Source organism: Nicrophorus vespilloides, unplaced genomic scaffold (assembly GCF_001412225.1).
Source record: "Nicrophorus vespilloides isolate i.1.1-1 unplaced genomic scaffold, Nicve_v1.0, whole genome shotgun sequence".
Classification (NCBI taxonomy): Eukaryota; Metazoa; Arthropoda; class Insecta; order Coleoptera; family Silphidae; genus Nicrophorus; species Nicrophorus vespilloides.
Genome location: NW_017095743.1, coordinates 81,159 through 148,925, shown reverse-complemented (window position 1 = coordinate 148,925; position 67,767 = coordinate 81,159). Strand labels below are relative to the sequence as shown.

Sequence of the window (67,767 nt, the reverse complement as noted above, 5' to 3'; positions counted from 1 at the left end):
ATAAGATCATATTCGATCGTAAAGAAATTGCGCTGCATGCGGCAAGCATCGTCCATAAGACCACAACAAACACGGGTCCTCGGGCGCTCCTTCCCAATCTCCTTCGCAAAGCAAGGCTATATCCCAAGTGACACAGCCAAGCCAAACATTGCACAATTGAGAGCACATAAAACATCGCGTTCATGTCTCCATCACTTTCGAGCGAAAAGTACACCTGCAGGATTGGCAGAAATGCAAACATCGACGCGATAATACATCGGATATTGATTGCCGCCAACTGATGTCTGCCTCTAATAACAAATTCCACTTGTCTACCGGTATAATACGCAGACACCACAGAAAGGACCGCAAGGACCGGAAGCTGTAAACAGAGCTGCTCAAAACAAATGCCCAAATCATGGGTCTTTTGTGACCACAACTGGAAGCCCTCAGGCCCACACAAATCTTCCCAGTACCACTGCATTTCATTCAACGAAGTGTTCTCCATTATCTGAAATAAAAACAAAAACTTTCAATACTAAAGTATAATGAAATAACTTGAAAACAAAAATAAGTGTTTTCAAAATAACAATCTATTAATTCCAAAACATGATCAACAACAACAACAAATATAGCATTTACATAATAAATAAAAAAATATCGAGAATAATAATTATGCTAAGTTCGCATTAAATTCGATATGAAATTGAGTGACTTCCATCACGTATAGATTAGCACGCTCTGGAGTGGCTCTGATAAAATCAAGTTTATGATGGAGATTCGTATGAAAACTTCCTCTAGATGTTACTTATTGTTATTTCCATAATTTCAACCATACTTTATTTCCTTTTTCACGAACGATAATTATTTCAATGGTACAACAAATCAAAAGTGAACCACGCCGTGAAGTAGTCATTAATTTTGGATTACCGAATGCCTAACGAAGGTCATTCATAACGTTCGCCCCCTCCGATGGATATTTGTGCTTTAAATATAAGGGGGAAATACCATGGACGGCGGCAAAAAAGAAGTGCACTTATTGCTATGAATAATAAAAATTACTTTTCATAAGGATAATCCGCAACATGCATCAACTTTTCATCACAGATTGAAAGCCAGGGTGCACGCACAATGGCGATACTAAGTTTCCCCAAGATTGATATTTGGGGTTGCAAAGAAACTAAGATTATTGGATCCAATCAAATCACAATAGAGATGATAAATCCCATAATGCGTATCTGTCATGTAGTATGAAAATAATGATTGCAATAAACTCAATTCATAACTGTATTCTGGTTTACCTAAATAACAATAATCTTAAGATATTTGGAATTACGTCTGTCTATGTACTTAAAAGTTATTTTTTTCATTCAAAGTTCATTTTAATTGATATTAACTGAATAAATCGAATAATTATAATATTTTTTTTATTTACAATTTATCACAAAACTCAATAAATAAACATACCATTTATCTAATTAAATCTATGTGATAAGTCTAGAATATTGCACTTCTTAAGTCTATATGTTTGTGTTGGATTTACTACTAAATTTTCAGCTACTTTATTTGGGTGTGAAGTCATAGAAATAATAATTTAGTTGTGATAAATGAAATTAATTATTTTTGATATAATTACATCTCATAGAAAGTATACATAAATAACTTGAACTAATTTGTATTAATTATTTCCGTATTTAAGATAAATGATTATTTATAAACCTATAATTAAAAATACATGGGAAAAAAATATTAGTGACTGTGACAAATAGATGTCGCTTTTCTATACAACTTTTATATGGTTTTTAATTTACTTTTTATAACTATTTTTATATTAAAATATATAATTTTATGTAAATATTTCATGTTTAAATAATTGCATATTATATATTATAATAATAACATTAAATTTAATTATTTTCAGAGCATTGCATAATTTGACATGGATAAAAATTATTATTTTTTGCAAAAGTTTAAGAACAAAGAGTTCTATTGAAAGTAATTGCAGATATGACTAATAATTTAATCATTGTTTATCGTAAGTAATTGGAATGAAACTAAATGCTACATAAACATGTTATGATGACATCTGTACCAAATCTTTCGAAACACCGGAAAGTGTTGTGTACGTTCAGGTATTAGTTTATATTCATTTTATAATTAAATTAATACCAATTATTAAAAAGTTACTGAACACTTGGCGAGGTATTATTTAAAGTGCGCTTATCAGGTGATTAATTACCTTATTATTTGATACTAGCAAGCTGTTGTAATCCAATATTATAAGACTAGTCGAGGTTTGGGTAAGTCACAGTTTGCTTTCACGTAAAGCTACATTTTGATAGACTTCTTGAAATAAACCGTGCAATTAGTTTCTTACAACTGAATCACTTTACTGTGGAACTATAAGACTTATATTGTTTTAGGTTAGAAAAAATATTATTGTCACAGCTGATAAAAGCAACTAAGATTGGAACGGGATCCGGTTGACTTGAAGGTTTGGCTTTACACCTATAGATGTCTCGAGTGGTATAGAGATGGAACTGGAAATGTTATTGGAACATCTCATTGAACAACCGGAAATTGAATTTAAAAGTCAACAACGAGATGAAGAAGAGTTAAGCTATGAAGAAAAGCGTGGATTAGCTCTAGATATATTGAATGCAAACAAATACGTATTTTTGAATAGATTCGGGAAGTTCTTGAAGGTCGAACATCTGAAATACTTTGAACAGTTTGTTGATGAGACTGACCTCGGGAAGGAACTTAAATTGCTTCTCGATAATATTGTAAATACAATCAAAAAGAATATGAGGATTAAACGGAATAGACGATTCGAAGCTTTGAAGCTTTTGATCAAGGGTGAAATGTATTTCTCGGATTCAGAAATGATGAAGCGGAATCCTTTGCTTTACGATCAACTGATTGGAAAGTATTTGACTGATGAGGAAATTAGGAATAGGGACAGAGCAAGCGGACAATCGACTTTGGTGGGAATTTTAATGGAAGGCATCGAAAGAGATAACGCGCGTGACATGAAACAGCTGCAAGCTGAAGCCGAGGATGATGCGATGGAGGAAGAAGACAGTTCCGATGACGAAGAAGTCATCGCAGCTAAAGCCACCTCTTCTAAATGGGGAGTATGCAGAGACATGGCTGATAAGAGAATTAACAAGAACGAGTTTTACCGAAAACAAAATAACTGCTCCATTACCGCTAACGAGAGAAATTTACTCAGGGAAGAGTTTATTACATTCATGCATCAAAGTTTTCTGGATGGTCTGGACGACTTTAATTATGCAGCGGTGGACGATAACGATCAATATGATAATATTGATATCGTCACTCATGATGCTGAAGATAAATATTTCGATTCGGAGGAACCCGATGAACTTAATATGGAAATCGAAGATAACAATGGAAAAGGGCAAACTTCATCAGAGGACGAGTTGGATACTTACATGAATGCCTTAAAGAATCATCCTGCAATTAACGTGTTATCACAACAACTACAAAAATTATAAAAAAAAATATTTGTTCGTACAAATAAAATTATTCATTATTAAGTATTTCGTTTATAGCTTAGTATAGTTTAAGTGTAAGTGAATCAAAATTTAATTAGGTCGATGACACTAAATAATAAATCAAAAAAAAATTGTGTGGTTCGTGCATATTTTTATTAATGAACGAACGAATCGAGCGCAAATAAAATTATGAAAGTAAAGTTCTGAAACTGGAAATAGATAAACGGCACGTGATAAAATGTACTATTGAATGGACATACATATTATTCTACTTTGAAAGTTGCGCTACTCGCCTGTATCGATTCAGTTTCTCTTCTTTTTCAGATATTATTTCTTGCTCGAAATGCACAAATCTGAATTGGAATACGACGACTCCAATGTGTATAGATATTATTGGACATTTGTAATCTGCTCGTTGAGCGACAGTCCTTTCTATTCCTAGAACCCGATTGAATGTAAAATATCAAAATTGCAACACATCGTGTTATATAAAATGGACGAGTCTCGTGAATATCAATAGATGTTTTGTAGAAATTTTACAATTCCAATAAACAAACAACAAGATTACCTCCTCAACAAAATATATTAACAAAATATATCAACAAAAATAATCAAATTTCAAGTTTAAATATTTCTCTATCTATCTAGAATATAAAAAATAATAAAATTAAGGTTTTCACTTTTAATTATATTTACTTTAATTATATTTTTAATAATATTGTCATGATGAACAATTTTGGATTTACAACTTATAAATATGAATGGATAAACTTTATATTTCAGTGCTGCTGTTATTTGCATGAATAAAACACATTAAATCTCAAAACATCAAATAATGTATTTCTGTAATAATGCTATTAATTGTACTATAGTGATAATTATATGTAGATTTTATATTAATTATATAGTTATAAATGTATTGACTTAATATGGTTCATGCAAAATGTATAGTTTAACTAAAATAAAGTTTAATTATTTTGTTCTTAATTTTCATTTAATATTGCATTTTTTTATATTACAAACAATATAAAAATATATATTTACAATAATACATATTTATTTGTATTAAATCAATTGATGTTAATAAAATAAAGAAGAAATGGTTTGCAAATAATGAATATAATTTAATTGTATTTTATAAAAACTAACATTTTCATCACGCACGCTTTTATGCAATAGAGAGTGAACGTAAATTTAATGCAAATTCGGCGTATACACTGTGGAGTATAAAAAATATCACCAACGACAGCTGTTAAAGTTCATTCTACGCCCATACTTCAACCGATACAATTCCTGTTGCGTGTGCTTCTTGAGCTATGACTGAAATTTATTGAAAGCGTTCCAAATTTCCGTGCGTTCTTTTCATTGGATATATTATATACAATTATTTACACCATATCCCTAATGATGGTAAGTCTTATTTTTATCTTTACAAATAATTATTTAATAAATTTTCTCTTTAAAACTTCTTATTTATTTCTATTTAACGTTCATATTTCATGCAGTTATATAAATCAAAGATGTTGATTTTTCAAAATATTCAATCTGTTATTATTTTTTTTGTATACATAGTTTTAAGAATAGATTCAATTTGTATTAATGTTTCGATCTTTCATGTGTTTGCTGAAAAATAATGTTAATATCATGCGTTTATTTACGTAAATTGTGCTTTATGCTCAATCTGTATGAATTACTGCAACATAATTATTATAATTTCATTCAATTGCTTAATATATAATAACTTCGTTGATTAAAATTATAAGAAATGTATAAAAAAATTATATAAAATGTAACAGAAATAATTTTTACTTATTATAATAATAAAAATGAAAGCTTAGAAACTTAATATTTTATAAATTATTTCCACAAACTTAAATTTTGAATACTATTAGCGTCATATTAACAAGTTTCTGAAATCTATATAAATACCTATAACCTAGTTTCATAGTATTAAAACAAACGTTCGTAAATTTACAAAAAATACAAATTGATGGCATATTTTCTAATGTTTCCAACGTCAATTAGTACATATTTAAATGAATTATCTTTTAATTATAAAGCAACTATTTCACTCTCTACATTAATTACAAATTTATTCTAAATATTTATATGTAAATTGATCTCGTGATCTGATATCAAACGTCTGTACTTCATGAATACAACATATATTTGGTTTCTATTAGTGACCATGTATTTATCTTAATTAGGTCTACTGGATTTATGTACCTGTTCAATTTAATTAATTTAATTATAATACATATTGGACTGAATATGTATTTTTTTAATATACAATACAGTTTATTTAACTTCTAATAAATATTAACTACAGAACAGTTGACAAGTCTATGTGCATTAATAAACAATTGTTATTGCAACAATTATATAAGTAATTGCAACAAACCATTGAAAAGTGTAGATTATAACAAAATTTCAATTAAGTAATGAAAACATTAACATTTCGAAAACATAATTTTACACGGTTATTATTAATTTGACTCATTATGAATAATTAGCATGGTTATGAAAGTGACGCAGCAATTGTTTAATTGTACGAGTTAAAATGTGAAATTACAGGTCGCGTATCGAATGTAATTAATATTTAATAGAATTAATCGATGGGCATTGTCTGCGGCCACAAAACCTGCCGAAAAAAGAAATATTGACCTATTCTAAACGATATTAATAATTCCGTATTCGTATTAGCGATGTGCCGACTGGAATACTGACTGACTTGTTGTCTCTCGCCCACTTTCACCGAAGCCGATGCTCTCCACCACTGTTTTCTAACCCATCCATATTACCGCCTATCATTTCGACTGGACGTCCGTCCGGAAATTTATACGCGCGCGTATTTGCATTTCGTTTCGGAAACTCGAAAATCATTTCTTCTTCTTTCGTTCTTTCTTTCTTTGTAGTGAAATCCAGCTCGGAGCGCATTCCTTGTTTTCACTTCGTCCACACACAAACGAAATAACAATGAACGCATATGGGATTCTACGTGACGTCCAGGAAATGCCTTAACGGTAACTGCATTTGGCGATAACTCAGATGCATCGCTGTATACAAATTAGTATTAGCGTTTGTGGATTAGGTGAATAAATAATCGATTGCCTGCAGATATTTTCCTAAATCTATTTACAACGCGCACGCAATTGATATTAATTCTATACGTCAATTGCTTAATAGATTTCGCTAATTTATTGTTCCATTATTATACAATGACTGACATTTATAAACATTATAATGGACCACGAAAAATTGAAGTAATTCTCATTAAAAATTATCATAAAAGAGACACTACAAATCATTGATTAGTCACGACTTTTAAACTATAATCAAATAAATCATTTTGTGACATTTTTTAATTGATTTAAACAATGAAACCAGTTAGTTATTGATAATTTAACTATTTGCAGACGACCGGCGGATATATTCGCCATATCCGTAAAGACCAAAAATATGTTTATATTGTACTTATCCAGTCCAGTTCATTAATGAGAATTTTATAAATAATCCTATATTAATTTCTTTTCATAAAAATGATACATATACAATAATATATTATAGTTATGATAGAACTAGTTCAATAACAAGGAAAATCTATAAATATATTAGTACTAGTAATTATATCTATTCATAATATTCATACTTGAGACAATATTAAGTTGTTTAACTTTCGTTTGTTATTTATTATTATATATTTGTTATACGGCAGACTACGTTCAGAAAATAAGAAATAACGATTATTACATTAAATTTGATAGATTAAAAAAAATATGTTAATGAATATGAAGTTATAGTGATAGTTATTATGTATGTTAGTTGTTTTGAGGCTGTTCGATAATATATAATAGGCGATTAGTCAGTCGATGGTATCAATGAATGGGGATAGCGCGGAGAAAATAAAGAAAAGTCAAAGAGGGGGCCATGTCGTCAAGCATACTACTCTTTATATGATCAGTCTACAGGCAGTCTCCTTTATATGAGGAAGGTAATAATCGAATAATTAACAGTTCCATTAGTGCTGTCAACGAGTTTAATTAACAAAAACCGAACAGAGGGAAAGAAACAGTGGATCCCTGCAATTAAATTGAACAAACGAAAAAAAATAAAATTAAAATAAATTACAAAATAAAAGCAAGTACATACAAACGAGCAAAAGAAATATTCCGAGTGATTGTGCATTTGGGTTTACGATGTGTTTTCATTCGTTGAACAATCTATATACAGATCGATAATTAGTGGATTACCATTTCTCTTGCACTGCGTTTGATCCATTTAATCAATCTCTTGATAATACATAAGTAAACCTAGGTAAGTCGCATTTACTTAATTATGTTTATTATAAATTAGATTTTTTATAACAATTAACGTTAAATTAAAACAAAAAATAAACATTGGAAGTTATTTATACTAACAAATGTATACAAATTTTATGATTAATTTTCTTTACTATGTAAACACATTCGTTATCATGTTTAATACATTAGTTCTGTATATAATATACATTACATACAATATTTCTATAATTATCAATCAAGAAAATACGTTATAATTTAATTTGTATCAAAAAATGATAATTTTTTAATTGCAATTAATGTATAAAAAGTTCAACTTTTAGGTTGATTATTTATATAAGAAAATTATGAAATTCGACTGCTGGTAACAGTTTGAATAATAAATAAACATATTAGGTTAAATGAAAAAAAAAAATTAACAAGCTATGATTTTGAAGTGAAATTTAAGCTTATTTTCAAATGGTAGAAGAAAAAAAGAATACGCATTTTGTTAAGAATATGTTAGAAAACTATAATCAAATTGAAATTGTTTCAAAAGAGTTATTAATATAATTGTAATATAATAAGTACGATGAATTAAATGCTCGGTTAAGCGACTAACCCAACCGAAAATTTCCAATATTCCGCATTGTCTGAAACCGGACTAATCGAGTACTTTGCAATCGTATAAAAATAAACAGAACAAAAAGAGTTTTTAAGAAGAAAATACAAAATAAATTTGTGTAATAATTTTCTATAAATCATTTTCTCAATTCAAATTTGGTTTGATTTGGAAATTTTTAAATAGTATTTATAAAGGTATTTTTTTTCAAATTATAGACAATAACAATTTAGTAATGAATTTATTTTCTTTAACAAATATATTTAATAAAGGCCTATTTCATGAGGGTCCAAAATGAATGTTTCCTCTCATTTCGTATCAAAATAGAAATGAACAAAAGGAAGTATCGCGGCACACTCAAATCGTTTGGCAATTATGGTTTTCCGATGATCATTAATTAACATACACGCATCGAATTAACATATCTCCGTTAATTAGCCGAGTGTTGTGTGTGTGTGCTATTACAACTAGGCAGCAGCATCGAGAGTGGACTAAGATCATGGGAGGAAGAACCCGTTGGAACAGATTAATATTAAATTGTAATTATGAGATGTTTAGACAGAAGCGGCGATCCCATTCAATACCTGTCAATTTTGCATTAATTATTTATAATTATTGACGATAAAACACGTGCCTTTTATCCGCTATTCTGCCAATAATAAACTTAATGGATTTACTGGTATTGGTATATCGTGAAATAAAGGCTATAAATTGTTAATTACAATGCCTCTTCTCATGTCCTTATTTTGAGGCATTGTCAATCATAAGAAACGATTACTTACATACTTCAATTCTATCTATATTCTTAGGTTTAATTTAGTTGTGTAAGTTAAGAAGTTTTCGTTTTAACTAACCAACGAACATGAAGATGCGTGGTTTTAATACTTTCTACACTCACAAATCACATAAGCTAACGTTTAGAACTACCAAATTTAAATTTAAATTACAATATTAATTGATTATTTCAGTTGCATTTTTTGCTGTTAATATGAAAGATTTCATGAAAACCTTATGATTGGTGAATAGGAAGTAAAGTAAAGTTAATTTGGGTCAGCCTCCAAAACGTTAAATATAATAATTATGAATATATTATAACGTAAATTAAAAGTAACTAATATCAGGCAATTTGAACTTCCGGAAGAGGAATGGTACGTTCTAATTTGCAAGGAAATTAATAAACGGAAGCACGTATTCTAGTTTCAATTCGATCAACGAAAAACCTAATGTTAAAAAGCGGAGAAAGTCGAAAACCAAAATCAAAAAACACTGCTGCAATAAAATTAAGCAATTAACTATAGATTATTCCAAAAAAGATTAATGAACTTTATATATTTACTCATCAATAATTGAATAAATAATAATATAATCTATTATGCATGCAAATATATAAATTTAAAAAAAAACTATTGACACCTTTTTTTGTTTCTCTCGAATTTCATTTAACGGTGAATATTCATTAATGCGAAATTATTGTAAATGATAATCGGACAAGCGAGAATTACTGCGGTGACAATTAGCAATTATCGAATAGAAATTGTAGGTTTTCGCACCGAAAAAATAATTAATCGTTTCTCTAATACGTGATAAACATAAATTAGATCCGATACATCGATAACTGTCACGATCTGTAATTATTTAATTGAAAACTGTGCCTCTCTTTTCTCTGTATCAACTTTCTGTGATTTATTATTGAATTGAATTTAAATCCATTCCGATTCGAGATTACGTGATTTATTTAAATCTCTATCTTTCTTTCTTTCTCTCGCTCGCTTAATTCGCTGATAGATCAATATCGGTTTATAGTTTCTTTAGAGGTAAACATTTTGTAACCAATAAATTATCTTAATAATTTTATTAATAATTTTACAGTAAAAGTTATTTTTAATTGAAATATTATTTTATTTTACTATTTTTGTAACATGTGATTGATCTACTGTAGATGCTAAGATAATTATTTATTTCAACTGACAGACTGAAAGATTGTCGCTTTAAATATTCTTGACAGAGCATACAAATATAGTTCGTGATCAAAAGTGATCTGTAGATAAAACAAGATGAAGTCTCTGGATGAAGAAGGACCATAATGAGATGTGAGACTTCAGGTATAAATTCAATTGGAAAGCGAGCATCCGGTTAGATAATATGGTAATTTGATGGTGTATGTAAATTAGTACAAGCACAATAATTGAAACGAGGAGTGATTGACAAATGTAAATAATGTCAGAGGACCCGAAAGTAGCATTCATCAATGGCGAGATTGTTTACACTAGTCAAGATGAAGTTAAGTTGTTGCGGTCAAAACTGCCGGTAGAGACAGTAATTTATAGTTTAAGGCCAATTGAAGCTTCCTTTGTTGTTTTATTGGCTCGTATATTATCATTAGAGCTGTAGGCGTGATTTGCTATTACAGTGATTCCATAATAAATACGTGTGCCGTTTAAAAACCGCGCGAATTGTCGGTAAGCAGTAAACAAATTCATCAACAGATTATACTTTGCGAGATGTTTCGTTGTTATGTGTGCAGTTGCAACGGCATTTATTTTCATTTGGCTCTGCTGCGTGTTTAGTAACTAGCTAGTAGCACCAGACACAATGCGAACTTTCAATCGTTTTTATTTGCCAGACATTTTCATTTGCAGCTCAAAGTAGGCTACGGCTCTAATTCATGAAACAAAAACGTAATTCCTTGATCCTAATTTCAAGAAAACATTTTTATCCTTAATCTGTACTAATTTGTACAATTTGTACTAATTTTAATCTACAAAAATCATATTAAAAACTCAAACAAACTTTTAGTTTCTTTTGAAATTTTAAAAACCAAGAGTAATATTAATATGAAGTTAATTAATCAACTTCTTATTAAAAGTTATTTTTTTTTAATTTTTTTCATATACGAATTGTATTTTTATTATAAACTTTCGCGTGAAATCAATCATGCGTATAGTATAAAAGAGCTCGACTTTGTATACAAGATTTTACAGTAATTTAAATGACTTACATAAAAGAAGTTTCATAACTATATGCTTCATATTAAAATGTTATTATGTAAAATAAAATTGGTCCACAATAGTTCCTAGTTTAAGTATTGTAAATTTTACGCTTGCGGTCGTTTAATCTTTGTTCGCCTATCAAATTATACGTAGTTAAACAATGGACTTAAACAATACAAATTGGTTAATATTTATCTCGACAACAGATTTCTATTCTTTTCATCTCTATAAACGTGTACACATAGATATATATGCTGCACATATACACAATTTTTTTTTCCATTAATATTCTTATAGTTCTTTATAGATAAGTTGATTCGCGGTCACGATTTCGTGACCGACGTGTTTCATATTTAGAAGAAGGAAAAAAAGGTATTCTCCTTCGTTGCAGCGATTTACATTTTCGTGGCGTGCAAACAACACCGGATTTTCACTGTAAAACGTAATGTTTGTTTAGATTTAAGATGTAATTACTTTGGGAAAGCTTTTGAAATGATGATAGCACAGCGAGAAGAACGAAGACATTTGTGTTATCGCAGGTAATAAAAGTTTAAATAAAAATTGTTACAGTTATTTCAAACATTAACAATAACACACAAAAAATACAATTTCACTCATCGCTTTCTGATTTTATAGACATATTTATGTAAATATAACAACAACAGTTATATAAATATTTCTTTTCACGTACTACAATTTTCATAATTGTTAGTTTCATAATTTTTTGATTAAATTATATTATTCATCATTATATACTGTATATGAATATTGTTTTTTTCTAAATCCTAATAAATATGTGTTTATTTGCGTGTAATATTAATTATGTAATGAAGATGATGAAAAGAATACAAACGGAGATGTACTTCTTCCAGTATAAAAGTCGTAATGTATTGGAGGACACGAAGTGTAAAGACATTAATAAATGGAGGTGTGCGTAGGTCATCGCGTTGCCTCGGTAATATTGGTAGATAGGGAACCTCCCAAAGAGCACTTAAAGGTGTCGTGAGAACCAGCGTAGGTGGTCATGTCATAAATAAATAAATTTGCTCCGGAGATTATTCTTTTTTTTCTTACAACGAACTCAGTCAGATATTATTCGTCCATCCATACGCAAGAAACGTACGTGATTTGTCCTATTTTTATGTTGTTTCCTCTCGACGTTGTGTAGTTTCCAAAACAATTATCCACTCATAAATTTGTACACACGTCCAAACGAATAATAAATATAAACGAATGACGGATTGTGAGATGCGTTCTTTCGAATAAAATGGTGCAATAAAATCGTATTTATTGTAAAGAAAGAAATATCATTTAAAATTGCAATTAGGAGAGAGAAATTGCGTGTAATTTACGATTTCAATCATATTTCATGATCATTGTCCCGTTCCTTCTTTTATACAACACACACACACACACAGAGACATACAAATATTTTTTTTTAATCAAATGCATTCAATGCGAAGATTGCGAGCGAACGGAAAATGCGGAATATTCCATTTATTTCAAAAAGAATACCGGCATTTTAATTGAACGGTATTTGCGAAAGAAACCAGACGTTGGTACGAGATGATATGGACAGACGAAACGAACTGAATGTAAAAATAAATATATATTCGCAAGCGTTCGTACACATGCACGAATAATTGTAGAAAGTAAATATATCGCGGATAATTATAATTTCTATTTAATTTTCTTTCTTGGTGATTATATAAACTATTATAGAACTGGTTGTATTGGAACGCAAATATACGTTTGCGAACGTAATTGGATAAATATTGAAGTGATTTCACAAGCCGGACAAGAACAAATCGTTGTATCAAATATTAATGAACGGATATTCAATTTCAGCTTAGCAAAAAAAAAATAAGAAACGACTAACTGAATAATAATACGCTGTTGAGTTTGATTAATGTATGCATAAATATTGATTGCTTAAAATTAGCGAATATCTGCAAATAAATGATAATTTCTCACGAAGCTGTGCGAGACAGAGATAAACAACTTACAGTTATTATTGAAGCAAATCATTTAGTTTTTGTTTGTTGCTTGATTAGGTTGTTGTTTTATTTATTATTTTTGGCAGCGACTTTCTCCTTTTATGTGTTGGTAATATTGCTTTTCGGCAATTATTATTTGATGTTGATTTATCCGATTCATAATTTCATTCGATTATTGCAGACAATAACTATAACATAATATTATTTCTTTCTTTCATTTGCAGAACATGAAAAGTAAAAATCGCCGATGGTTGTTTGCATGGGCAATAGCCTCATCCCTGCTTCAGATCTTACAGTGCGAACCGGTGGAAGTAAACAACGTAGTTAACAGCACGAAACATGGTAAATATACACTATAAGATGAGGAAAATACTATTTCCTATTCGAATTAACTGGAAGCAGCGGGAAGCTCCAATTTACACATTAAATATTTAAATGTATGCGAATGCGGTTGCGTAATTGATTGAACGCAGTTGTATCGCGCGAAGGCAATAAAAGTAAAACCATATGCCATATTGTGTGGCATTTTTACGCATACGAATTTCTAAATGTATTGCATTGATATGAATAGGAAAGATGCGTAGCAAGAGAAGTTGTTGATACGATTGATATATTCCGCTAAGTGCCATGAGTTTTAGTGCTCTATGGGTTAGTGTGTCAACTGCGCTTCACAATGCAACTGGAATATTACAACATCTCTTAAACATTTGTTTCTTTTATTTGATTTCTTGTTATTTACTAAAGATTACATGTTTTTTCTTTGCAGACGACTCGATAGGTACGAAAGAGGTTCGGAGCATATTTTCACCCCAAATGGATTACGAGCAGTGGACGCCCGTAGGTAGAGCCGATCCTTTCAACGACCCTACTTATGATTATGTTCCGCCAGTTTTAGAGCGTGTACATTACTGGGTCGATCCAGCGCAACGTAAACCTGATCCTCCCTTACCGGGTGAAAATCAGAAGACTGAGATCTTGGTGCTCGGAGTCAGCTCCAATAAACCAAGCAGTCCCTCGATAAACGCAGAATCAAGAAGGGATACCTACGATCCCTTCGTGAAATTCGTCGACGGGCCAAAGTTTCAAAGTACTTACCAAAGAATTTCGCGACCACATTTCCAAATGCCTTCGTATCCCTTCTTCAACTCGCCCTACCATAAAGCCAAGGGCAGTTCCGAGAGGGTGGTCTATAAAACCGAGCAAAGAGTACCATACACCATTTTAATGCCACCGCCTATACCCTCGTCAAAACCAATAACGGAGTCGTTCACAACCCCGAGCAGCACGTCATACACGATCCAAGAAGCTAACCTCATTTACCAATCGAGTACAACGAGCCAGCAGCAGCAGCAGCATGAATGGAAAGACGACAAAAATTTCTACACCGTCGCTGATTCTAGCAGCGTAGTTACTTGGAGGACTCCTCTCCCGTACGAGTTCAATGATCAAGCTGAGAAAGTGAAGAATACTACGGAAGAAATTCAAATTAGCGGACCAGATCTTATGTTCAAAGGACAAGTTTCTAATGGGGACATGGACGTATCAAGCACTTACGTCAATATTGGAAAGCCCGAAGCTCAAGTGCATTCGATTTCCGGAACTTCTGCAATGAACGTTGATCCTCCGGTTTTGACTCAAATGAAAAATCCGATAACCTTACAATCTCTTCAAACTATGCAAACAATGCAACCACCATCGATGGCAACAATAAAATCAAACTCTTTGGCCACATTATTGGAAAAGGAAATAACTCCAGCAATGATGAGTACTTACATGGCGAATATTCCCAAAGCTACAACTAAGGCGTATACAACAACAACAACCCCTATACCAAGCACAACATCAATCCATTCTTTGACAACGGATCCTTTGTTCAGACATTATAAGCAACCTTCTGAGCCGCTCAGGGGTCCAATGTATTTAATAATTCAAGGACACTCCAAGGTGAAGACATATGGACCGTCTAAACAGATGCATGGGATCAAGATACACGAGAGCAACGAGATTCCAATCAATGATTACAAAGACGCATTACAGGTGAAGCATTTGCACTCATACAAAAAGAAACCTGAAGAGACTGCACGGATCGGGAGGGCTAAGAATTTCGATACGCTCTCGCAAGCCGTCCGGACGGGTTTCGGTGCCATAGAATATGCAAATCGCGACATTCAAGAGACTGAGCTGACAGCTGGATTCGATGTAGAAGCCGCCCCCGCTTCCAGTGAAATCTATCACAAAGGAATCGTGGAAGAGGCGAAATTAAAAGAAGCTTAATCGTTTGAAGAGGAGAAGAAGAAAGAGAATACATGTGATTTCACTTTATGTTCAATTTAATAATTTATGTCAATTATTTAATAAATTTACTTTATTATCATTATTATTTATTTCTATATTTATATTATTATTATATTATGTACTTGTGTGTATGTATTATTATTATTTTTTTTTATTTTGTATTGATTTATTTGTAAACGCACTGCATTTAAAATAAATGTAATTTTTAAATTTCATTTTTCAATCGCGAACAACTTTCCAACATGTGTTCTCTCCGGTTTTCAGATTTCATTTAATTAGTTGCAATTATCACAAATATTTAATATGGAGGAAAGGCATCAATAAAACATGCAGGTACGTCCGTGAGATATTTTTATTTCGTGTCTGCTGCCTCTCTCTCTCTGTCACTCGATCTTCTTGTTCCTGTGCCGTCGTTCCTCATCCTTCATCCTTCCACTTCTTTAGTTTAGATTTTTCTTTTCCGATTTGATTTCAATTAACGCAGGATTCCAGTTGCTAATAATTATATAAAAAAAAAGAGTCTTCTTCTTGAGAAAAACTTCCACGTCAATCATGTATTCTCGGAATGATTTTCTACTGCAGTATGCACGTTTTGTGCTTATATGGATGGCTCTCGTCGCCACAAATAATAATAATAATAATGATAATATTAAGGAACAACGAGCGCTGCGAAATGCGGCGTTAGCGCTCGAACTCTTTCGGGACACCTGAGAGGTTGAGGTGCTAATGAATTAAGTAGCCCGGAGAAACGGCTAAGTGGCAAAAGCAAATAGAAAAACTGTATTATTATTGTAGGGCAATTTTCACATAAATTAAGTTTAAACAGAAGTGATGTAAAAATATTCATTGAGCGTTAGTGTGTGTTAGTGTGTCAAAGTGACTTTAATGCAAGGCACGCTTATGTCTAATTTATAATCCAGTTCTACTCGATCGACGAAATGGAAGAAGAAAGAACACAAGAAGAAGAAAAAAAAGGAGGAAAGACAGAAAGACACAGAATGAAAGAAAGAACGAACTAGAGAGAACGAACGAATCAAGTGCATCGTCTATATAACTAATGATTTCCTAGCTCCTCCACAGGAAGCATCACATTTGGAGATCTGCGTTTTTCAGCCGACAACTCCTTATCCACGCAGCCATTATCTACACAGATTCTGCGTATCGTCTCCACTGTTCTCAATTAATTTATGGCTTCTCACTTTGTCACGCCTTTATTATTACTCACTCACTCGCTCGCTCTATTCTATACTCGTACGCTGTTGCATTACACGCACTGCACTTGATCACAGTATGCAGCGGAAACCATCTTCTCGGCAAGAAGAGGAAAAATAAATTTAAAAAAAAAAACCGATTGAGTATGTATGTGTGTGTGTGTGTGTGTAAGAGAAAGAGACGAAATATTTGGTATGAATTAACCTAAATTTCAAAGATTTATAGCAATGGCATACGATGCCGCGCAAAAATAAATATATTGTAATTATAGTGAGAAGAAAGGACCACAGGTGTTGTAGCCACGCTGTCTGCGGCTGGTTTTTAACAAACGGATTCCGCCCGCCAACATTGGAGGACAAGGATCGATTCTGAACAGAAAGAGAGCGAAGAAGATGGAGACGCACACATAACGATGAAACTCTTAAGGATTTGTGTCTTTTTTTTTAATCTAAAACTCAATTATTTGCACACTTGAAATAGAATTTCCTCAAAAGATTTACTTTCGATTTTCGTTGTTTGTGGTGACCCGGGTGGGGGCCACGTGTTTGATACTTCTCTAATGAATTAAAGAATCTTACTCTTGCCCCAAATAGACCGATTATTAAAACTATCACTTTTTTATATGCTATCGTTTTTGCTAAGCAATAAATCTTATACCTTTCGTAAAAGTTCTACTCGTCAATGAGTCAACCATTGAATTTTAGTCATAGATCGTTCATTTATTTATTTTAAGATTACAATTTAGCGGTTGTACAAATGCTGTAATTCTGCTAACTCTCTATTACAAGTGTGAAATGAAAAGCCAATTATCCATTCTATGTCTTTATATTGATTATTAATTATCGTTTAAACAACGCATTATGAAAATCGTTCGAAAGTTTGCCTAAATATTGGCATGTTTTTAATCAGGAACTTGTTTTTTTTTAAACGTCTTGGCTAATTATAGAATCCGTTTTTTTTGTCGTCGTATATTTAGATAAGATTTGACTAAAGAAAGTAACCCAATGTACAAAAAAAAATATTGAATTAGAAAGAAGTATTATTAAGTTTCAATTTAGATAAATCTTTGATGTATTCTATTGTATGATTATATTTCTCCCTTGAATTATACTTTAATGTTTATTTTATACTAAATACGTTTTTTAACCTAATTGGCCCTTTGTAAAAATGCCAGTAAATAAACATAAGTAGATTAATATTGTTATTTATAAATAAATTTAAATTTATTACTCGGAAGGCAAAACAAAATTATTTAAAAATTACTTTTTGCTGTTGTTCCGTTTTGTTTCTTTGTTCATTTGGTTAAAAATTTACATATTTATTAGATTTCCAAGGTGATTTAAACGTGAGGTTGTGTTTTAGTCAAATTCCGCGACAATTTGATTTAATCTGAATGAGACCACCAGGTTAGAAGTTATCAAAATCAAGTAACTTTCCCAACAAAAAAAGAAGCACTTGCATAACGTTCGTGCAAAAAAAATAAATAACATTGATGATGTACGGTGTACACATTTAAATGGAAGTAAAAGAAACCGTGCTGAGGGCACGATCGAGCTGATTCTGGAATTAAAAGTGGAGTAAATGAATTAAATGAAATGTAATTCGTTCGGTCTGGTTTTTCGGCGCTCGCAAAATTGGCCAAATTGTGTGCTCGGTCTTGGGAATCGTTTCTCGAAATGTAATCGGGCCGTAATAATACTACCGCATTCAAAGGGAACAATTATTGGAACCTGCTTAAATCGTTAAAAAGTTAATTGTTGTATGTACTGTGTGTGTGTGTGTGTACTCGGTCGGACAATGCAGACGAACCGACCGATATTTATTTCACCGTCACCGAAGAACGCTCGCTCTTTCCAACATTCGAAGGAAATCTTCGTGACGGCAATTTTTTAATAACCTTGTGTCTCTTGAAACGGAGCTTCGAAGTACAAAGTTTAATTTCATCGCTAAATTATTATTGCAAACTGTAATAAAACGTGGGAACACTCATAACAAAATTATTATTAAGTTATAAATTATGTCGACTTTATCACCTGCGTTTTATTTGCACGGTAGCCTTTTCTACCGACAAGATTTACAACGCACGAACAATGGCTCAAGTTCAATTACGTTTTAAATGCTACATGTGCCTTACACTTTATGGGATGTATTCATACTGATTTAGAAGGTACCAACTATGAAACAAGCACTCGAAGTACTTGTTTTACGTATCCGTGATGTGCTAAAACTCTTAAACAACTTTAAGTCTATTATAAGATTCTTTATCATTTATATTACAATTTTTGTCATGTTTTCTAAATATTCCTCTGAAAACACATCAGAATCTTACAAGTAAAGTTTATTCTGAACATCAACTTTTATTTCCAAGAATATTGATTTCTTCCAAGTATCATAGTAGTTATTGTCTGTTATTAATTAGATGATTAAGAAAATATACCGTGTTTTATAAGTTAAATACAATTTATTTCTTTTTATGGTTTATTTTATATTAAGTCCAGAAAACCGGAAAATCCAGAAATCAAGGTCAACTTCTGCCTCAAGCCTGGATAAATAGTCCAGTATCTGTACTTTTAATTTCTATTATCCACCAATATTATTATTGTAATATAAGAAAATGTTAGGAGCTTTTATAAATTTGTCATATTTATATAAAATTCTTAAGTATCAACATATTAATAAGATTAATGCTGTTAATAAATAAACGGCGTAATCATAAAATTTCAATTGATATTTGTCAAACTAGTGTAGAACGTAATGGAATCAATTGGGGATTTAATGAGATTAAAATAAAACAGTAGAATGAAATTCTACATTCCATTGGCAAATCAGGGTTTAGTCTAGACGTCGTCTGCGTGTCAGCTAGCCAGTGTCTCTCTCTTTCTCCTCTATGCACCACAGTCAGTGAGTGTGTGTGCATTTTTGAAATAAATGGACATCGACGACGTCCGCTTTTATGTCCGACATACATAACACATTTGGTACAAATTTATTGTTCAAAGAAATCAAATAATTCAGCGTACGTCCATCCAATTGCTTAAATCGTCAACATTGGATACAGCTTTCAAATTTATCGACAGCCTACGAATTCAATAAATAAAATATAGATTTTACAGTTTCTTCTTAGATATATTTTTATAATATTTCCATATTTTTCAATAAAACTAACGATATTTTATAATATATACTATACTGTATCATTTTATATATTGATAATTATTAAATTAAAGCAGAAAAACCTATGGTCAACATCATTATTATGATTACATGAATATCTTTTTGATTGATTAAATATGTGATAAAGCGATTAAGAATATTATAATATCGACAAATTTGACTATTAAATATAGAACAATGAAGTTGCATTAAAAATACTTTTGATATAATTCAGATTATCAGATTATCAACATGATTTATGGTTTAAATCGTTAATTGCAATAACATGCATATTTCTTATCTTGATGTAATTTTTATAATATACACATTATGTAAAATACATATAGAGTTATCATTACAATAAGGCAATTCTAATTAGGAATAATAGGAAATGAATGAGGCGACTGAGATTAATACAATCTAGGATATTTTAGATACGATATTTTAATGTAGAATTAAAAAATATGTTTATGATATTAGCATATTATTATAATAAAAATCCGAGTTGTTGTAATAAAAAAAATATTGAAGTATAAAGATTTAAAAAATACATGATAATTATAATAATTGTTTCAGTGAGTGACTCAATATGTTTCGTATATAATAAGGTCTTTTGTGTTGTTGAAATGAAAAAGTGGTACGAAGAGAGGAGAAGAGATCGAAGATTTGAGTGTGTGTATTCGTAATGCATTCCATTATACTCTCTGTTGATGGGCATGTGGCTTGTAATTTGTGGCTTCATAAATTTCAATATAATGTATTTGCAGTGCAACGATTTGTGTTGTAATTATTATAATTTAACATTATAAATTTCCGATACACGTAACGATCGACGACGGTACGAACGCAACGCAGCGCAGCGCAGCACACACGGCCGGATCGCATTTCGTACGTAAAGTAAATGTGAGCTGCATTCTTTTTGAATCATAAGATCAATTAATTTCATTGAGAGTATGAAGGAAAAGTTTCCCACAGTATTTTCGGTATCGGGCCACCCCGAGTTACAAGTGAGGCTGCGTGCAGTTACTAAATTATAGCCCCGCGGCTAATTTAAAACTCATTTCATTGTATAACAGTATAAGTCCTATATACACTCACTCACTGAGATACATGTACATTCATAACCGCGAAACAAAAAAAACATAATAAAAACATGACAAGTCATCCATGTTACAAATATTTTATTTCATTGTTAGAACAAGTCTCCCCTACCAACAGTTCCGTTGATTTTCGGTTTTCTTCGGTCGACCCAGAAGAAAAAGAGACCTAAAACGTCTTTTTTTCATCTTCGATCCTTCTTATTTTCAGGCGGATTTCTAAGAATTGGCGTTCGGTTAAATCGCACAAAGGGCACAGTGGGAAGAAAAAGAAATTGAAGACTGATCGGATCCCATCAGCTTACACTCCCAGTCAAAAGTTCTTTTTGCAAATTGTCTCTCATTATACAATACCTGCTTCAAAATAAAGACAATCATCGTTAAATTTCAATCATAAAATGAAGAAAAATCATACAGATTTTGGTAGATTGATCCATAAACTAGTTGCTTGAGGCAATAGGAGCGGTCCCGAAACTGATGCAGAATCTATTCATGTTGCACACAAATTCAGTGAAAGTCCATCATCAATCGGTGCGAGCTGCTTCTGATTTCTCAGCCGATGATGCGATTTGAATTCCATTTTGGCGATTCGCTTTTGAATTCATTTACGATGAGCAATAAAAATCGTAAAGGTGCGCTTATGTTTGTATTGGGAGTGTCCCAGCATTTATTTATGTTTTACCGGGAGATTGGGTCAAGTGTCATTGGCGACCTTTTGTGGTCACCGGGGTCAGCACCTCTTTACAAAACCATTGAAATCCAACTACCAATAATAATAATAATTTATACAATCATAATGAATATACTCAGCGGCTTCAAACCAAAATCGAGCAAATTTAATAATTTATTAACTAAATTTAGTACTAAATAAATATTTATTAAACCATCAACAATAAACTCACTTTAGAGCCATCTCTTAGTCAACGGTTACTTTAAATTTAAGCGACTTTCTTGCTTTCAAGCTTTCTTCCACGAATTCAAGGTTCCTTTGATTGAACGCTTCCTCGTACTCAAATATAATAATATTAAACGGATTAAAATCGATAATTAATTTGCTCACATTAGATTTGACCGTAACATCGGTTGACTAACTGAATAATGAATTAATTGCTCGACATTGAAAGAATATTTAATGGACGTAATGGAATTATAAAGTTTAAAATACTTCTTGTGGAAAAGCTTCAATATAATTTATGCATTGGTACGGTGGTGTGCATCAGAGTCGAGTCCAATCACGAGCGAGGAAAAGATCGATTAATTACGAACATTTGTGGAAATTACACGTCGGCAAAATTCTAGAAAAAAAAGTAGAATGGTGAACTTGAGGCTACCCAATCCCACGAAGTGGCTTTTCATATCATTCCCTTCTCTCTTTATATCGATGTGAACGATGATTAGAGTCGAGAGCTTTTCTTTTCAATTATTTACCCATGTTTCCCTCTGTAATAGTATAGGCGGAATGCGTACTTTATAATTTATTCTTCAACATACATAGCTATGGTTCCTTATAATCATTGCATTTTTTTTCAACCTATGCAATTTATTTCAAAATTATGAAATATATATTAGCTTTATTGATTCACATCGTTAAAATAGTTCAGCTTCCTTCAATATATCATATAAATATGGGTATTTTCGAATGACAGATTGGATCAAGAGATTATTCCTAAGAGAATGTAACAGATATAAACTGACGTAAATTTAAATTATTCATTTATTACATTCAATTATTTATGTTAGAAATAATATTTACAAACATGTGTAGAGCACTCAATTTCAACTAATTTGTCGTAAGAGGACGTTAGGTGTTCCGATTTTTAATTAGTTTAACTGAGACATTGGAAATTTAAACAAGCAGAATCTATAGTTAATTTGAATGTATTTCATTTTTATCCATGTTCTATGATGTTGATTAGTGTATAAACCAGTTGAAATTAACATTATAATTAATTAATTACTACTTTAAATTATGCTACAGAGTGAAGCCTAAATGCATGAAGTTATGTAAATACTCATCAAAAATCATATCAGAAATTGGTTAACTTTTGAAAATTAATTCATTGAGGTTTATTACTAATATTTTTTATCTGTAATTATCATATTAAGTTGATAATTTGTCATTTATGTTAACACTACTTTTATAATTTTATTTCAATTTAGTTTAAATTCCATTCCAGGAACGTTTACAATTTAATGTCTGTAATTCGATCAAATCGAATATAATTGTACGTCTTCCTTGCAAACTTCCACATACATTATGCAGCCAAACTTAAGAAACTAAAAGCGTTGATTAATAATTTACATTAATGATAATATAGCATCAAGTAATCACTCCTTGCACATTTGAATAGATTTTTTTTAAATAACAAATTATGATATTTTATTTTATTAAAAATATGTTTTTATTCAATTTTATTTTGACTATAACTCTATCTATGAATCTTGTATTTGTTCTGATTTTATAGGTATTCAACAATGAAATTCTTCAGTCATTCTTGTAGATTAGTTAGTATTAACACTTTAATTAGCACTAACGAATTCAGATTAATCAATGTAATTCATCATTTCGTATATTGGTTTTGTTTTTCTTAAATTGAGAAAACTTTTGAATAATAATTATTATTTCAGTAATTGTTAACTCACCAAATGTAACAAGACTATTTTTGTGCCAACTACAATAAATTTATTTGTCAGATAAAGGGTGAAGACTTGTTTAACTTGTAAATCGATTCAACTATCATCAGTTCAAAAAATGTTGTTGTTTAACTTTCAAAAACTAAAACTGTTATTAGACGATTTTTTTCATACAGCATTTAAAATTGAATTATTGAACAAGTATTCTTTAGAAAAGTCCATGTGTAATGAACTTGATAATTTACTCTTATACATATTTAATATTCGTAATTAGTCCTACGTGTGCCTACCTCTGATGCGGTTCACATATTTAATATTTACGAGCGACCATTGATTGCACATCTTTAATTATTTTAATCAAACGCAGAAATTATAAATCGAACTAGACGAAAACACATGCATCCATACAGAGACGACATAATTCATGGTCAATGTATGTACAAAATTGGCATACATACGCACGTGTCCTTCACAAAAATTACATGTTTATGAAAGACAATGAGATCTTAAATTTTATAATTTCATATTATTTTCGACCAAAAAAGTATGTTTGCGTTAGTTATTATTTTTTTAAAATTAGGTCTATCTCTAATAACAGAACAAGAAGAAAAAACACAACTTGTATAATATTCTTTCCTTAGCACGAACGAAATGCAAAAAAAAATACAGTTTACTACGTGAATAATGAATTGGAGTATTAAAACTTTGTCTCTCAATTGATTAACTATTGTGAGAAGCAACTATTTCTCTCGGTTACGTAAACGCGTGATGTTTTTTTTTATACATATATTTGAATTGCGTCTCTCTCGTCATGCATAATATACAATTTCATCCCCTCTAGCTGAACGTGATATAAGTAAATGGCATTGGGAGTAACATCAGTATTTGATAGACAGTCATTAGCATGCAGTCATATTCGTACGCGGCGCATGAGGACTGAGACGAAGTTCGTCAAGAGATTCTTGAAGTTGATCTTTCCTCAGCTTGGGACCGCCGAAAAGGGAGTGAAATTAATCAAGCTCAGTGTCCGTACGTACAAGACAACCAAACGAATTCGGGAAGCGAGAATGAAGCTCGCATATAAAGTGGGAATCGGCTCCGTGGGGATGTTCGTGTTCATCATCCTTTTCGGGTGGATTGCTTTCCCAAAAATATTGAGTAACAAGATCAAAAGTGTAAGATATTTTAAAATAATAATTATTATTATTAAATCATTTATTCTTCGAATTTTTGATTAAATTATATAATACTTTCAGATGTGCACATTGAAAGAAGGCACGGATATAAGAGAGATGTATCTGAAAGTACCTTTTCCATTGGTATTTAAAGTCTATATGTTTAATGTAACTAATCCTGTTGAAGTCACAGCAGGGGCTATACCTATTGTCCAAGAAGTTGGACCTTTTGTATACGAGTAAGTTTTTTTTAATAATTAAATATTTAAATTATCCCAAGATAACAACAATTAAAACTATTTTACTCTTATTTTTTTTTATTCATTATTTATTTGACATTGAAATAATTGATTTATATTTAATTCTTTAAGATTACAATTCAAGTAAGATATTAAGAATTAAACAAATTATATAATATATTATAAGAATTTCATTTATGATGTTTAAAATGAATAATTTTGAAAGAAAATTCCACTTCGGATAATCTTATCAAATTGCATTTTGTGTTGTGTGAGGAAAAAGACAATTTTCTTTTTTTCTGAATTACTAGAAATCTGCATTGCTCTCAGTCACTGGGAAAATTGGCATTTTTTTATATAGTTTATGTTCTTTAGCGAATGGAAAGAGAAAGTTCACATAGAGGAAGATGAATCTGAGGATACAATGACTTATACTATCAAAAATACGTTTATATTCAATCGCGAACTAACAAAACCATTAACTGGGAATGAACTAGTAACAATACCGCATCCGCTTCTTGCTGTAAGTTTTATCAATTCGGGGTATATCTTATATAAAGTATTAATTTTGTAGGCCTTAGCCATGGCCGTTGAAAGGGATAAACCTTCTGCTTTATCTCTTGTGAACAAAGCTCTGAATAGCATCTACAGAGGACCAACAACACCATTCTTGACAGCTTCGGTGCAGGATATTTTGTTCGATGGAGTTTACATTTTATGCAACGTATCAGATTTTGCTGGCAAAGCTGTTTGCGCTCAACTAAAGATGGAAGCTACAGACCTGGTCGAAGTGGAACCAAATATTTTTAGATTTTCTATATTTGGACCGGTTCGTTGATATAATCTCATTGTAGACGTAATAATAAAAAAATAAATTGCAGAAAAATGGTACTTTAGGGCAAAGGGTCAAAGTTAAACGCGGTGTAAAAAATTCCCACGACCTGGGAAAAGTCGTTGAATTCGAAGGACAGACTGAATTGGAAATTTGGGGATCTGAAGAATGTAACACTTATCAAGGAACGGATACAACAATATTTCCACCGTTTCTAACGAAAGAAGAGGGACTGGTTTCCTTTGCACCAGATCTCTGCAGGTAATTTTAACAAAATATGAATACTGAAACAATGTGATAAACATAGATATAAAATATGTTATTTGCTTAAAGAGTTTTAGCAGCGTATTATGTTGATGATACTAAATACGCAGGATTGCCTGTGAGGCGATATTCAGCAGATTTTGGTGATCCATCGTCTAATCCCGAAGATCAGTGCTACTGCCAAGCTCCAGATAAGTGTCTAAAAAAAGGGGTTTTCGATTTATACAACTGCATCAAAGCTCCTTTAATTGCTTCTTTACCTCATTTCTACTTAAGCGATCCAAGTTATGTGAACGGTGTTAAAGGGCTCAATCCGAACGCAAAAGATCACGAAATAACAATTCTTTTTGAATCTGTAAGTGATTTTCTATTAATTTAAGATACACATTAATTGAAATTATTTTTAGATGACCGGTTCTCCTGTAGCTGCCAAAAAGAGAATGCAATTCAGTTTACCCGTTCACGCTTTAGCCAAAGTAAATGTAATGAAAAATCTAGCTGACACAGTGATTCCTTTATTTTGGGTCGAAGAAGGTGTAGAATTGAATTCGACGTGGACCAAGCAGTTGAATGACCAACTTTTCAAAGTGCTAAAAATCACGAAAATCATGAAATATTTGATTTTGGTTATGTCGATGGGCGGAATGGGTGCCGCTGTTTACTTACACTACTCTAGGAAGAAGGAGGTCACAATTACACCTGTCCGTAGTACAGAGACCAGCAACGGGGAAACTAACAGAAGTAATGTTATCAGTATGTTAGGACAAAATAAAGCGTTAGGTGGTCATGTAAACCATGCGATGTCTGCCAACGAAATTGATAAGTATTAGATCAGTTATAACATTGCAAATTGCTCACTTTAGACGTTGCAAATGTACAAATTATAATATTAGATTTTACCAAAGACACATAGTTTTATAGTTCAGTCTGTGATCGCAACGATATAGAATCATTTACAAAGAAAACTTCACTTGTTTAGAATTAGAATAATTTCAATATTTTATTTATAGTCAAAGTTTACTGTTTGAATTTCGTTATTTAATTGAATAAATAAATATAATTTTGAATAATATTACTTTATTTACATTCCCACTACAAACTGCCACTTTTTAATTTTAATAGGAATCCCTTAAGAATCTCATAGAAACCTCTCAAAAATCACATATTAATCCCTGTAGAAATTACTTGGAAATATCAAAGAAATGCCACTTGAAATCCCTTAGGAATTTTATATACATCTCTTAGAAAACCTGTAGAAATCTCTTAGAAACAAATTTCCACTTTTTAATTTTAAATAATTATTTACATTAAATCTTTTAATAGGTTGCAATGCGTTAAACTACAAATAATTAAGTGACAGAAAAGTTAAGAAACGCTCAACTTTATTATGTAATTTCAAGCGTAGAAATATCATAGGAATTCCTTAAGTCTCACAGAAACATTCCAGAAATCACATATTAATCCCTGTAGAAATCACTTGGAAATCTCAAAGAAAAACCACTTAGAAATAGAACTGTAGAAATCTCATAGAAACTTTCAACCTTTGTTTCGAATATTGTGATTACCTTATAAATTAAATCCAAATGTGTAAAAACAGCTATATGCAAAACTATATACTTTCTTGAGACTAGAATTGCATATAGATCTAATAAATGTTCACAATATGCGTCCCGTATAGATTTTAAGTTTCTCTTTTTAAATAGGACTACATATTTAAATGCATAACTCACTGATGAACACAATGAAACAAATTTAGCTTTAGAAATTAAACTTAAACGTGATATTAATAAATTAATTTAAAATATTTGTATGCTAGGAGCAAATTTTCTTCAATATAATAATTTTAAGTTAATAGCTTTTGCGTTCTGCAAATCAAACAAAATGTGTTCTTTATAATTTTTTTTATTAATAAATATTATTTTAGAAAATAATAATTATTGTGAGAGATTAAAACTTAGAATATTTACAAAATAGTAGAATCACACAACAACACAATTTTAGTACAGCCTAATCTATTTTAATGCTTTTCCTAAACATGTAAAAATTAACGTTACCCATCAACAATCTATAAATAAATTTCAAACACCATTTCATTATGAACCAGCTGATGCACAGCGAAAGTACAATGATAGCGATGACATCCAGAAGGAAGTACTGCACGAAGTTGAGGTCTTTGGCGGTGGATTGTAAATGAGGTGCCCCTCTGTGTCGGATCACGTATTCCGTCCAATAGATAGCCCGATCCAGCGGACTTTCCTTTTGGTCCTTCAGTAAATACTGCATGCGCTTCACTTCCTGTTTATACTTGCCATCGTGGATTACTTTTTTAATAGACCACAGTAGAGATTCCGCTGTTAACGTGGACAACTCCAATTTCAGAGCGTATCCGTCCACCTCCGCCTTGGCCGCATTTGAATCGTGATCACAGAAGACGGGCATTGTTACAATCGGCACTCCATGATAAACGGTCTCGAACATGCTCAGCAGACCGCCATGAGTTACGAACGCCTTGATCTTTGGATGTCCTAAAAATATACAATAAACAATAGATATGTCGAGCAATTAGGCATAGCTTGCATCAATTTCCATACCTAATATATCTTGTTGAGGTAACCAACGGCCTAGCATGACGTTATCAGATAAATCGTGCATATCATCATCGGCCTCCCATTTCCACAGTACTCTCTGAGGCAGTTGTCTAAATACATAAATCAACATCCGCCTAAGATACTCTGGCATATTCGCTGCTCGCACCGATGATCCCATGCTAACGTAAATGAAACCTGCATCGCCGCTTCCGTTGATGAACTTCTCCAAGTTCTAAAAAAACAAAAGGAAATTAAAGATTATATAACGTAACTTCGGAAGAATTGTTGCGTTCGTAAAACTGCGGAGATCTCATTCACACCTATTAATTATTAAGAGTATTTCATAATGAAGTAGATGCACGTGCTGTTTCGCTCGAAGCGGTGAAAGTCAGAAAAGAATCCCAAATAAAAACATATTATTTTTGCAATTTCAAATTAACTTCTGTAGCCATAAAAGAAGTTGCACAGAAGTTAATGAACCTCGATTATTTGTTGCAAAACCTCAACAGGCACATTCACCAGACAGGCTGCAAAACCTTCGAATTTTCATATACTTCATATAAACGAATACAAGCTTATTAATTATTGTTAATGTTTCACTTTTGCCTATTAATTATTACAAAATATTATTACTTAATTAACAATAACTTCAAGTAAATAGTAATTTTCGAATTGATACGTTTAATTTAATTAAAATTGACACTTTCCCCCGGCGATTCTCTAATTAATTCATTCCTACTGCTATTGAAAAATATTTATGTAACATGCGATCTCGTTAAAACATAATTTTGATCATGTAAACACGTACGATTTCATAGAAATGTGTTACATTTCTTTTTGTAAAATGCACATAAATTTCATTACCGATATTTTGTGTTTGCTATTCATGAACGTATTTAGTTTTTTATGGTTTCAACAACATTATTTTTCGCGAGTTTTACGAATTTCAGTTTATCAGAATACATATTCATAATTCATAATTTAAGCGTGAAGCTCGACAACGAACAAATTACCATCTGTTATTATCGAATGTATTTTCGCAGCCATTTGATTTGCGACATTTTAAAGGCACTCTTTGATGGATTTCTAAATATACGTATGTGTCACATTTACGATCGGCTCCGGTTCCGACGACGACGCATCGACGTTAGTTCTGGTTGCGTAAGGCCGTCGCCTAGATTCGCACTTATATAATCGCAATAGACAATAGCGAAATGATTGAAACTGCAAAACCGCAACGTCTTTTGTGTAGCATCGACTACGAAATATAAAAACAACAATAATAATGAAGATGGAGAGAGCGAGCAAGAGAAGAACCATTAAGAAATATTTTCTATTTTCATAAACACCTTAACGGCCGCGCTGCTAGGTGGTCGCGTTGCGTAACCAATTTTCCATTTCACCATCTGAACAGCGTGCGCAAAGAAAATGCCTTGCGGAATGCGGAACCGAATTCCGGAAATGCGATTCTTCTACTTCGCTTTGCACCTTTACATTTTAGAATCGCAACAAAAAGAGAATAGATAATAATTTCTTCATGGGAATACTTACGTAAGGTAATGCTTTGGCTGGTTTACAGTGGATGCAAGCGATCTCTGCTACGTTAGGTAGATACGGTCTAGGGTAAGTCATTGTGACATGTCCATTTTGTAAGATGAAGCTGACGTTTTTGGTCATGTCCTGAATAGTCGAGATGCTTTTCCCAAAATGCTTGTACAAGACATTCTGAACCATGTAGTTTATGGTGTATGTGTGAATAGACTCTATCCCCACATACCAGAGAGTGTTCCAAGTTCTTTGGAAGACGTTCATCTTGTCGGTCAAAGGTTGCGCCAAGAATGGCGTGACAGAATACAATACTGGATTCCCCGCCATCGATAAGGAAAACGTGTAAAACGCCACAGTATTGATATAGATGAAAGGCTTCTTGAAGTGATGGGCTAAACCAAGCGAACATTCCGGAAAAGCTCCATCCATTATAATGAGGTCCACGTCTGGTTTTGAGAATAGATAATCTTTCATTTCCGGATCTGAGTACATTTCGTCGCACGCCTAGACAAGAATAAATAAATTATTTAAAATGTTAAGTTGAAGCTGTTTAGTGTTACCTCAGAAGGATATCTTATTACATCTAACGGATGCACGGGCTCCTCGCCTCGCATCCTCGCACCAACCAAATCCCAATTAGTGAAGTTCCTAACGTAAAACACCAAGCCGGCCGGCGTGATTTCTTCTAATCCAGGCATGAAAAAGTCGGCAGGGAAAGGACTTATAAATGTAATATTATGACCCCGTGGAATCAGACCTCTCGCCAATTCCCAGTAGGGGATTTTATGGGACTTGGTGCCTCCCATTGTTATCATTAGAATGTTTGCGCACTGGCAAACATTTATCACAGTTAATATTGCTAAAGCTACTCTTAATTTAGTGGACATGACTATCTGCAACAAAACAACAAATTTAAGAACATATAACGAAATGTAAATAAAGGTGCCTCAAATATGTCTCATTTTAGGCTTTCACTTTGTGAAAACAATTATTGATTGTCCCATTTTCTGAAGTGCGTTACAATTTATAAATTAAATAAATGCTTGTGTGTACTTTGTTGATTATTCGTCGGAGAAAAGAAAGTTTGGAACGATATTGTTGTTATTACTGGATGCTGCGATAAACTGCGGATCTGTATTCAATGTTCGTATCCGTTGTATTATTATAACAAAATAACATCAAGCAAGGTTAATTTGATTTTTTGATAATGATAGCAAACAAATTACAAACAAACAATAAAATATATATGTCAGGAAACCACAAGCTTTTTTTTTAAACAACAAAAACTAACAACACCAACGTTCAGTCAACATATTCATTTAAATATTTGCTAAAATATACGTTTCCATAAATGTATTAACATTATACTCCGCATTATTTCAATTATTCCAATATTTTATTGATATTTGCTAGATTATAATTTGTTATTACAAAATTGATTTGTACTGCATCATTTTCAATTATAATCCGAGTAAGATTCACTGAATTGAATACACTCGGTCCTTTTTTTATGCGTACTCTTTTTATGCGGTTTTGAAATAAAGAAGCATTTTTTTAAATAACTATTTTAGGCCATTTTGACACGTTTTGACACAAATTGGCAAACCATTTCATTATATTGTCAAAGGGAAAAAATGCGAAGTTGAGACTAATTTTACTTGTGAAGAATCATTATCTTCAGGACATAGATCTGATATGCTGACTATCTCTTCTAGTGATGAAGGTGATTTCGAACCAGTTCGCAAATTATGCCGAACACTCTCATATAACTCATATAATTCTAAAGAAAAAAATGTGAAGAAAAATTAACTTTCATAAAAATTTTCGGTATTTTTTTTTTTGGAAAATTTTTCCGTATAAATTTAGAAGGAATTTGTTAAGATTATGTTTTTCAGAAATTTAATAAACTTGTCTATAATTGTTAACGTTTTTATAAAATTTTCAATAAACATTTCAGAAAGAATATAGTAAGACTAATTATTTTTCTGAAATTTAATAAACCCTTTTTTATGCGATTTTCGTTATATTGTAACTCATTGATTTAGTTTTATGCGGTTTTAAAAAATTATGGAACGTATCCTTTATTTTTATACTTTTTTGTGCGATTTATTTTTATGCGTTTTCCTGTGGAACGTATCTACCGCATAAAAAGAGAACCAAGTGTATATTGAAGTTGTTTAAATATGTTTAAGTTTACTATAAGCAATCACCGTACTTAATATCCAATAGAAACCGTTTTTTGCCTATCAATAAGAAAGAGGCATCATTCGACTAAACAACTTATATAAATGTTAACTTGTGTTGCATCACATGTGTCAAATCGCAGTTTTTATTATCATTAATTAATTTGAAAGAATTCGTAAGGATGTTATATTATGTTAATTCCTATCCATGATGTGATATTTTTAAATATTGCCAATATCATTATCACGGCCTATGCATTCTAATAAATTGCAGTCCTTTCACTTGTTCAATAACAACACATAAAATGGAGAAAAAAAAACTGTAATAAAAGAATTAGCAAATCTCTCATTTTCCACTCTACAAGCATGTCTCGGTTACATAAAGAAAAGTCTAGTTGACTTTGAAACAATAAAAATTGTCTACATGTAAACATTCACTTCTCGCGCCTAGAAAACGAAACAACTCATTGTACTTCCCCACTCATTATATTTCTTTAAACCGAAGTCGAGAAACCGGAAAATGATTTGTCTGTAAGAATATTTCTTGTGTAACAACGAAAAACCTTGATTAGGAAATTTGTCTTGCAGTTTGCTTTCCCGGACACGTCCGAAAGGTGAACCAAATAATGCAACAATTTGCCAAGTGCGTTATGCAATTTCGGATTACCAGAAGGCATGGCTCGGGCTGTGCGAAAATTTTAAATGTACGAAAACCAGTGCAAGCGCTTTAAAAAAAATCCAGTCACGTTGCGCAAATTGATGTAACACTTTTACTTTTCCTACGCACGGCCATATAATTAATTGTATCTTCTGAATCGTAAATAAGACTCAGATAAGACGATAAAAGACGAACGACCTGTTAATTCGATAATGATCAAACTCTCGCACAATTAACGCGATTCAACATTGAACAAAAGCGAATTTCACTTAGTTAAAAAAAAATATATATATGAATAAGTTACAATCCTAGCAGCGTATTGTAGAAAGCGCTTAAGTTATTTCCATCTCGGAATAAGCCTCTCGTTTGTGAGCTACCTTTCATCGATAAAATCTAGCAAGCGCTGTGTTCTTGTTTTTAATTAATAATTTAAAAAAAAACAAAACTTTTTACGCACTTTATGGAAAGTTCATGAAAGTGTAACCACCAAATTTCATAATTTACTAATACCACTCTTCTGACCTATGTCTCTGTGTGTTTTTTTTATATTATTTTCTTTTCCATCGCCTTCCATCTCGCAAAAGAGAAATCGAAATCTCTAGTTCAACGATTAACGAGCAAAGAATTGATCAAAAAAAGTTTCACTTTTGAATGATTATTATTATTAAAACTTGTACAATAAAAATACATAATTGAGTAACAAAAAATTATAGATGAATCGAAGATGATCAAATCCTGCCAATTTGATTATAACATATTCACTTCCTCTTATAGAAAGAAAGTATTCATATAACAACTAATATGAAATGTTAATATCATACTATAATATTTGCATTTTGCTTTAAAATGCCAATAAACTATTTGAAAATAAAATATATAAAATAGTTTGTCGTATTTACATATACACTTGCCTGATCTTCAATTTCTGTCTGTATACATAAACAATCATTAAATGAAAATATTTTTTTTTGTGTTACGTGATTAACTTGGGAAGATTTATTTCAATGGTAGTGAAATTAATGTGTGATTGTTCGATAGCATGAAATGCATTAAAAACGAATTTCCTGTTCGACAAATAGCAAATTTCCGGACGATACAAACATACAATCAAAATATACTTTCTTCTAATGTAATACATGTTTTATAATATAGTTTTTGCTTTGATGTACATAATAAATGTATGCTCATATCAGATCTGTTACTTTAATAACTAGGGCACAAAAACTGGTCAACCTGTTTGGGTTTAAACCTAGTTTACTTTATGCTCGCGTAGTCTAATTTATAATAGTGTAGAAACAATGCAATTTATAAGTAATTTGATGTAAATTAACTTGAACCAAACCTTTTACCTAGACACAAATCGATTACATGAGAAAAATGCTAATATGAACACAATAAGTGTTTATAGTTAATTATTTTAAAAGTATTCGTGAGGTCGTGCATTATCTTTAACAGATATACCAATTGCATGGTTTTTACGCAAAAATATACTAATTATTAGCAAATAGTTGTTTAAGAAAATAAGGTTTTTTACAGAGAGAGAAATCTTAACGAATAGTAGACATAGCGAGATTGTGTAGAAAACAAGTTAAGGTCAATCACTTTGCTACAACTAAAGTGCATTTCATATCTTGCTTCCTCGATATTAAGCAGAATGTTTCGCGTCCGTTAAACTTAAACCATTTAACTAGAACATAATTATAGGAATAAATATGAAACATTCGAACATTCGCCGCGACCAAAAACAGGTTGAATTAAATACTAATGCAAATATTTGTGTGCGGGAGAAATTTTTAGAAATTTTTAACAGTCCTCGCGCACCAAATAACAAACTGGTCTAATTCGTAATATCAATATATATTCCAACAAGGAACTCAATTAATAAGGGCAATTAAACAAGAGTCTGCATGCAGGTGTAATTCACACGGCGACGATAATTCGCAATTATGTAACACTTAAAATATCACCAACAAGAACCACAACCTGTGTAATAAAGTGAAGACTTACTGGAATAAATATAATCCAAATAGGGTAAACAAACTTATCTTTCTTCTTTGACTTCTCTTTGAAGGGGGTTTTGTAAATCACATGAAAAAGATGCGACGGGACCAATGAAAGTCTGTTATCATCCGTCTATTTCGCATCTTTCACATACCCGCCAAGCACGCTATTTGAACAGCACTAAGTAAGTAAAAGTTAATTATTTCTCTCCGTGGTACCGTTCGAACGTAAATTGACCTGAGCTGGTCAACCAAGCTCTGGAACGAAAGTAGGAGAAATGGAAATGAAGAGTGGTGCAATCGTGTCGTTGGTGGTTCCACCTCGATCAACAACAACAAAAAAAAGATCTTCTGTTTATCAGAAATCTTATTTCTAAAATCTTAGATACGTAAGCTATGATCAAGCAACACATTATAATAGAAACCACATTGATTTAATAAAATAATAGCAACTTTAGCTAAGTGAATTATATAAACATACTTCCATAATTCCTACAAAAATAGCATCATAAGAAATTGATGTATATCTTTAGAATTTGGATCAAATAAGTCATCAGATTCAACTAATTAAATAATAGATGATTGTTAATTTACTTTTGTGAAACTTGTAAATAATTCAATAAACAAACAAAGCAAATAATTCAAAGATATATAATTATTAGTAGATAAATAAGTTTTGGTTTAGATTCTTTAAAATTCATGCAAATTGTATTTCAAAGACAACACATATTTTACTTTCAATATCTCGTTTCTCAATTTATTGATCACCACATTGATTTAATAAAATAATAGCAACTTTAGCTAAGTGGAATATATAAACATACTTCCATAATTCCTACAAAAATAGCATCATAATAAATTGATGTATATCTTTAGAATTTGGATAAAATAAGTTATCAGATACAACTAATTTAATAATAGATGATTATTAATTTACTTTTGTGAAACTTGTAAATAATTCAATAAAAAAACAAAGCAAATAATTCAAAGATATATAATTATTAGTAAATACATGAGAATTGGTTTAGATTCTCTAAAATTCATGTAATTTGTATTTCAACTCATATTCTATTTTACTTTCAATATCTCGTTTCTCAATTTGTTTCACAATGTATTGTAGAAATAATAAATATTCGTGTTTTGCACGTATTTGAAGAAATCAAGCATAGCAATTTTCCCGCAAAATCGTTGGGTTTGCAACAAATCATACGTTTTAGGAATATATTTTAATACGTGATATATTCAGATTAGATCATAAATATTTAACTTAATATTATGTAATTATTTTTCTATAAATTTTCGTCAGATGTAATCGATTAATTGCGACTATCCCAGTGTATAAAAAAAAAGAGAAACTTAATGCTCTAGGATCGGCAATAAAAATATGAAATGGCAAATTTAGTAAATGCTAATTATTGTTTGTTAGAACTATCAAGAAGTTTATTTACCAAATTGTTGAATTATTGAATAAAGCCGTTGCATTTTTTTCGCCTGCAGACGACGGCGATTTGATCTTGTTGAACATTATCCAAAATCCCAGAGAAATGACTAGAAGTGCCGCGAACAGGATGAACCAACCACCTTTTGATTTATCTGCCATGTCTGTGGTCCGACTCAAAGAACCTACGGACTTGCACTGAAAATGTTACCGGTCACAGAAGATAAATTTAGTAGACTCAATCATCGAAAATAGGTTCATTCTATAGTGCTTTTTCCCGTTGGCGTTCTTTTTTAAATTAAATTGAATGAGCACATGTGCCTGCCGTACTTAAAAAACATAAATGCTACATATGCCTCCACATCCCATTGATCGACTATAGACTATAAGAAAAATAAACTCCGCTAATGCTATGCCCCATTATTGGTAGACAGCCGAGAGAGAAATGTATGCGGAAAACAATAAAGGAAAAGGCTTAACATAATAAACAGTCCACTAGTCTGCCAAATCGAAACAACATAAAAACATCAAGAACGAATTTATATTGGAATCACTTAGTTTAAAATATGGACAATTTAATGCTTATTTCATGTATATATTATAAACTTACACTGAATAACAAAAATATTTAATTTGCAGTCGTTGTATTTTAATTTATTTAAAGTGCTTTCATGTATTAATTAAAATACTAATTAATACAAATATTACACTAAAATGCTTTCATAGAATATTGTATCAATATTTTTTTTATTCTGTAAATTACAACATTACTGAAAACATCTATGTTTGGCATTCAAATAAAGTAATCAAAGGCTACCTGTTGATGCAAAATTGAAACAAAACAAAAACACCAAGGACAAATTTATATTGGGATCACTTAATTTAAAATATGGATAAGATCATGAATATATTATAAACTTCCACAGAATAACAAAATATATAATTTCATTGTATTATTACTTATTAAAAATGCTTTTATATATATCTTTCTTCTATCAAAACACTAATTAATAAAACTATTACATTCAAATGCTTTCATAGAACTATAGTTTTTTAATATCTTTATCTATTATAAACTTCCATTGAATAACAAAAATAAATAATATCATTATATTTTCACTAATGTAAAGTGCTTTCATGTATCTTTTATCCGTCAAAACACTAATTTATACAAATTACAGTAAAATGCTTGCAAATACATCAATGTTTGACACTCAAATTCGCAAAATATATGTAACAATTATTACCAGTTTCGTGTTTTGGATGTATAAGAAACGAACATTTTTTTGTGTTCCTTGAGAACCGTGGGTTTTTATTTCACCACATTAAAGTTTAAAATAGAAGGACGGATAAACGGTAATGAAATACTTTGGTTTTATGTACAGTACTTTAAACGAGTTTATACTCTCATTAAAATCTTATTTAAAATCAAAAGTTTTTTCTTTTATGAATTAATGTTTTTACATATTAATCGTGTAACCCATTAAACTTGTGTTTACACACAGATTTAAGTATTAGCTTGTTTAATTGGTATGGAAGATAGATATGCAATAAAATACAGTGCCAATAATTAAAACAATTATTTATTCCACATTTTTTATAAAGATTATAAAAAATACTATATAAATAAAAAATATTAACTTTGAAGCGAAGAGGAAAAATAAATGCCAAAAAAATAACACTAATCGAGGCTAAGCCGTTAATGAAGAGTAAATTAATCAGATCTTCAATTGATAAATATTGCACATACAATTATTACACTCATCCAAACTAATATATTTTACAAATTCATTTTTCTGAGAAATTATTTTATTAATTATCAATTACCCCTCAAAACATTAATTAAAGATTAATCAATAACTTTACACTGTTTATTTGTCTTAATGTCAAAGGTTTATAGAATTATCTGTGTCTAGATATATTCAGTCATTTATATACATATTTCATCTCATCCTTAGTTATATTACAAGGTAAAAACCTATTACGTACACCATTACAATAAAACAAATAAAATTTAAAATCGAATTGTACTAAAAGAGAGAAAAAAAAAATACTAGGATTACTGGCTGCAAGTGACCCTAGTCGCGTATTAAAACATTAACAAAATCACATAATTTAGGAACAACTAGGATGTAATAATAATAATAATAAATAAAACAGGAAGATATAATAGTTATTCTTCTATTAGTTTGTCGGAGGGTTCCTGATATGTAGGGAACTTAACAGACTCAACTTTATCTTTCACTTTGAAGCTGGGATACAGTCCGACTTGTTGCGTTCTCAAATTCCTTCCTTTGCTGAAGCCGTTCCAGTGATTGCCAGCAACACCAATCAGGTCACCTACTTGCAAGTTCAATTCCCCATTCTTCTGACTCTCGTGTGGTAAAACGGCGACACGATTATGAGCATTTTGGCCGCCGTAATAGTAAATGTCGTCTAAAGATTTAAATTTGTTTGCAGCATCTGGGAAGAAGTTCTGCATTATCTCATAAGCCACTCTGCAAACCTAAAATTATATTCGATTAGTGTGTATATTCTTAGCATGCAGATCAAATCAATATTACTTGAGAAGAAAACGTGCAAACTAAATAGTCGCTCATAGATAACATATGAATATCCAATATAATTCCATTAAGCGAAGAGTCCGAATAGCGTGATGAAACCGCCGCTGTCTTCGCTACATCTGCATCTCCGAGTATTTCATAGTTTGGGTATTTATTTTTAGCATCCACAATAACTTTAGGATCGTCAGAGGCTAAATATATTCTTCGCTTATCGAACTTCTGCTTCAACTCCAATTGATTATAATATTCATCAACGGCAGTCATATATTCTTCAATTCCATGGTAAGACGCTTCCGTTCCTACTTTATCGGTACGTCGCACATGTACACTGAAAAGTAAATAATAGAATAACAAATTTCAAAAAAATACATCTTCATCAATTTACCCAACTATTGGTCTTTTAAATCCCATATTCGTAATTGCTTCTTGTAGAAATGCCGCAGTTTTTTCTTGCGGTCGTAGCAGGTACTTCAAAAATTGCCCGACCCACCAGACTATTGGATCACCGTGAATTCGGGAGAGCCTGGGCGCTAAATCTTCTGGGATTGCTAATGGTAAGAAAGGTGGTCGCGGTGATATAGAATCGATTATTGGCAAAGTTAAAACTTGTATATCGGGTGTACCTGAAACAATAATTTCACGATGAAAACCGGTTCCATTCCAAGAAGCTTCTAGAATTTCATGCTTCGATTCGCTTCATGAATCGCGCTTTCTTGAAAATTATTCTCACCAGGCCAATTCTTTGTTGTTTCCCCTGTAGCAGAAGTACACGTTTCACTGATTGGTTGAAACACTTCTTCCCATCCAGCTTTATGATATCTCCAACCTTTCGATTTTAATACTAAAGTTCTCTCTGTACCATAAGCCACCATAAAACAGTAAACAACATGGTGCAACTGGCATCCATAACCACATCCCTAAACAAAAAACATATTATATTGATATTAGATAAAGGCATATTAATTTCGATATTACTTTGTTCAAACTGCAAACTAATTTTTTGGCACTCTTACAGTCTGATGGATTTTGTAGCTTCTTAAATCTAGATTGTACTAAGTTACTTAAATCATTAGATTCCTTCTCCCTCCATGTTGCATAACCATCTACTTCGGCTAGAGTTTGGATGTCATTAATTAAAGATCTAAGAAATATATAGAAGAACATTATTTTTAATTCATTCATTAATTAATTGCATAAAACATACCTTTTATGTTGAGCCCCAAGATTAAAAACTTGATTTATTGGATTAATCAATTCAGGTGCTAAATATTTCACTTGTTGCTGCAAATTCAACAGTTCTGAATGTATGTATGACCAAAACTCTTGTATATTCATTTCAATTCTTCTCCGATAAATCTCATACTGTATATTAGGCTCCTCTTTTTGACTAATGTAACCATAGTCTTGATTATTATTTATTGTTCGATCAGCTTTTGTTAAGCGCATTTGGAAGTTCTCCAATACCTCTTTTTCATCAGCTTTTAAATCTCTGCAAAAAAAAAATACAAATTTAAATTGTAAAAGAAAACGTGAAATAATGAAATACTAACCCAACGTTGATGTCTTTGAATATGTCATATAATTCCTTATTTTGTTTTCTCAAAGATTCCAATTCAGCTAGAGCACGAGCAAGTCGGTCAGCAGTTTTTGTATCTGAGTTTGCAACATGGGTGGAGATCATTGGCAGTATTGTTATTAAAAATATTGAAAGCCATACTAGTATAAATATTTGGAAAATTCTTTTCCAACCCAGATTGCTAATGTGCCTAAATAATAAGTTCATTTTGTAAAATCTTGTGTCAGGTTAAATCACAAAATCGCATTATTGATTGCACCGCATTCACACCACTTTCATACAATTGCGTAGATGCATTTAATATAGTTTTGCTAATTTTGTTATCAATGTTTGCTTAATAACAATGTACAAATACAAGTGAACACAGCTTAACAACTGGTAGCACTTTATTGTGAGGCAGATTTGACACGACTGATGTGGATTGATGCTGCCGAAGATAGTCAACCCTAGTTGGCGCTACATGTTTTGGGTATACCTAAGTACGCTCAATTTTTATACCTACTTTATATTATTAGTTATTACTATTTACAACTAATATATTTCACTTGCAACATTAAATATTGAAATATAATTGTGTTTATTATATTTGTCTTTAATACTAACTGCGTTCATGATACAAATGAATAATACTTATTTATTTATTGATACATAAAAATATACAACAACATCCTTGTATATCTGACTAACTTAATATTAATTCTTTGTCACATCTATAAAGGAAACATTTAGGTATTAAATTAATAACATTATTCTACTTAAATAACATTTTATAGAAGTTTACAATAAATACAACAAACTTAAATAAATCCAGTATCCAAAAAAAACTGTATATAAGTGCATTCCACCTTGAACCTAGAATCTAAAACCTTATCTTTAGATTTGATTTGCAGCTTCTGTATCATTCTGTAAAACTAATTGTCTAAAAGCAAATATAGTTCATTGGTTTTATTAAGGAACAAAACTTTACTTTTTAATTTACAAATAATAATTATATGAGATTTCTTGGAAAGGCAAAATTTTATTATTTATAACGATAAGTTTGGTATGTAGGGTTGCATAAAACATTTGATTTTCAAATCTTATCTGCACTAACAAATGTTATCTATTTTATCACTCATTTGTTGAACTTTTAGATTCTCAAATCGAACGAAATTAGTACAAAGTAAGTCCATTTTTATATACGTACATTATTAAAAACATTTTTTTCTTAATTAATTACTTTTTTAGATCGTATTGCAATAGTTAAGCAAAAATGCATCTTTTGAATTATTATTGCTTGATAGTAGTTTTTGTAAGCCGCACGAGCGCTTTGAATTCATGTTCTGGGCGTCCTCCGTTGTTATATTCCAGTTTGGAGAATTGTTGTGGTTTCTTAATGAACAAAACGGATGAACAAAATTTATATTTAGACGATTGTTGGGGCACTCTGCCTTTCCTCTACGACAAGGACGACTTAGATAGTTTAACTGTGAGCAATAGTTTTATTAATTGGAATCCAGAGAGCAAAATATTTACGCAGGACGTTTCAATTAAGGAGTTGAAAGTTATTAATAGTAATATAAAGAGCATAGGAGAAGAAAATTTTATAAATTTACACAAAGTCGAAATAATTGACTTAAGTTACAACGATATTGCTGATATTCGATTGAACACGTTCACACATGAAAACTTGCCGAATTTGAAGGTAATTAATTTGACTGGAAATCCATTGAGCGAGGAATCGTTATTAATACTTAAAGAGATCAGCAAACGATTCGAGGATAGAGAGGAGAGCGTTGGAATCTACGTGTATTTTATCATAGCCTTTGAAATACTTGCAATTATTGGATTATCTTATGGAATTTGGAAGATTTCGAAGTTGTCGAAACGTAAAAGTATACCTGTTGCTACAAGAGAGGACCATGATAATTCTGCTTTACAATTAGAATTGGAGGATCAGCAATTACATAGATTTGAGTTTGAACCAAAAAGCACCTATTCTTCATTTAACTCTCCAGTATTATCATTAAATGGATACGAGTATTATGATGGGGATAACGAAGATAAATTATAATAAGTTAAAAAGTTCGCACGAAGTTTTATTTTAGTAATAGCCTTAACAATATATTTTATTATTTACATATCCAATTGGAATTACAATGTGTAATCACCATTAACCCTTAAACACTATTTACAATATTATATTATAAAAATACAAAGATTAACAATTGTTATCAGTCTATTCGGTTAAGTTAAGCTTAAGAGACGGTCTGTTCGCACGTTATGCCGTCTCCTATGTTGTACTAAGTAAGCAAAGTAGAAACCAAAAGCACCACCAACTGCTACAGCCAGTAAAACAATCAGTATGACCACTATGCTGAAGAGTGCAGTTGCTCTCGCATAATATTCTTCATCTTCATCAATTTGAATTCGTTCAATGTGAGATCGAATAGCTTCTCTGGTCTCACCTTTGATCAAACTTAATTTTTTGATGTTGGCTATACCAAATGTGGCCTCGTCAATGTTACAGGACTCCTTGTAAGGATACGGATCCGATCGGTTGAACATTTGTATGTAGTTCTTTGAGTTCATGCATTTTATAGGATTCTCGACTTCAATCCTATCCCTGTTCTGCGCAGCCCAATTGTAGACTTCGATTGTACTGCAATTGCATGCCCAAGTGTTGTAAGATAGAATCACAGATATTTCTGGGTTAAAAATAGCTGGATTAATGTACACGATGTTGTTGGCTTGTAAATTTAAATCCCGTAATTTTGGCAAATGCTTAACGTTTTCATAGCCAAAGTGCGTGATTTTCGCGAATGACAAATCCAATTTTAATAAAGTATTCGAAACGATAGCAGGTACGTTGTTTCCGAAAAAATTACCAGCCAAATTCAATGTTGCAAGACGGCCATTAGTTTCAAACATTCGAGATGGCAAATATTCCAAATAGTTATTAGACAAATCCAGATACTCCAAGTTGCGCAACACAACGAATGCCTTCTCGTGCATGAAGACGATGCTGTTCAAATTCAAGTAGAGGAACTGCAGTTGCTCTATCCCTTTCCAATTCAAATCCTGCAGATCGATCTCTTCGATCTGATTGCCGGATAGATCCACTATATTTGCACCGTTTATGTCCCTGAATTCTGGTATACTCAGCAGATCCTTTTCCGTACATGTTATATTCACTCCTGTGCACACACATCCCGGCAAACAGCTAAAACTCTCTGTTCCGCTCACCACTAAAGCAATAACCACAAGAATAGTACCACGTGTTTCAATTGTAGATAACATCGTTAAAGTCCATTTATTTCTAAAATCAAAACAGAAAAGAATACAAAAAAAAACTATATTAAACGTAATATAAATACATTTAAAACATACAATATACGTCTCGGCTTATCATTATCTCACTAATCTATCTATCAATTAATAATTAGCAACAAACACGTTATTTCAATCGAAAATCAGTGTTGCGTTAGTTTACAATAAATTTACTTTCAACGTGTTTCTCGATAATAATTTATTTGGACTTACGTTCTGTGCGGATGGATGGAAAGAAGAAATTACATTCTTTTTTTTTAGAATGTCTTCAATGATCGCAATATATCAATGTCTTTTCGCAAGTCTGCGTTGATTTTGCAAAAACACATTTCACGACGAACTTTTCCGAACGCGCTGGTTCTTATGTAAAACCGTTTTTAATAAGAAAGAGACACAGTTAGAACTCACCTTAAGTTGTGTTATTGGGTATATATAATACGATGAAAATGGCGGCGATATGTTATCTTATTGATTAGACTATTAAAAGTGATATACAGTACACTTCGATACATCTTCAAACAGAGATTATATTTTTTTCTACCTGTGTGTATAGAATATTGCAGAGATGAAAATATTACTGGACACGAATATTTATTTTCATTTTTTTATATTTGTTATTTTTAACACTTATTTCATACATTAATTAAAAAGCACCAAATATACACTAAAACTATGAATTAATACCGTATTCAAATTGCTGTGACTCTTGTACAAATGAATGAATTATCTTATGCGCGGTATGTTTAATACCGCTAAAGTATGTTTAAATAATGAGAAATATTAAATATTGTTTAATTTTGTGCAAATAATTTCTAATTGCTTGTGTATATGACTAAACGCACGTAATACACAGACGATAATTTCATAACTCCGATCAAGGATCAAATTTATATTTTAAATCATCTACAAATAAATCATCAAAAAATATTCTTATTTTTTTTTATCTAATTTCCTATGATATATTAACATAATTTTTAATTATGACTACTATTTATACCGATTCCCTGCAATAACATTATCTCTATATTAGATTAATTGCTTCTCTACCTATATTTTTCCATCACAAAATCTTCTTTATATCCTTCTCTTTAGGAGCCATACTTGGATCTACATCACAGCCACAAAACTAATGTTTCCCTAAATATTCTTTGTCCAGTTGAACTAATACGATACCTTTAGAAATTTAGGGTATATTTTTTTTTATTCTCTCCCGTCTGTTAATAATCCCATTTTACTTGCTACTCTCTATTTTTTTTATATCGTATAATTTTATTTATAGGCCAATAGCCAGTAATTTATTTTCCACTGATAATTCTGACGTTTTCCCTAGAAGCCAATAGAGTTTTCAAAAGTTTATTTCTAATTGCTCCCTCTTAGCCTGAATGTGATCTTTCCAGGTGAGTCTTCTTTCTATATGCATGCCTAAATATTTGACTTTTGTTGCTTTGGACAGATCTTGTCCATTAAGTCTTACAGTTGGGCAGGTGTCTTTCTTTAGCGTGAATGTGATATGCACGGATTTCATTTCGTTTACTGCTATTCTCCATTTTTTAAGCCATTCTTGTAGCTTATTTAAATTTTCCTGTAGATATTCGGATCAGCGAATGTTGCAATCGTAGTATAGTTAGTTTTATTATCTAATAATATAGAGATCATTTTAATTCCTTCACATCTGGTTTATCAAATTTTCTGATCCGATGGAGCAAAAGTAAAATCTACTTATTTAATTTCACAAGATTGTAAATCATAAATTTTAAATCCTCTAACATTAACCTGCTGTCAAACAGTTTCAATCAACCATTGATAACTAATAGTTTTATTATATTTATTTTACTTACTTTATTTGTTTTAGATTTAAGATAAAATATTGTAAAATTACACTAATTCATTATTTAATTTTGTAGGTAAAAAATGATGAAATCATCTGTACATGTTTTTTTCTACAGTCATAAGATGAATCTAAATTATTAAGTAAACATATCTATTCCATTATGTGCATTGTAGTGCATATTAACATGTTTCACTAGAAAGTACTGATTTTATAAATATTTTATTACTTTCATAAAATTCCGTATGTGTTAAGTCAATATTAACTTAAACTAATAACAAAAAAACTGAAAACCCGTCAATACTTTCTAACTTGGTGACTGATGCATTGAGTATAAATTATTTTAAATAAATTTAAACTAACTATTTTAACAACTTCAGAATGGAACGTCTTTTGAAGCATAATTTTGTTGTTATCAGGTCAATATATGCAAAACATTTTATAAATAAAGCCTTATCTAATAAAATTCTTTGTTAATGTATCGATTAATTCAATTAAAATTATTTATATATGTAAATAAAAGATAAGTAATTATTATTGGAAAAAAAATGGTAGGGACATTTCATTGGTAGAATGAAGCCAATAAATAAAAAAAAACGTATGCATATATACTTTATAAACCTCTTCTCAAATCATCCAGTTTTGTCAAATCGTTTCGTCATTTTTCTGGTCTGATTTAAATCTTCGTAAATAGAATTAAATTAACAAGTGCTTCTGTTGAAACTTAGTGAATAGTGAATATTACGTAAATATTAATAGTTTGCGGTAAATATATTTATGTAACTGTAGATATGTTTAAATATTTCCCAATTTTGCAAGAAAGGCGCGTTTGAATTTAGCAATAAACCTGAAGCAATAAATGCCTCCACACGCAATGATTCATTACTTCTTAAATTATAATTACAACAAATGGAAAGTAAATTATTCAAATATAACACAACAACTCAATTAATTATATTTCCAGTTATAATATTAAACTTGTTCATTTTTATTAATTAAATTTGATTTAATGTTATATTATTTCATTACATTGAAATATTTTTGATTAAATTCATGTTAATTTATACGTATGTAAGACAATAAGATATTTACATTCTTTAGTTGTTAGCTTAATCATTTTTTGTCCTGGATTACAATTCGTATAACTTTTATAATTCTCGAGAGAGGGCTTCTTTGAAAAAGAAATATATCGAGTGCTGGAGGGACTTGTCGAACGTGTTTTCGGGGAAAGACCTCGTCTTCGGATGCCTTTTTTCTTGCTACACCATCGTCCATCCGTACTCAGGATAAGAGTACTTGCGTACCATTGCCCCTCGTGCGCAAATTAATAGAAATGGGACAAGTTTATAGTAAATAAGGTGCTAAAGAAGTGTATTTTTATTATATTGATAAGTATATAAATTGTTATGTAATATATATTTTTTGAGTAATTTTGATTGGGAAAACCTTTTCTCTTTGAATCCAGCACAGCCTGCGGCATGTTACATCAATTGGCGTGCTTAATTCTAAATTGCGGGTGGTTGGTAAAGGGGACGTTGCGAAAGAAACGATTATATAATTGTGTCTCGTTTCGTATTGCTTAATATTGGGAAAAGTACCTGTAAAAAAAAATTGTTTGCAATAACTTTACTGCTTGCTTCAAGCCTCGATATTAATACAATTGAAATTACAACAACTATGATTTAGCTAGATAATTAATACAATATGGTAGTCAAGTTCAATTAAGTCGGCAGCGGTGGAATTGCATATTATTAATCTATTGAAAGTATAATAATAGAAACAAAAAAAAGTTAATTGCACGTGGGTGAATTTTGTAATGAAAGTGAGTTGATGTTGCGTCAAGTCTTTTGCTGCATGCTGACCGATTGGCGGTCGTAGTAGAAGTAGTAAAAAAGAAAGTAATGAATAATTAAGTCAAGAGTTGAAACCCCACTTTGTCCGATTGGGAGTAAGCCGGGTGGGAAATTACGTGCAGAATTTGTGATTTCAAGACATTTCTGCTTTTAAGACTCCATCGGGCAGGTCAAATCGAAAAATGTTGTACTTGTTTACATAGAAGCTACATAAACGCATACATCTAATATTATATAAAGCGAGATAAACTAATTGTGCGGTTGATCGAAACCATGGATTTACTTATTCCGAGTGATAGTGAAGTGATTAGCAGAGAGGTGAAAAACATTGGATTCGCTATGGATAATCAGACGGTCTGCCCTAAGGAAGTCCCTTCATTCACGGAGTACCTTTCCGGTAAAAAACAAAAAAAATAACATGTTTTATCATGCTTTCACTATCAGTACATTTTCTCTTTTACAAACCAAATAAGAGGTAAAGAGCATTGTCGGCCAGCACATGCGGTTTTGAAATCGAGAGACGACAGATTTGCAAAACCTTTTTCTCTCCGGTCGTTTGCGTAACAGCTTAAACAAAACTTTTCGCACCTCCGATAAGCAAACAGTTATGTAATTACGATCGATTCGCTTAATCGCATCTAAAACAAAACGTAATATATTTATGATATGAAACGCAAAGCTTTCTAACGTTTATTTTTGTTTTCGTTTAGAAATATTTTGATTTTACACAGCAGCAGCAATAGACTCTCAGTTGGGTCAAGGCTGTCTGATTCGAATGAATTCGTTATTACTGCAACAAGCTCTTCTATTATGCAATGGATGGTATCGATGCAATAAAAACACCAATTTAATGTGCATGTGAAAAATCTACATCTTTATTTATTGTATTTTATACAGTAAAAACGTCAATAAAATGAATAATATTTCAATATTATTATTATCTGAAGTGTTGAAAACACGTATTGAATTGATGTTAATACATTTTTGTTCATGTTTATCCACTTTTAATAAATTAAATGAAAACAATATTTTCATTGATAAATTCAAAACTTTTTGCACTAAACTAATTTACTTTTCTGTATTAACGTTTATTATATTATGTTTTATCATATATTAGAAAGAAACATTAAAATTACAATTTTCTACAAAAAATAAAACTTGAATAACTATAAAAACAAGTACTGCAGTTTCATAAACTATGTAATAATATATTTCATAATGAGGGTTATTTAATAATAAAGTCGTTCTACCTTTTGAGAAATACCAATGAAAACTAAAGTGAATCATATGCAAATTTTTACTTTCTCTGAAAAATGTTAATGGTATTTACGTTGTACAATAACCGTGAACCGGCTCCCAACCTCAATTCGGCGTTTATTTATGTTTATTTTCTTTCGCGAAAGTTAATTTTGCATTAAGCAATCATTTTTATATAATTTCTAGTTTCTATTTGATTTTTTGTGTTGTGTAATCAGAATAGCGATTCTGTGAAATAGAGAAGCCGTTTAACACAAATGCGAATTTGCTTCCAATAGATAAACTGATTCCATAATTGCATTAGAATTATTATTCATTTAATAGTTATTTTGTTATTGAAAGTGACTTGCATATGCGTTCCATTTCTTGAATGTTAATATCTACGTATAACCAAGACAATTTAAATAGACCAACGGTATAATTAATTAAAAGTTGCGTTATTTCGCAGAACACAATGATCAATTTTCTATATTTTGTTGAATACATTGATTTACCTTTTCTCTAAATAATTCAAGAAAGAAAACATTGATTATTCATTAATAAAAGCATATAGAGAAGGTCAGACTTTTTATCATCGTTATGTCATGAAGAAGTAGTATACGATTTACTTTAGATATTCTATAATATTTATATAATATTTAGTGTGTAGATTGCAAAATGTTATTCAATATATGAATAAACAATTGAAAACGACTAACGTCTTTCAGTCCAGCGAAATGACACCTGTTAAAATTGATGAAATACTCAATTGGATCATAGTACAAAGTACAAACAAATATAATTAAAAAGCTTAAGAATCGCTGTTCTAGTCTATCTAGTTTTCTATTGGATTGAAAGTAGTAGATTATTTTTATTTCTTAAATAAATCCAACGTATTAAAGTATAAAATAATTTTCTAAAAACTAGTACAATACAGTGGAACTTCGCTTAACGAGCAAAATTAATTGTAAGAAAAATGACTCGCTTAATGAGTGACGGTGAGAAGAGAAGTTCCGGATTGCGCGCCTTCTACATCATTTTTAAAACTTGTATACACATATTATGTGTATTTTTGAATATGTTTCACTAAACGAGTAAAAATCCGGAAATTTTGGAACGGATTAAACTCGTTAAATGAGGTTTCACTGTACTATACATTTCTGTAGAAAGTTACATACTTTCATGTGTTGAGATTTTATCTAGTTTATGTTTATGGTTCACGGTAACACGAAAATAGGTAGTGCGGATCAAAACACGTTATTTGGATGCAACGTTTCCTGTTGTTTCATTTAACATCGCTATGGCTAAAAAATCCCTTTTTTTAGTGAGAGAAATGTGTGTCTGTAGCAAACAAAAGTACCTTTGCTTCACTTCCTGAATTTGAATGTGCACTTAACTCTGGCATTTGTTTCCTTTCAACAGACAAAGTCAATAGTCTCTAATTGCCCCCATTAGCATGACCATTATCTTATAATAATAACACGTTTTCTTCTCCATTCGCATTGAACGTTCGTGCATCTACTTCATGCAAATATTACAATTTATCAGCGTGAATAAATATGTACGTATATCCTTCGTCTAGCGACTCGTAAAGGGGAGCGATAGGAAGTGAAATATCCTTGAAATGTATTTAGAGTATTGCAACAGCTTTTATCTTGTCTATGTCCTGGAATATAAACATATCAAGGAAAAAAATATGTGTATTGAGGGTATTGATTTAATTCAAGATAGATAAATACATCACTTGCATAATAGTACAAATAAAAAAAAAAGAAGCTTTCATATATTAATACGCCTCGTATTATTTTCAGTTTATTTTCCCATTGGAACCGTAATTGCATCTGCATTAGCTATTTGTAGTATTCAAGTGATCATATGACATTTCCACTTGATAATAAGAAATTAGAACGTTTATAATTCTAATTATTTAATTTTTATGTCTTCATAAAACGCATTTTTAACGACGTAATTTAATAATAAACTGTGCGGCTTTCATTTGCACGTCCATATACATTAGTTAGAGAAAGTAAAAATGACAGATTTTTTTTTATTGTCGTTGAAAAAAAACTAACGTTATATAATTAATAGTTTTCTATGGGATTACAGATTACTTTTCATTCTCCTAACATTACGTGATAATTTATTTATGAATGTTCCGGTCGAGTTAAATATTTAATCTAAAACAGGAAACTTTTTTGTGATTGTTCAATTATATGTTTATTAGATTAAATATTTAAATAAATTATATGTATTTGATTTTAAACGTACACACAAAACGAAATGATTCATCGCAGGATTTTGTGAATTTTCATTTTGCTATCGAAATGAAGACAAACAATTAAAAATACAGTAATTAATTATAATGTATACTTTTAGTTTTTAAATTGCGAAAGTCGACATTAAAAATATTAATTAACTAAGAGATTTACTATATAATAGACGATAATAATATATTAAAAAATAACTGGAAATGGATATTAATTAATTATAAATGTGTTTTTGAAAAGTGGATTTGAATTATAATTTAAGTTCAATATATTTCTGTTGACATTTTCTTATTAATTTTATAATAATTTCTCGATAAATTAGTGTAATTGGGACACGTAAATTATTGATTCGGAGACAAATTGATAATTTACCACTGTATTAGAAAAGATTAATGTATCAGATTATATAAAAATTGTATAGATTTACTAGCGAATATTCTGATTATGATGATGGTCATAAAGTTACATAATAACGAGTTTAATCTGTTGGAAAATTTCCGGATTTTTACTCGTATAGTGAAACATATTAAAAAATACACATAATATGTGTACACAAGTTTTAAAAATGATCTAGCAGGTGCGTAATCAAGGGACTTTACTCGTTATGCAAAAGGTCGCTCGTTAAGCGAGTAATTTCTCTTACAATTAATTTTTCTCGTTAAGCAAAATGCTCGTTATACGAGGTGCTCTTTAAGCTGGTTTCCACTGTATAAGTAATAGAAATTGCAAGAAAATAGAATACATTGAATGACTCGTAACGTAGAAACCATAAAACGTTACAGAGAGATCGAATTGTGTGTAATAAAGTAGATAATAATGATAAAGTCATGCAAATAATAGCCCCGAAGTTGTGAAACGAATATAATTCGATATATATAATAATAGATTGTAGTCTAGAGAGTGAGACTCTATCTCTAACCGCACCTTAATCAACAATAGTTTCATAATGCGGGAAAACTATTATTATTATTATTAATCCATTGTTCGTTCTTATCTCCAATATATGTTAGTTGTTTCGTTGACTGGAATCTTCATTCATAAAACAATGAAAACACCTTCGATTGAACGGGATCAATGGAGTTGTGGATTTCATACGAGATTCGCACTTTCTCTGCTCACCATTTTCAGTTCGCTTTCGTATCGATTGCGTGATGAAATTTTCAAAACCGCACGCGTCCCAACAATGCGCCAATTGCTCTTTTTAATGTATTTATTATATTTTGCAATGTCAACACTCAACGACACTGCTTTAATAATAACAATTTTCATTGCCAAATACTATAATTATGTAACAATATGAAAATGTAATTGTTTTAATTTAAATTTCAGCGCTGAGTGTATACGGAATTACAGTAATAACATGCGGAGCAATAGCCGTTCTACTGGTTCTCATCATTTTTATAGATACACTGAAATATATAATGAAAAACTCTTCGCCGAGAGTGAAAGCACACTCCGCACTGGTTATTGGAGTATATCCGGTAATTATACGTTTTAATTGTGTAACAACTGCTTGGAACGGGTGCATTAACATTTCTACATTATATTTCTACTTAAATTATTTGTTTTATTATTATATGATCTGTGTTTAGGTAGTAGCAGTGGCAGCGTTTTGTGCAACTCTCGTCCCAAGGGCACAACTGCTAAGCGAAGCAATGACACAAGCCAGCTTTATGGTCGGAATGTATCAATTGTTTTGTTTATGCGTCGCTTACTGCGGCGGCGAAGCAGAGCTGATTCGGAAGGTAAAGCCGGAAGCTCTTAATATGAAAGTTGGGCCTTGCTGTTTCTGGCCTTGCTGCTGCTTCCCAACGCTCGAAATTACAAAGTATGATTCTCTCATCTCAACAAAAAAACATAGAATATTTATTTATTTATTAAAAATTGCAGGCATCGCGTGCGATATTTGAGATTGCTAGTGCTTCAACTCCCGGTTGTCCAAGGGTTGGTCTACATGACCTTATTAGTGATGTGGGCGGAAAGAGAAGTACAATAATTGCTTTCTAAATTGCAGCGTTTACAATTTATCTTTATTTCAGAGCTTATATCAAGTGAACTATATGTACTTCCAACCCATAATTATTATATCGATCCTGTTCGGAATTTGGGGAATGCTGATGACCATTAACTTACTGAAGGATGTGCTGAAAGATTTTTCGATGCCAGCCAAATTCATGGTTCTTCAGTTCGTACTTCTTATAGCCAAACTGCAGGGATTAGCTTTCAGGATTGCGGCATGGACTGGCCTCTTGCCATGCCGAGATCCCATAAATTCCGAAGTTTATGGAAATGGTACATTTATACATTATTAATTATTGGAAAAAAACAATCAAAATTATTGTTTTCAGTGATACACAATACGTTGATGATGGGAGAAATGGTTTTGTTGGGAATCTTAGCTAGGAATTTATACAAGAAGGTTTTACCAGATCAAGAGACGAAAATGTGTGTTATTAAAACTATCGGATCCATAGTCGAAGAATTACAATTTTCCAATAATAATAACACACACATCCCCAATTTACAAAGTAACGACAACAAAGTTTGAACGTTATTTTATTAATTAATTTCGAAGTCATTAATTATTGAATAGAATATAAATTTGGATTATGTATATTTACTGTTATTGCTCTTTAATGTAATATTTTTATATGTTATTTTTTTATAATAAAACGAATGCATTTTTTTTAATACAAAATTTTATATATTTTTCATAACAAAGTCCATAACTATTAATAACAAAAGAAAGAAAAAATGCATTATAGACAACCAAACATACAATTAATTACTCAAATTTACAAAATGTCACGCTCTTAGTATATTTATCATAAATTTATAATTGTATCATTATAAAATACACATATTTTAATTAATATTTTATATATTCAATTAATTTTTCGCAGTTGAAATTATATTGGCAATATTATAAAAAATAAATTCTGTTAACATTGACAAATTAAAAAAAAATAGTTAGCTGGTTTTAAATTGTTAATAAAAATGGCTGCGAAAAGTGACAAAGAAAATGCTGAAAATTTCGATTCTTCTCAACAATTGCTCTTTATGAAAGCAAAATATGATCTTGAGAAAAAGGTAAATGTTAAAAGACATTCATTAAATTCTAATTATTGTTATTTTTCTTCGTAATTTAGATATTTTTGGAATTGGAAACGCAAACAATATCTTGTGAATTGGCGCAATCCAATGGATACAAGCGTTTTCTTTCTACCGAATTCGAAGCAGCACATGATGAATGTTTGAAGATGAAGCAACACAAGGAACTTCTCTCGGTCAGTATGATGTTTTTGCAACAGGAATTGGATAAGATTGTTAATATCTTGGGATTATTCCAAGAAGAGAGAAGTAAATTTCAAGTAATTGAAGATGAATTGCAAAAGACTTTTTGTCAGCATAGTATTAATTACAATGAGTTAAATCAACATATTAAAAATTTAATTGAAAATATTGAAATCTGCAAGACGATTAAGAATAATAAGGAAAAACTGAAATCAGCACTTATTATGAAGCAATCCATTCTAGTTGATTGTGATAGCAGATTATGTGATATTAAATTAAAATATAATGAAGATGTTCAAGTTTTATCAGATAGTTTATCTGATGGAAAATTGAATTTGAATAATCTCATTGCTACAAATGATATGTTGAAATCTTCGATTAACGCAATTTCGGAAGAATTTCATGGACATAATTTACAAGAAGTTATAGATAACAACACGAATCTAAAAACAATGCTGAATGACCATGAAACAAAAAGCAATATAATAATTAATGATTTGAACGATAAAATTTGCGCTCAATCCGAATTGTAAGTATATGTATCTGTTTATTGGTTATTCAACCAATTTTTAATTTTAGATATAATCAAGCATTGATTACACTGAATAAGCAAGAAAATGAGTGTACTGAAATAAAAAAAATAGAAAGCGATTTAACGATTTCCAATAATCAATGTTTAACTGAAATAGAGGTAAGAATTTGTTTTTTATTTAAATATAAATAGAAAATAAGTATTTTTTTAGGTAAATAAAGAAAAACTTGATTTGATTGAAAATTTTAAAGTTATTTTAAATGACTTTATTGAAAATAACAACAAGTATAATGTTTTAAAGAAACGTTTAGTGGAAGTTGAAAATAAAAATCTTAATTTTAAAAGTGAATACGAGAAGTCGAAGACTTTACTCAACAAATTAAAAGAACAAAATGGAGAAATCTATAAGAAGAACTTGGTTGAAGCTGCTGAGTTTAACGAATGGAAAGAAATGTACGAAGAAAATATTAAGAAAACCAATGAGGATTTTGAAGAACAAATCATGTGTCTTCAAAAAGAACTTTCTGAAATTAAGCAAATTAGTAGAGACGCACTAGAAACCCAAAAAGAAAGTTTTATCGATGAGCTAAAAGACGTTCAAATCAATATTGAAACTAGTAAAAAGGAACTGGAAAAACTTGCAGATGAAAATTCAGTTGTTGAAATACGTTATAAAAATGCGTTTGATCGAAAAGAAACGTTAACAAATTTGTACAAATCTATACAGGATTCAGATGAAAATAGTAGACCTACTGGAATTCTTAAGAATAATCGAGCTGAGATGATTCCTTTGAATTCTAATAAAAATGTTACATTCAGATCAAACGTTTCTTATGAAACTGCTAGCCAGTGTAGTGTTGACTCATTTCTAGAAGAAATTAAAAGAATCAATAATTCAACGGCTGTAAGTAGATTGATTTGAATTTACTACACATTGTCATGATAATTTTTTTTAGAGTCCAACTGAAAGTGTTGCCGATTTCAAATCTACAAATCAAACTCGTAAACGAAATAGATTTGATTAGGATTCATTTGGATCTATAAATATTTGAAGTAATTAATAATATTTCACTGTTTTCTGAATTTAATTATTTGAATATGTTTAATAAAGATACTTATTTTTCAAACAATTAAATACAAATTTTTATATCCTGTTGTGTTTTTTGGCACTATTTCTTCCCCTTTCGGCTTTATCAACCCCTACAATCTATGGGAATCGAACCAACGACCTTTTGTATCACATTTTCGTGATAAAATAAATGTTAAATATGTTGCCTATATAACATATTTTTGACACTAAGCAGAAACATTATTTTTGGTTATATTGTTATACATTTTCGTGTTATTCGTTTATGTGATATTATAAAAATGAGACGAAGAGCAGGTGTTGGTGCTATCCAAAAACATAAAATTGCTCAAGAAAAATACAAGGATAAAGGGAATGAGATTCAAGAGAATCAATTCGAGCAGATGACTAAACAACTGGAGGTTTTCCGAATCAATTTAGAAGATTTTGCTACCAAACACAAAAATGAGATTAGAAAGAATGCAGATTTCAGAAGGCAATTCCAGGAGATGTGTGCCACAATAGGTGTCGACCCATTATCATCCGGAAAAGGCTTTTGGTCAGTCCTCGGGATTGGTGATTTCTATTATGAATTAGCAGTGCAAATTGTTGAAGTCTGCTTGGCTACCAATGAAAAGAATGGTGGATTGATTAGTTTAAGTGAATTAAGAACAAGACTAATTAAAGCCAGAGGCCAAGGTAAGCAACACCAGGAGATTAGTATGGATGATTTGATTTGTGCTGCCAAGAAATTGAAAATATTTGGAAGCGGATTCTCTGTTGTGTCAGTGGGCAAAGGCCAATATATGGTTCAATCAGTACCAGGAGAATTAAGCATGGATCACACCGCTGTACTGCATCAAGCAGCAAGTTTTGGTCAAGCTTATGCATCAGTAAATATGTTGAGGACACAATTACATTGGGAAGAACAAAGATGCAGCAGAGCATTGGATCATATGCTGAAAGAGGGTTTAGCTTGGATCGATTTACAAGAGCCAACAGAAAAACGTTATTATTTCCCTAGTATGTTTACTGCATGTATAAACTCTAAATAAAAATGTATATAATTGTTAAGAAAATATTATTTAAATATATTTATTATTATTAAAACTATTTTGCTTCTTCAGCAATATCATTAAATTCATTACATAACTTGAATAAATGACCCTTATACTCATTACATTTCTTCTCTGCTTCACTTAATTGCGCTTCCAATTTCCGTTTGCTTTTCTTTACATTCAATATCTCTTTCCTTAGTTCTTCCATTCTCTTTTCCATTTTCTCGGTTACGTCCTTCACTTCTCTTTTCCATTTATGATTCAGATCGATTTGGCTTTGCAATTGCTCCATCAGTTCTTTATTCGTTTTCGCGTTGTTTGCTTCTATTTCTGAAAGTTTTTCAGTTAGAAGTCGATCAGATTGTCTATGGAATACGAAAATCACTTTATCAAATTACAATATTAAAATAGACTACTTACGACTGCTTCAATTCATATTCATGGTGCATATGAACGTCAATACTTTTAACTTTTTCATTCAATTCTTCCACTTTAATACCGAATTGTCCCAATTTCAGGTGACTTACTTCCAATTCATTTTGAACGTTTCGTATTTTAGCTTCCAGCATTCGTTTCTCCATTTCTTTATTATTTAATATTATTTCATTACTTCGCGTTACTTGTTCAATTGTAACTTTTAAACTGTCCACTTCTTCCAACAATTGTTGCTTTTTGCATTCCGATATTTGCTGAAAACAAAATTAGATACTTAACTGCAATACAAACATATCCATCATAATTACTAATTTACTATAAGCTTCTTCAAGTTTCATAATCGTAGCCGTTTTGTCAACGGTATTGGCTTGTTTCAATTTTACTCGTAAATCGGCTTCCATCTTCCTGAACTTTCTCAATTCCAATTTCTTTGCTTCTAAATCATCTTTAGTTTTTTTCAAATGAGTTTCTAATTTACAAATTTTATCGCTGTAAGTATTTTTCACAGCGTTTATTTCATTTGTGATTTTATTTTGGGATTCCTGTACAATCTCAGATAATGTTGTAGTTAATTTCGTCATTTCCTCTTGCGTTGTTTTTTCTCTGTGCAAAGCTGCGTCCTTTTCAATTAGTGCTGCCTCAGTTATATGACACGCTTCTGCTACCTTCAATTTGGCATTATAAATTTGTGCTTTCAAATCTTCAATCACTATTTCTTTTTGTTTCATAACTTGATTTGACTGTAAATGTTCACATTGCAGCTCTGAATATTTCTCTTGTTGCATTTGTGCATCTTGTTCCAATCCCTTTATCGTATCAAAAGATTTATTAAGTTTAGTATTTAGTTCTTCTATTTCTATGGACTTTTTACTTAATGTCTCTTCAGATGTTTGTATTGTTTCTTCTATTTTGTGGCGTGATTTTTTCAATTCTATGTGACATGATTTGATTTCAGACTCGTGCAATTTCCGTAACTAAGAGTGAAAATTATTTAACTATTGCGAAAAGCAATTGATTTTCTTTTTTATTTACCTTATTAATTACAGCCTTCGAATTATTCACACTACCTGCGGAATATAATTTCAGTTCGTTTTCTAGGCAATCGATCCTCTTGAGACTTGTTTTCCATAACTCCGATATGGACTCTTTCTCCTGAAATAATTGAATATTCACAACTTGCTCAATGATATTGAATCTTTTTACTTTTATTGATAGATTAAGTTGCCGCTTCAGGTTATCGATGAAATTAATTTCCGAATATTTGTAGACATCGGATGATTGGTTTTGAAGATTTAATGCTTCTTCCAGCTTTTGGTTCAACGACTTATTCTCTTGGTTAATGGCAATAACTTCCTTCTTCAAGGAAGAATGAGCATCCTGTATATATATACATAATGAATAATAAGATATTTATTCTGAGTTTACAAGAATTACCTGGTAATAATTTATTTGTTCGTTTAGCGAAGGAATAATATTTTCGTATTCTTTTATTAAATATTTCAAATATCTGTAAATGAACAAATTGTATGCGTTATAAATGAAGGACTTTAAAATACAAACTCAATATCGTTATCCATAATTTCGACAGTTTTGTCAAGTTTTGAAGTAATTTCAAGTGGGAAATGATTTCAAATTTCCCATCAGATGACGTGGCGCCGCTGAACATGGAAAGCTTTAACTAAATCGCAACGATGCGCACAACATCCAATGGTAATATTGAATCACCTCTCGCCACTTCAACTGCACGCAAAAGAATGCTGATGGTAGGTGCTTGTTTGTTGTTATCGAGGAAAAGGTTGTGAATACAAACACTTCAGCGTGAATCAATATTACTGCGCGGGAAACTCGTTCTAAATTTTCTAATGTGAGTATGTAAGTATGCAAATAGGTACTTGCGTTTAATTTCCTCGCATTGATCCATCTCAATCTCAAGGTCGGAACTTTTGTTCCAATCTGGAGACGAGGAAACTACCAAGAAGACTAAACTGTATTTCGATATAGACGAGGAACAATGGCCTATTATTTATAGGCCTGAGTATAATGTTCATTTTTGGGGATTGGAAAAGTTGCATCCATTCGACGCTGGTAAATGGGGACACGTTTATGAGGTAATTTAACGTGGAGTTCAATGAATTACAGATATACACATTATAACAATTTTAGTTTCTGAAAGAGGCCGGCTTGTTTAAAACCTTTCCTGTAGTAAAACCAAATGAAGCCAAATATAAAGATTTACTTTTAGTTCATTCCAAGGAATATTTAAAAAGTTTAAGGGTAATCAGGATTTATCAATATTTCAACAGTTTAAAAATATGTATTTCAGTGCAGCTTAACTGTAGCTTGTATAGTAGAAGTTCCTCCACTATGTCTTGTGCCAAACTATTTCCTGCAGAAACGCTACTTAAAGAAGATGAGGTATTCAATCCACTGAAAATAAATTATGATTGCATTTTTATTATGCTATGATTGTCTTAGGTATCAAGTTGGTGGATCTGTACTGGCTGGAAAAATTGCACTGGAAAGAGGATACGCTATAAACATAGGTGGCGGCTTCCATCATTGTAGCTCAAAGGAAGGAGGTGGATTCTGTGCATATGCAGATATAACTTTATTAATCGAATTTTTATTTAACTGTTACCCAGAACAGGTGAAAGATGTTATGATTATTGATTTAGATGCCCATCAGGTAATTTCAATAGCTCTCAAAATATACCATACAAAAAAATATAATTTGCAGGGAAATGGTTACGAGCGAGACTTTTTAACAAACACTCACGTCTATATTTTGGATGCATACAATAGAAGCATATATCCAAGAGATGCAGTAGCCAAAGCTGCAATAAACAGGAAAGTCGAATTGAAATTTATGATTGATGATATAGAATATCTAACGAAGATTGAAGCGTAATATTTCCAGTATAAAATATACAAAGGTAGAATCTTCAGCTTATTTTTTTTTTAGGAATGTGGATAGAGCGTTGACTGATTTTAAACCCAATTTGGTGGTTTACAACGCAGGGACTGATATATTAATTGGTGATTCATTGGGTGGTCTGGCTATATCTGCTGAAGGTATAATTAAGAGAGACGAGATGGTTTTCAGAAAAGTTACTGCGAAGGATATTCCCATCGTGATGTTAACTAGTGGTGGATATTTGAAAAAGACTGCTAGGATTATTGCTGATTCTATTATGAATCTGAATGAGAAAGGATTGCTTCAGAAGCCCAAGCACAGATATTAGTTGTATTAGAAAATGTAAACAGATATTTATTTATTGATATTTTGGAATCTTTTAAATTATATCTCTTGTTATAGTTATTATACAAATAACTAGTTATAGATTATTAGAATTTATTCAAAAGAAATATATAAATACAAATATTTAGATAAATAATAAAACAATTTTATCTGGCAGTTCTATTAAACTGATCATAATACGCAGCTGTTGGTTTATTGGTGTAAACAATTCTCTTCAAATATTGTTGATGGTTCTTTTGCTCAATGCTGAGCCGTTTATTCTCTTCCGCCACTTGTTTGTTGAGTTGCCTATAATCATAGAAACAGATTAGAATTTTCCTCAATGGACATAGCTTAGTTTTTTTTTTAAATAAAAGTATATTATTTGTTACACTAACCTTTGCTGGCGTGCAATTTCATTGTCCATAGCGCAAATAGTTTTTTGCAAATTGCTCACGTATTCATCGTAATCCTGTTCCAAACGTTTTTCTTGTAATTTCTTTTCCTAAAATGAATTTCATTTAAAACTGCTCAACATTGACTACTATCAATTAATTTTACTTTTCCTTCTAATATTTGCGCTTTCTGGGCTGCTATGAAATTCGCTTTTTGTGCAGCAGTCATGCCTTTAAATTGCGTAGCTACTTTTCTGTTAGGTCCAAGATTACTAGCGGTGTCGACGTTCTCCAACATCATATCGCTCATCAGAACATTATATTTATGAGCCATAGTATCTTGCAGCTCCTGCTTCGATTTTTCCGCATCTTTAAATGCTCTTTCGTCGGCCTTCAAAAAGTTTCAGTTAGTTAGTTTAATTAATGTATAGAATTGTTTAATTTAACCAAAGCTCGGTTGTATTCCGAGCACGCTTTATTCAATCTCTTCCTGCACTCGTTTTCTAGATTGGATAATTCGACGGCCCTTTGATCTCTAGCCATCAGGGCTGCTTTGTATGCGTTTTCCGCATCGATTCGATCCTTTTCAGCAGCTTCCTTCTCTGCAGTCTGCTGGTCCAAAAATGCTTTCAATTGCTCCCTCTGAATCGCAGCCCTCTCCTTACTATATAAATCTTCACCTTCGAACCTGAGAGAGAAATATTATTGTAGTCGAGAGCGCTCCAAACCAAGATATTACTTTTGCGCTGATGAAACTCCGCATCTTGGGTCATCGTCATATAGTCTCGCTGGGATTGCTTTGTACGTGTTAGGATCGTTCAGATCGTACTCCCTACGATCCTGCAGCTTTTGGAAATTCAAACGGAACGTGTTTATCTCTTGCGCTAATTTCTTGCGTTCCTATAAAGAGAAAATTGCTACGCGTGTTCCGAATATTTTAACTGAAATTACCGTTTTCTCCTGCTTTTCCAGTTCCTTGCTAATTTCCGAATATTGGGCCAGTTGTTCCTCGAATTGGATATCCCTTTGTCGTTCTTCCTCTTTCTGTTTCCGCTTTTGCTCCACTTGCTCATCAAGCGCAGCATAATCCAACTAAACGACTTTATTTTATATATCTCTATATATGCACTGTGTATATAAATCTTACGCTTATCCTATATTTGGGATTGAAAATGCGTTTTTTTCGTTCCTCGTCTAGGGCCCTTCGCCGTTCTATGGCTGCGGCTTCACGTCTATCTTGATCTGACATTAAATCAAAATTTAACATTTTCGCTGTTTAGATATAATATAAAATATATGTAAAAAAAAAACGGATAAATATAGAGCGATGTTACACTGAAGTAAATGTCACAAGTCGACTGTTTGTTACCATAGTTACCTGTTTGATCAAATTGGGAATTGGAAAACGTACGCATGCTTCACAGAAAAAAAACAAAACATTCATTAGTATAGTTTATTTGCATAATATTGCTCAAATATCTTTCAGTTTGAAGCAATAAATAAATATGGTTCATACAATATCGTACATACATTATTTTATAATTATTTAAGTAAATGTGTTAATATCACAAAATGAAAGCAGTTTTTATTTTATTATTTCAATTTAAAATGTAACAAAATTCAAATAAAATCAGTTATATTTACATGAAAATAACAAAACAAGTAAGCATTTTACAGCGTATAATATAATTAAAATTTAATCCTATTTGGAAAGTACTAATATTAACTAATTAATAATTTATTGAATTAAGTATAATATATTGCCATATTATAAGTATATCTATATCAAGTTACGGTTATATTGTTGTTATTATACCTTAAATACTAAGGTTAATATACTAGGCTCATAATTTAGAACAAACGCTTTCTTGGTTGAAATATCTTCACATAATATCGAACTAAACAAAAATCTTATTGTGCTAAACTTAGTTGTCTTCTTTTTTTTTTTAAATATAATTTATTTATTTTTATATATATTTAGTAATAATATAAGTTTTGTAGAAAATATAGCGTTTACACTATTCTGTTTTGATTCTCTTTTAATATGTTTTTTTTTAATATAGTAGAAATAGTGCACTCTCTTCACATAAAGGAGAAGCATATTATTTTAATATCATATAGTAAATAAAACGTTACGATATACTTTTTTTTTATATGTATATATATAAATATTTATTTGTAGTTTGCAAATAACTTCACCAGTCTATATATATCGTGGTCTTTATTAAAATATTGGATTTTAAGGAATTCCAATTTGCGTCCGGGTATGTTCATAATATTGATTACTGCTGACATGACTATGCCGTGCAAAAGTATTATATAAGTTATTAGACATATTATTCACTCCCCTAAATCTATTTATCTCAGTAATACATAAACTAATATCAAATGTTACGTGAGTAAATTCAAAATCAATATATATAGTATGTATGGTTCTCAATTAGATAATTTATTTGGATATTATCGTTGTTATCATATTACATATATAATAATATTATTTCATACGTTTTGGCCCATATTTGCCAAAAGTTATAATTTGATCTGCATTTTTCAAATTTATAATTTAATAGTTTAGAAATTAATCAAATTTGAAGTTAGTCATCTTACATGTTGATGAAGAATGAAGAATAGTTATTATTAAAAATCTTATAAATTTGTATTGGATTGTTCCAATAAGTAGAGCTTTCCGATTATGTAATTTACAACAAGTTTGAGATATTATGAAATACAAATTGAGATTGCAACAATTTTAATAGTGATTACATTATAAAGTGTAATATATTGAGATTATTAAGATGAGCGGCAGATATATCCGCCCTATCCTTTACATCTATTTGTTGATTATATTATTAATAAATCATCTTTTAGAAAGAATCGTTCAAATAAACAACATAACCGGAAGTATAAAAATATTTGTGTAGAACTGAATAATCAATGAAATACGTTTTTCATTTAATTGGAAATTTCATGTAATTGAAAAATTCGTTTATAACTATATTTCTTGTTGTTGTTGTTGTTGTTGTTTACGTTACATGTACGTTTAGGTACAAACATAAAAGCGAGCCGCTTTACACGATCGCATCAACCTATAAATATAAATTGATTTTTATTCAAATGCTTTTTATTTCGTTACACGTAAATTTTCGAGGAATGGGAAGTGAATCAAACTATTAAAAATTTAAAAAAAACTCACGAGATCTTACGCTATCCGGGTAGAAAATAATTTTCAAGGAACGCGAATAAAACATGACGTCCTTCGCCATTTTATGTGCGACGTCAGTTACATGATATTTAATTTAAGAAAAACATGTCTGCTCTCTTCTAGTTTCTCATTAGGTAGCCAATTGTTAGAATGTATGTTACTAAGTAAATGTCTGCAAAATTTACATGCATTCAGATACTTATTTACCTGACTTTATAAAATTAGTTTTATGTGTGAAATACAGCGTGTTTTTAAGTAAATTTGAATTGGATTCTTACAATATTTATAAATTCGATGTTTTGATAGTGTTTATCGACCAAGAATTTAGCAAATTTTAAATGATTATGAACTGTGTTTAATCATGTAATTTTATGTAATCTTTATCCGAATTCTATCATATGATCAATTACATGTATTTATTAGATAGTAACTTTCTGTACAGATTTAATAAAATTGAAAGTTTAAATATATTCTTCAAGGTATATTGTTTCATATTAATAAGAAATTTTTTTTAAATATGATCTATTATTTATCAAGTCAGTTTACTGTATAAATAAGCATATTAAATAATTATTCCATTAGTTATATAATAATTAAGTAATTGTAATATGTAGTAACTGCTACATAGTTAGTGGTCAAAGAAACCATTTGGTTTTGCGAGTTGCTTTCGTTACGTTGTGAACGAAATGGCAAAGAAAATCCGTCCGTGGCCGCAGAATAATTAAATGAAATTAGTTTTCATAATGAACAGTGTAAACTTTGTTTCTTCGTTTTGTAATTACAGGCGAACATTCTTCTGGGAAAGTTTCCAAAGAACAGTATTAAACAGTTCCATTATTCATACAGATTCTGTTCAATTGTGACCTACCATCTGTATTAATTAAAAACTTCATTTGCCACCCGTCGGACGAATCGTTTTGTGCTCCGTCATATTCCCAGATTTTCAATCAGAGAATACAACAGAAATGATTCCTGACACTTCAGGATGTTCCGTTCCTCTCGCGATGCACGAACAAGCCCCCACAAGATGAGATTTTCATTTAAATTTACCGAGCAAATAAGACGAGGGAGTGATTTCGAGAAACCGGAAAAAACAAACAAATAAGTTTTGCGACAATCGTAAATTGGTTTTCCTTGAAAATCCAATACCGTAAATAGTACTAAGAGCGTAAAGCTTATTACATATGATACTTGAAACAGATGTTTGTTATACGCGTGGTATGTACACAACTTGTATGATATGACTTGATGACACTACAATGTACAGTAGTGATGTAACAATAGTTTGAAGTCTGTCGGAGGAGGAATTAATGCGGGAGCTTTTTCTATTTGGGTCGTGCAAATTGGGAAAGTTTTACGGAATATTAGCCACGGTAATTAATCGAAAGAGCAGAAGAAAAATCCCGTTTTCTCTCTTTCTATTTATATATATATATATAGGTTGGGCCCAGTGCAAAGATTGATCCGAGTGAGACGCGTTCAGTTTAAACGAAAGGGGATTGGATTAATCCTGTCAGGACTCTTGACGTACCATCAAGGCCCGGGGTAATATGCGGGCGACCCACACTAATTATCCTCCGATCCGGACTCTTTTCATCATCCACTTCTAAACGTACGTGGATTTATTGCAAAGACAATTGAAATCAAAATATTGCTTGTGGAAATTATTATTGTGAAACTAAAGTTAGTCCAGTGCAGTCTTCATTAAGATAAATCTAGTCCGATGGCTTTGCGGCCTGCGTCGACGTGATCCGTGAGGGGGCTGCTCTCATCTACTTCAGGATGCTGATATCCTGTGAGGAAGTAACAAGTACCTGGGATATTTGGGGGAAAATCCTTCGGCAGGCAATCTCTATCTCTGGCATCGAAGGTGAATCCGCTGGATTCCACGAGTCGTCTGCAAAAGTAATGTTCTTTAAACACTTATTTCACTCTGAAATCTCACAGGTTTATTTTATTAAATTGCAATTGTAATCGAGATAAAGATTTGAAACCTTTTCATGTAAATACACTTTATTTCCCTGATTATTATCATCATCAAAGAGAAATTTATATATAAAAGATACAACATAATATAAGAAACTCAACGAAAATTAAAACTTACTAAAGCCAAGAATATAAGGATTTAAACATAATTATTTATTATTTTCCTATGGATATTGTCTGAAATTGTCAATTATTAATAAATATATAAGATATTGTTTAATTTTACTTAGTTTAAATTAAATTTTATTGAAGAATCTGGTTTCTTGAAAGTATAAAAATTTCACTTTATCGGTACTTAAAAGGACTATAAAAGGGCTTTCCGGAAAATTGATTTTTTTTAAGATTTTAAAATCCGTGATTCGTAGATTGATAACAATGTTGAACAACTGTTAGTATATTTTTATGAACAATAAATTTTTAGTTATTATAATTATATAATAATAAAGGAATGTATTGTTATCATCTCCATTATTTTCCATTAAACATGTATTTCATTATTTATTCATTCATTCGTGTTAAAATTTTACTAATTTATCAAGAATATGTCGGAGAGATTTCCCGTGTTAAGTGTAGATGATTTATTCGGTAAGCTTATAGTGTGTTGAAAGCGGAAGGAGCTCGAATGCATCATAATGAAAACGATTGTTATTTATCAAAGAAATTTGCCTCGCATAACTCAAATTTTCAACGAGATGGAGAGATGATACTTGACACATCGTACATCCAACGGATCGTCAATCTTCGGAACGAGTCTTCTGACGCAAATCGTCGAGCTTAGCAAAATATTATTTCCAATAAGAGCATCATCGATTGCTGAACTTGTGTCAACAGAAAATAAAAAAGTGCATCGAGGAAAGTTTATAATTAATTACAATTTTCATTTTGCATAGATGCCGGGATATAGTCGTCGCATATTAAGTGGTATTAACTTTTGCAATTATTTCGAAGCTGGACATGCCAAACGGACCTTCTCCAACATCACAGCTTGAATTTTAAACCGTTGCCGATTCGGAATACTAATAGAATTTTTCCTTATAAGAGCTCTATTTTATTTTTCTCATATTACTTTTTTTTCAAGACTTTTACGAGTTACTTACATGTACGTCGTGGGGCTGACGTTTATTTTAAGTGGTTCACTGCCAGATTCAAATTTATTAGCGATCGTCACGTTGTGTCCGAACATGCAATACCTAGGCATCTTTACACCGACGATTCCAGCAAGAACT

The 67,767-nt window shown here is 31.1% G+C and overlaps 15 protein-coding genes and 1 long non-coding RNA gene across 24 annotated transcripts in view; 8 read left to right on the top strand and 8 right to left on the bottom strand.

Moving 5' to 3' along the window:
* Positions 1–2,396, bottom strand: part of LOC108562054 (multidrug resistance-associated protein 7) — a 7,885-nt gene extending 5,489 nt beyond the window's left edge. The window contains exons 1-2 of the mRNA XM_017920244.1: positions 2,219–2,396; positions 1–490 (exon numbers count right to left, since the gene is read on the bottom strand). The exon at positions 1–490 is cut by the window's left edge and continues 143 nt beyond it. Coding sequence (XP_017775733.1) covers positions 1–487 — 487 coding nt within the window. The 5' untranslated portion in view covers positions 488–490; positions 2,219–2,396. The remainder of the gene's footprint in view (positions 491–2,218) is intronic.
* On the top strand, positions 1,976–3,622 carry LOC108562062 (coiled-coil domain-containing protein 97). 3 transcript variants are annotated; one of them, XM_017920265.1, is made up of 2 exons: positions 1,976–2,111; positions 2,403–3,622. In XM_017920265.1, exon 2 carries the CDS (start codon positions 2,514–2,516, stop codon positions 3,498–3,500), a length of 987 nt encoding a protein of 328 aa, XP_017775754.1. In that variant the 5' UTR covers positions 1,976–2,111; positions 2,403–2,513; the 3' UTR covers positions 3,501–3,622. The 3 variants fall into 3 exon arrangements, with proteins under 3 accessions (XP_017775754.1, XP_017775746.1, XP_017775762.1); XM_017920257.1 differs by lacking the exon at positions 1,976–2,111 and adding an exon at positions 2,118–2,279; XM_017920273.1 differs by lacking the exon at positions 1,976–2,111 and adding an exon at positions 2,133–2,206.
* A 1,159-nt stretch (positions 3,623–4,781) lies between these two features.
* Positions 4,782–15,710, top strand: LOC108561955. Of its 4 annotated transcripts, none has more exons than XM_017920121.1 (3): positions 4,782–4,910; positions 13,611–13,728; positions 14,153–15,710. In XM_017920121.1, the coding sequence occupies exons 1-3, from the start codon at positions 4,905–4,907 to the stop codon at positions 15,658–15,660; spliced, it is 1,632 nt and encodes a 543-aa protein (XP_017775610.1). In that variant the 5' UTR covers positions 4,782–4,904; the 3' UTR covers positions 15,661–15,710. The 4 variants fall into 4 exon arrangements, with proteins under 4 accessions (XP_017775610.1, XP_017775602.1, XP_017775618.1 ...); XM_017920113.1 differs by lacking the exon at positions 4,782–4,910 and adding an exon at positions 7,383–7,491; XM_017920129.1 differs by lacking the exon at positions 4,782–4,910 and adding an exon at positions 7,507–7,814.
* Positions 15,711–24,693: 8,983 nt separating this feature from the next.
* On the top strand, positions 24,694–27,238 carry LOC108562038 (sensory neuron membrane protein 1-like). Its single transcript, XM_017920218.1, has 7 exons — positions 24,694–24,952; positions 25,034–25,191; positions 25,567–25,714; positions 25,766–26,020; positions 26,073–26,284; positions 26,357–26,642; positions 26,695–27,238. Exons 1-7 carry the CDS (start codon positions 24,707–24,709, stop codon positions 27,115–27,117), a joined length of 1,728 nt encoding a protein of 575 aa, XP_017775707.1. The 5' UTR covers positions 24,694–24,706; the 3' UTR covers positions 27,118–27,238.
* Positions 27,239–28,273: 1,035 nt separating this feature from the next.
* Positions 28,274–36,881, bottom strand: LOC108562013 (2-hydroxyacylsphingosine 1-beta-galactosyltransferase-like). 2 transcript variants are annotated; one of them, XM_017920187.1, is made up of 5 exons: positions 36,713–36,881; positions 30,984–31,316; positions 30,427–30,927; positions 28,879–29,107; positions 28,274–28,812 (listed from the first exon to the last, which is right to left on the bottom strand). In XM_017920187.1, exons 2-5 carry the CDS (start codon positions 31,308–31,310, stop codon positions 28,295–28,297), a joined length of 1,575 nt encoding a protein of 524 aa, XP_017775676.1. In that variant the 5' UTR covers positions 31,311–31,316; positions 36,713–36,881; the 3' UTR covers positions 28,274–28,294. The 2 variants fall into 2 exon arrangements, with proteins under 2 accessions (XP_017775676.1, XP_017775685.1); XM_017920196.1 differs by lacking the exon at positions 36,713–36,881 and adding an exon at positions 35,272–35,517.
* A 1,845-nt stretch (positions 36,882–38,726) lies between these two features.
* LOC108562120 (alpha-(1,6)-fucosyltransferase) lies at positions 38,727–41,263 on the bottom strand. Its single transcript, XM_017920331.1, has 7 exons — positions 40,817–41,263; positions 40,471–40,755; positions 40,242–40,407; positions 39,997–40,183; positions 39,652–39,889; positions 39,267–39,594; positions 38,727–39,208 (listed from the first exon to the last, which is right to left on the bottom strand). Exons 1-7 carry the CDS (start codon positions 41,047–41,049, stop codon positions 38,876–38,878), a joined length of 1,770 nt encoding a protein of 589 aa, XP_017775820.1. The 5' UTR covers positions 41,050–41,263; the 3' UTR covers positions 38,727–38,875.
* A 676-nt stretch (positions 41,264–41,939) lies between these two features.
* LOC108562004 lies at positions 41,940–42,911 on the top strand. Its single transcript, XM_017920178.1, has 2 exons — positions 41,940–42,004; positions 42,070–42,911. The coding sequence occupies exon 2, from the start codon at positions 42,095–42,097 to the stop codon at positions 42,893–42,895; it is 801 nt and encodes a 266-aa protein (XP_017775667.1). The 5' UTR covers positions 41,940–42,004; positions 42,070–42,094; the 3' UTR covers positions 42,896–42,911.
* On the bottom strand, positions 42,896–44,637 carry LOC108561990 (amphoterin-induced protein 2-like). 2 transcript variants are annotated; one of them, XM_017920166.1, is made up of 2 exons: positions 44,560–44,637; positions 42,896–44,140 (listed from the first exon to the last, which is right to left on the bottom strand). In XM_017920166.1, exon 2 carries the CDS (start codon positions 44,119–44,121, stop codon positions 43,069–43,071), a length of 1,053 nt encoding a protein of 350 aa, XP_017775655.1. In that variant the 5' UTR covers positions 44,122–44,140; positions 44,560–44,637; the 3' UTR covers positions 42,896–43,068. The 2 variants fall into 2 exon arrangements, with proteins under 2 accessions (XP_017775655.1, XP_017775647.1); XM_017920158.1 differs by lacking the exon at positions 44,560–44,637 and adding an exon at positions 44,365–44,540.
* A 2,750-nt stretch (positions 44,638–47,387) lies between these two features.
* Positions 47,388–53,959, top strand: LOC108562045 (organic solute transporter alpha-like protein). The gene is made up of 6 exons (XM_017920232.1): positions 47,388–48,229; positions 52,665–52,816; positions 52,928–53,163; positions 53,226–53,322; positions 53,375–53,627; positions 53,684–53,959. Exons 1-6 carry the CDS (start codon positions 48,106–48,108, stop codon positions 53,881–53,883), a joined length of 1,062 nt encoding a protein of 353 aa, XP_017775721.1. The 5' UTR covers positions 47,388–48,105; the 3' UTR covers positions 53,884–53,959.
* A 373-nt stretch (positions 53,960–54,332) lies between these two features.
* On the top strand, positions 54,333–56,186 carry LOC108561945 (putative WEB family protein At1g65010, chloroplastic). The gene is made up of 5 exons (XM_017920104.1): positions 54,333–54,425; positions 54,485–55,158; positions 55,209–55,320; positions 55,463–56,065; positions 56,118–56,186. Exons 1-5 carry the CDS (start codon positions 54,333–54,335, stop codon positions 56,184–56,186), a joined length of 1,551 nt encoding a protein of 516 aa, XP_017775593.1.
* A 271-nt stretch (positions 56,187–56,457) lies between these two features.
* LOC108562028 (vacuolar-sorting protein SNF8) lies at positions 56,458–57,297 on the top strand. Its single transcript, XM_017920206.1, has one exon. The coding sequence runs from the start codon at positions 56,530–56,532 to the stop codon at positions 57,280–57,282; it is 753 nt and encodes a 250-aa protein (XP_017775695.1). The 5' UTR covers positions 56,458–56,529; the 3' UTR covers positions 57,283–57,297.
* Positions 57,298–57,337: 40 nt separating this feature from the next.
* Positions 57,338–58,551, bottom strand: LOC108561937 (restin homolog). The gene is made up of 3 exons (XM_017920093.1): positions 58,029–58,551; positions 57,706–57,974; positions 57,338–57,650 (listed from the first exon to the last, which is right to left on the bottom strand). Exons 1-3 carry the CDS (start codon positions 58,503–58,505, stop codon positions 57,338–57,340), a joined length of 1,059 nt encoding a protein of 352 aa, XP_017775582.1. The 5' UTR covers positions 58,506–58,551.
* Positions 58,552–58,624: 73 nt separating this feature from the next.
* On the bottom strand, positions 58,625–59,304 carry LOC108562113. The gene is made up of 4 exons (XR_001891047.1): positions 59,155–59,304; positions 58,924–59,097; positions 58,753–58,872; positions 58,625–58,694 (listed from the first exon to the last, which is right to left on the bottom strand). It is a non-coding gene; the product is annotated as an uncharacterized LOC108562113 (long non-coding RNA).
* A 119-nt stretch (positions 59,305–59,423) lies between these two features.
* On the top strand, positions 59,424–60,981 carry LOC108562098 (histone deacetylase 11). Of its 2 annotated transcripts, none has more exons than XM_017920312.1 (7): positions 59,424–59,584; positions 59,654–59,828; positions 59,884–59,994; positions 60,044–60,135; positions 60,196–60,406; positions 60,458–60,624; positions 60,683–60,981. In XM_017920312.1, coding segments are annotated over exons 1-7 (1,038 nt in total). In that variant the 5' UTR covers positions 59,424–59,582; the 3' UTR covers positions 60,963–60,981. The 2 variants fall into 2 exon arrangements, with proteins under 2 accessions (XP_017775801.1, XP_017775794.1); XM_017920305.1 differs by having other exon boundaries at positions 59,425–59,592.
* Positions 60,982–61,066: 85 nt separating this feature from the next.
* On the bottom strand, positions 61,067–62,620 carry LOC108562087 (RIB43A-like with coiled-coils protein 2). Its single transcript, XM_017920295.1, has 7 exons — positions 62,501–62,620; positions 62,305–62,445; positions 62,093–62,253; positions 61,801–62,041; positions 61,520–61,744; positions 61,357–61,463; positions 61,067–61,267 (listed from the first exon to the last, which is right to left on the bottom strand). Exons 1-7 carry the CDS (start codon positions 62,618–62,620, stop codon positions 61,126–61,128), a joined length of 1,137 nt encoding a protein of 378 aa, XP_017775784.1. The 3' UTR covers positions 61,067–61,125.
* Positions 62,621–65,084: 2,464 nt separating this feature from the next.
* The window catches only part of LOC108562076 (head-specific guanylate cyclase), a 58,869-nt gene continuing 56,186 nt past the window's right edge, over positions 65,085–67,767 (bottom strand). The window contains exons 10-11 of the mRNA XM_017920285.1: positions 67,639–67,767; positions 65,085–66,452 (exon numbers count right to left, since the gene is read on the bottom strand). The exon at positions 67,639–67,767 is cut by the window's right edge and continues 26 nt beyond it. Of these exons, the coding sequence (XP_017775774.1) occupies positions 66,260–66,452; positions 67,639–67,767 (322 nt within the window). The 3' untranslated portion in view covers positions 65,085–66,259. The remainder of the gene's footprint in view (positions 66,453–67,638) is intronic.

What these genes read in the sequence shown, in the direction of transcription:
- LOC108562062 (XM_017920265.1), top strand. Translation starts at nt 2,514, where the DNA reads ATGGAACTGGAAATGTTATTGGAACATCTCATTGAACAACCGGAAATT.
- LOC108561955 (XM_017920113.1), top strand. An exon ending in AGTTAACAGCACGAAACATG is followed by an intron (nt 13,729 to 14,152) that starts GTAAATATACAC and finishes TTTTCTTTGCAG; the next exon opens with ACGACTCGATAGGTACGAAA.
- LOC108562038 (XM_017920218.1), top strand. Translation starts at nt 24,707, where the DNA reads ATGAGGACTGAGACGAAGTTCGTCAAGAGATTCTTGAAGTTGATCTTT. An exon ending in GTTGGACCTTTTGTATACGA is followed by an intron (nt 25,192 to 25,566) that starts GTAAGTTTTTTT and finishes TATGTTCTTTAG; the next exon opens with CGAATGGAAAGAGAAAGTTC. An exon ending in TACCGCATCCGCTTCTTGCT is followed by an intron (nt 25,715 to 25,765) that starts GTAAGTTTTATC and finishes TTAATTTTGTAG; the next exon opens with GCCTTAGCCATGGCCGTTGA.
- LOC108562013 (XM_017920187.1), bottom strand. Translation starts at nt 31,310, where the DNA reads ATGTCCACTAAATTAAGAGTAGCTTTAGCAATATTAACTGTGATAAAT. An exon ending in TAATAAGATATCCTTCTGAG is followed by an intron (nt 30,928 to 30,983) that starts GTAACACTAAAC and finishes ATTCTTGTCTAG; the next exon opens with GCGTGCGACGAAATGTACTC. An exon ending in CAGCCAAAGCATTACCTTAC is followed by an intron (nt 29,108 to 30,426) that starts GTAAGTATTCCC and finishes TTGTTTTTTTAG; the next exon opens with AACTTGGAGAAGTTCATCAA.
- LOC108562120 (XM_017920331.1), bottom strand. Translation starts at nt 41,049, where the DNA reads ATGAACTTATTATTTAGGCACATTAGCAATCTGGGTTGGAAAAGAATT. An exon ending in TAGTTTGCAGTTTGAACAAA is followed by an intron (nt 40,184 to 40,241) that starts GTAATATCGAAA and finishes TTTTTTGTTTAG; the next exon opens with GGATGTGGTTATGGATGCCA. An exon ending in AACAACAAAGAATTGGCCTG is followed by an intron (nt 39,890 to 39,996) that starts GTGAGAATAATT and finishes TTATTGTTTCAG; the next exon opens with GTACACCCGATATACAAGTT.
- LOC108562004 (XM_017920178.1), top strand. Translation starts at nt 42,095, where the DNA reads ATGCATCTTTTGAATTATTATTGCTTGATAGTAGTTTTTGTAAGCCGC.
- LOC108561990 (XM_017920166.1), bottom strand. Translation starts at nt 44,121, where the DNA reads ATGTTATCTACAATTGAAACACGTGGTACTATTCTTGTGGTTATTGCT.
- LOC108562045 (XM_017920232.1), top strand. Translation starts at nt 48,106, where the DNA reads ATGGATTTACTTATTCCGAGTGATAGTGAAGTGATTAGCAGAGAGGTG. An exon ending in TGGTTATTGGAGTATATCCG is followed by an intron (nt 52,817 to 52,927) that starts GTAATTATACGT and finishes ATCTGTGTTTAG; the next exon opens with GTAGTAGCAGTGGCAGCGTT. An exon ending in CCAACGCTCGAAATTACAAA is followed by an intron (nt 53,164 to 53,225) that starts GTATGATTCTCT and finishes TAAAAATTGCAG; the next exon opens with GCATCGCGTGCGATATTTGA.
- LOC108561945 (XM_017920104.1), top strand. Translation starts at nt 54,333, where the DNA reads ATGGCTGCGAAAAGTGACAAAGAAAATGCTGAAAATTTCGATTCTTCT. An exon ending in AATATGATCTTGAGAAAAAG is followed by an intron (nt 54,426 to 54,484) that starts GTAAATGTTAAA and finishes TTCGTAATTTAG; the next exon opens with ATATTTTTGGAATTGGAAAC. An exon ending in ATTTGCGCTCAATCCGAATT is followed by an intron (nt 55,159 to 55,208) that starts GTAAGTATATGT and finishes TTTTAATTTTAG; the next exon opens with ATATAATCAAGCATTGATTA.
- LOC108562028 (XM_017920206.1), top strand. Translation starts at nt 56,530, where the DNA reads ATGAGACGAAGAGCAGGTGTTGGTGCTATCCAAAAACATAAAATTGCT.
- LOC108561937 (XM_017920093.1), bottom strand. Translation starts at nt 58,505, where the DNA reads ATGCAACAAGAGAAATATTCAGAGCTGCAATGTGAACATTTACAGTCA. An exon ending in AAGAAGCTTATAGTAAATTA is followed by an intron (nt 57,975 to 58,028) that starts GTAATTATGATG and finishes TTTTGTTTTCAG; the next exon opens with CAAATATCGGAATGCAAAAA. An exon ending in GAATATGAATTGAAGCAGTC is followed by an intron (nt 57,651 to 57,705) that starts GTAAGTAGTCTA and finishes CGTATTCCATAG; the next exon opens with ACAATCTGATCGACTTCTAA.
- LOC108562098 (XM_017920312.1), top strand. An exon ending in AATGGGGACACGTTTATGAG is followed by an intron (nt 59,829 to 59,883) that starts GTAATTTAACGT and finishes TAACAATTTTAG; the next exon opens with TTTCTGAAAGAGGCCGGCTT. An exon ending in TATCTAACGAAGATTGAAGC is followed by an intron (nt 60,625 to 60,682) that starts GTAATATTTCCA and finishes TTTTTTTTTTAG; the next exon opens with GAATGTGGATAGAGCGTTGA.
- LOC108562087 (XM_017920295.1), bottom strand. Translation starts at nt 62,620, where the DNA reads ATGTTAAATTTTGATTTAATGTCAGATCAAGATAGACGTGAAGCCGCA. An exon ending in GGAGTTTCATCAGCGCAAAA is followed by an intron (nt 62,042 to 62,092) that starts GTAATATCTTGG and finishes TTTCTCTCTCAG; the next exon opens with GTTCGAAGGTGAAGATTTAT. An exon ending in CGCAAATATTAGAAGGAAAA is followed by an intron (nt 61,464 to 61,519) that starts GTAAAATTAATT and finishes AATTCATTTTAG; the next exon opens with GAAAAGAAATTACAAGAAAA.